Here is a 72089-nt window from a genome sequence, read left to right as displayed (position 1 = left end):
CATTATCAGGGAGAGAAACAGAAGACAAATATTTGTTTATTGGTATATATCAACAATTAGTAGAGTTGTTGTCAATATCAACAATAAGAAATTGGTTGGATTGAATTAGTAAAAAATTTTCAATGTGATTTTTGTAGACAACTGAAGAAAGGTACTCCATAATTTTATATAACCTCCATTTTATATAATACAATCACAAAAGGTTAGTAAGTATGAATTACATTCTTGGTTTCTTAACAGTATGTAACTTACATTTTTGTGCTCCATTGAAGAGAGCTCTGTCTTTTGGGGTATCTCCGACTTCAATGATTTTAGCTCCCGCTAACAGCTGCATTATAAGACCTGATGTTACAATTGGAGAGATACCCAGTTCCATAAGAGTACCTAGAAAGAAAGAATTGTGTGATTACTCTTACTTCAAGACAATCATATTCCATAGTGAGGCATAATGAATGTATTTAGGCCAAAGCAAGCAAGACGAAAATATTTGAAAAATTCTAAATTTAATAGCATCACTTTATTTATTCTTGAATATCCCCATTATCTAAAAATATTAGAAAGCCTCCCAGTCATCAATTCAAGTTTCCAGAAATTTGTCTAAACTATTTCCCTGTTGCATGTATTGTTGATTTGTTCTTTAAATTTGCCAGAAGATAAAAGTTAAAACCAAAGCTGATAACACATTTCCACATGATTATACAAGCTTTTATTTAGCAAAAATTTCAAACAATTTCACACACAAAGAATGTAACAACACTTATATTTTTTGTATGTGACAACACAAGTTGTAATTATTAATTATTTTTTTATTGTTATCTTCTGCTGTCTATAAACGCCAACCATACCTCTGTTAGAAGCTAAGATAACTCTTTGCCAGTAAAAGGGATCTGCAGAGTCTGATGACATAATTCCAAATAATGGAATCTGTAAAAAAAAAAAAGTTCAATGTTTCAATTAAAAGTGATAATAAACTGACAATTGAGCATATAAAATCAAAGTTACAAATACTTATCACATTAAATAATTTTATAAATTCCTAATCAAATTATTTTTGACTTACAATTTTAGCATAAACCAAACATTGCCAAATGCATAAACATGATATAGCGAAACACCTTTAAAAAAAAAAAAAATATAGACATACCAGTGTCCGGTGAGACAGTGTATCCCAAACAATGTCTGACCGACAAAATGTCAGACAAAAAATCATTCCGACAGACAAATCTTTTAAGATTTTTTGGTTAAATGTATAGAGGAAAAGTTCATATTTCTTTTTCGGTCCGACAAACGCTAAAACAGTTTGGCACAGATCTGTCATGAGTATTAAGAAAAGAAAAATAAACACAACTGTTGAACTTACCTGACAACACACCAAGAAGATGAACAATGTGATTGCAGTCCATAGTACTTTTTCTCTGAACTGGATCTAAAATATTAATTGATATATGTCTTAATCATAATAATCACAAATCATTTCCTTAAAAGTCAGTCTAGTTTTGTGCAGTGCAAGTTTTCTGTGATAGGAAGAGAGCATTATTAGTTCAAGCAGGTCTACCTCTGCCTTTAGAAATACAGTACTATCTAGTATTTTTATGAAGTTTGAATAGATACCAAGAACACAGTACTGGTTGATTGTTCATAATTGCAACTTCTAACTCATTTTACTTAAATGTTTATATTTGTCTTGTAATTTTTTGATAAATAGAAAATTAATACACTGAAGAGTTATTTCTGTGGATTTTATATGAAGAATGACTTTTATTTACATATAACAATGTATTACCCCAAAAGGACTGCAAATTCAAAGAGTTCTATACAATTCAAGTACATGTACAAGCATGACAAGTTTGATGATTGGGTGTATGTTCCAAACTAATTCAGCATTTTTTCAGTTTAGTTTGATTCTATTCAATGATAAAAACAACAATAAACATTGTTTATTCATTAGAATCATCAATTTGTAAAGATATTTTTTTTAATTGAAAGTAAAATTTTAACAAGAACTAACCAGGCGTGGCAAAACCTAGGTTTTTAAAGCGACTCAAACCAGTGCTCTCCCCATGTTTTTTAAGCACCTTGCATTGGTAATATGATGCATACACTAGCTGTGGAACTGTAACTCTTATGGTCCTTTTTTTTATTTATTTTGCAAACGTCAGCAAATAGTCAAAAAATAACATAAGGACATAAGAGCTATCGTTCCACAACTAATGCATACACATGCATGAATGTGATGCTATCTAAAATTATTTTCTTTCATGTTATGGATGAAATTAATGCTTTAATTTCCAAAGTGAAGAAAAACTTCCTCTACTCAGCCCTATTATACTGGTAATATTGGAAGTACATGTACATATATTTTCATAGAAATGACTCCCCATGTGTATTGTACAAAAATAACCCAAGGTCACTTTGGAAACAATGCATTTGTACTTCTTTCTTCTTCCTTTTTTGTTATTTACATATGGTTAAATACAAACCTTAGGGTTATTGGTACAGGGTTATTGTATATCTTGAGGCAATATTTATAAAATTTATGGAGTGTCAATTTTTGATAAATTGCAATTTGAGTTAATGTCAACAATCATGACAATTGAAAAATATATATATATATATATTTACAAAACAATAAAAAAATTTACACAAGTGCAATTATCATGATTATAGAATAAAACTGCAATACTGAGGGTTTAAATTATACCCCTACAGGTTGATTATGCCATTATTAAAAATGAATGCATACATTGTTTGCTAAAAAAAAGCAAGCATTTCAAATTATTCAACATTAAATGAAGTACAAACATTTTTTTTTAAGTAAAATTTTTCATTTAATTTAAATAATAAAATTACCCATAAAAAAGGGGGGGGGGAAATAGTACACCTCCTAGAAAATTATACCCATTTCTAATTTCATGATTATTAATATATTTAAAAGTGCTTGATAAAATATAACTTTCTTTTGATACTGGAAACGAATGAACACACATGTCAGGTTTAACTTAAGTCAAACTTTCACAATGAGAAAAAAAGCCATTCAATGACCAGTTAAGAAACATCTGTTACAGTATTTATCATATGCTGTAGTGTACTTACAAAATTTACTGACACATGACTGATGGGTAAATAATTTTAAGATATAGATGTTGTTCAAAATAATCCTTACCTTTCTGTCAGGTTTAGCTATCTCAGGAAGCACTGCACAAAATGGCTTCACAAATTCAAGGAATTTTACTGAAACAAAAAAGAAAAGAAAATTATAAACAGTGCAGATAGCTACATGTATATGATATCCATCACAGAAGAATATATTTAAACTCTTTAATGGATGTCTATGGAAAATTAACATTTTTGTTGGCACCCTCATATAGATACAGTATTGAGACATTTAATTTTTACCTGTTAATGTAGGCCTCTAAATTCAATTCTAGATTCTAATATCTTTGAGTTACATCACAGTTCATATTGGTTTTGCCATTTCCACTCTTGCTAATTCAAACTTGTCTCACTTTTTCTTAAATCATTGAATACAATTACAGGCACTATTTTTTCTTAAAGTCAGTGTTGTAACTCTTTTGATGAAAGAAAAACAATTTTTCAATGTTTGATCAGAATTACATCAAATTTATTCCTTTGCCACATATATTGACAATAGAGAAATGTGTTAAAGTTCAGTAAACATAAAGGTGGATGACATTGCCACATGACAATATACAAGTCATATGTTTAAAAACTTGCCCATGGTTTGTTTCTGATAATAGAATACTGTTTAATTACTGATTTTGCTGTAAATTTGAAATGTTAAGTAGTCTGCAGGTAAAATTAAAGTGCATTTTTGTAAACTAAGTGATAAACTGAGCATCTTTCTACCATATGTTTCTGATGCAATCATCCATCATTTTAAGTGGTGCATTTAATTTTGTTGAATAAAATACTGTTAATTTTTTTCTTCTACATTTCGAATATGATTTCGTAACAATCATAACACTTTTGAATTTTCGTCCTGCACGAAATCATTCCCAATATTGATATTGACATTGTCTACATTTGTAACTCAGAAACTGTCCTTTCCTAAATTAAATAAATCTTTTTAAAAAATCTGACAGTTAACGGGGTATTGTTGCAAATTTATCATCTCCATGCAAATAATAATCTTACACAGCTCTGCAAATTTAAAGGATTAAGAGACGAAATGGAGAAAATATGATCGCCACGTATACACAAATAAACTAACTTCAGTGTTGTTTTCTTGTAGAATACAATATGTTACAGAATAAAAATGTAAGGTATGACTAGAAAAGTGATAACTTACTTCCCATCTTTCTTTAGTGATCTTTTACCAGTTCCAACAGTGCAGTTTTAACAAAATCTATTTCAAAATTGAGGATAGCCGGTTTCAGCTTTGGTCCTCGGGTCAAAAAGACACGTCACGCATACGAGACTTAGAACGAGACTTCCTGTTTATTTTAAATTGAACAGCGATGCATCGAACATTGACACGCCCTTTTTATGTCTTTTTATAACAAAATTTTCTCAATAAAGTATAAAACATGAATAAAAAATTGATAAAAAATTATTTGTTCTGAAGAATCTGGGTCCATTTCCCCCCATTCCTTTTCACGTGGAGAGTTCGCCCCAATTTTTAGAGGGGCAATACCTTTTTACGTTAACCGACCTGTTTTGGTCCTTTTCAAGGTGTTGTTTTACTGTTGTGTACATATAACATTTTAACTGTTAGCTGTTTTCAACCCACTTTGTTGACTGTTCATAGCATTTTTGTATCTGTTGTTAACTGTTTTTACCAATTTAAAACATGTTAACGGACCTCCTATTGCCCCCCTCAGGGCCGTAACTACATTGAGGCAAATGAGGCAAATGCCTCATCTTTTAAATTCCCCCCCCCCCCCCCCCCCAAAAAAAAAAAAACTAAAACAAAAGATTGTCTTCATATGATTGTCTTCATATCAAATTGTTTTCACTGAAAGTGAGGGCCCTCATGGGGTTTTTGATTATGTGATTACTTGGCCGTTTTTTAATGATTATTTGATTATTAAGCCAAATATTTCATGATTATTTGATTACCTAGGACTGTATTTTTAGTTTATGATTATTTGATTACTAAAGATAAGCAAATATTTAATGATTATGTGATTATATTGGCAAAAAAATGGTGATTATGTGATTACTAGGACCCCCCCCCCCATGAGGGGCCTCGAAAGTGTCTTGCAAGAAGCAAGTTTTCTTCACTCTCTGGTGTCGCCCCTGCATATTTTTCGTAATCCATGTTTCTATTTTACTTTTGGTTTTCAGAGTTGATGGTCTATTGTTTGTACTTTTGTGTCCCGGGTTTGTCTTTTGTCTTTTATTGTCCTACTTTATGACTAGTCTAAGTGTTGATTTTATTTGTAAACCTGTCACACTGTGTTGCATGTCCACCGATGTCCAGGCATTATGGGAGAAAATATTTTAAGAATTCATACGATGCTACTGGACACAGAAAAAAGTGGTCGTTTCTGCATGGAGAATTGAACTTGATATCAAAGAATACGAAACTGCCTTTCTTGTATATAAAACCATACCCAATTTTTCTTATTATGGATTACAAAATTAGGTATTTTCTGTAGGTGAGATATGCACAGAAGTGATAGATATGTATTGTAAATATAGAAAATTGAATATCTTAATCAACAACAAAATTTGAAAAAAATAACTGTATCATATATCCAAGCGACTGTGGATGAAACTAGATAGCTGACATGGTTTAAATTAAAGTAAGACCACCAATTTCCCGGTATCAAATCATTTGTTGAAAAAAACATCAATGTATTGCCATATGACCTTTAACATTCAAGGGTTAAATTTCCATTAAGTCGTGTTCAGACTATTTAACAGAAAATAAAGGAATATGAAGTACACGTGCACGGGAGCTAATCGCACACAATGTCAATGTATAGAAAAAAATACAAATGATCAATGGCCAAAGTTTTTATTCCTGTTCTTCATCTTGATAGTTGCTGGAGGGTCTTCAATAATGAAAGAATCATAAATACCGTAAAACAAGGTCAATATGGTCCCTAGTGTCGATTTGAGCAGTACTAGTATTTAACGTATATTACTGCACTAATTTTTGCCACTATATTTAAATCTAGTTATAAAAAATCTCAAGTCAGCACAATACAAGACAGACAGATCCGGTATTAATGATTATGAGAATTACGATTGTTGCTTTATCCTACATATCGGTCTTTTAATGTTTTGAATTTCCCTAAAACTTTAAAGTCTTAAATAACAATGAATCTATGTTTTTGCTTTGAGACCAGAATATTGTCGAAAAAATAGCTAAAAATGATTTGCGTTTCTATGTAAGAAAGAGTCCGGGAAACGCTCAGAATGCACGATTTTGCGTTATTTTTCTCAGCGGCCCCAAAACCCCTCGCCAAAATTTTTTCGCCTCGTTACGCTCGGCGAATGTATTTTGCCTCAGTATTTAAACGGGCTAGTTACGGCCCTGCCCCTTTTTTTAGTTTCATCATGATAATAATAATAATAATAATAATGATTTATTTTATTATAGTGTCACATATTTGATCAAACATATATATACACAATTTCATAAACAACACAAAATAAAAAGACCAAATGTCCAGCCTTATGTAGACTTATGAGACACTTATATGTACAAACATTTCTAAAATCAAAAATCATGATGATTTATTTTTGATAATGTGATTGTATATTGGTCTATATTGGCAAAGCAAAATGTGACTACTTGGCCGGACTTCCCTACGAGGAACTTCACTCAGTTTCAAATTGATTAATAGCTGAGACTTCTCATGATCCAGGCGCGGATCCAGAGGGGGCGGGGGGGGGGGGGTTCCGGGGGTTGGAACCCCCTTTTTTTTGGACGATCAATGCATTTGAATGGGGACATATAGTTGGAACCCCCCTTTGTCCTGGGTTAGGAACCCCCCCCCTTTTTAAAATGGCTGGATCCGCCCCTGTGATCATATCGGAGGGGTGCCGTGGCGTTTTTGGCAATGAGGTCACGGGGACCTGAGAGATTTATATGTATGTATCTGGTTGGATATGTGGGATCAGAGACATATATATACACATATGTCTGCATCTGTGTATATATGTCTCTGGTGGGATATATACTATCCACACGTGTTGCAACATCTAATTTAGTGATCTCAGATTATACAGCTGCATTATGTGAGAAAAAAGGTACCGTGGAGACAGGAGAAATTTTTTTTGGCACTCACCTTTTTCTTTTTTTTTTTCTTTTTTTTTTCTAAATCCGTTTTTTTTTCAATTTCCAAGTTAACTATCCACAGCGGTAACATATGTATTATATAGAGTAAATTATTGACTGCTCTGGATAGTAAAATTTGAATTGATAGTAAATAAAAAAATACAACGGGTATTTGTAACTACTTACATTTTTTTCTTAATCTTCGAAAATAATTGAAATTAATAGAAAATGAAAAAATAACTGAGTTTTAAAAAAAGGGGGAGGGCAAAACAATTTTGTCCTGTCCCAAGAACCTTTGATATTTTCAAGCTAGGAAATGTGACCTATGCAAGCGGCACATCCTATCACCTTGTGTATAGGAAGTCATGAAGACTTTTCCCGTAGAGTATTTCTCCGATCTGATTTACATTAAATAATTAAGATCTATCTTAATTCCTGTGATCGTTTATATACTGCATAAGTTTGGAAGAAATTCGGGTAGTTTAATGCTGAGTTCACACGTAATTCGAATTCGATTCGGATTAACAAATTCGAATTAATTTAATTCGCATTCGAAACGTTTTACGTCCTAACGTCAACTCTAATTCGAATTACATTGCGCGTCGAATTCGCTTTACTGTCCAAACGACGTTAACTTTGAATTCGTAATCACAAAAGTGTATTTCTAATGCGAATTAGATAATTTGAATGAGCCAATTCGAATCAACTCGATTTAAAAAAGAAGAGTATGTGAACGTGATTAGCGAATTCGAATTCAATTCGAATTAAATGTCCGTGTGAACGAGGCATAAGAAAGTTATTAGAACTTTTAAAACTTTAACCACAGAGTGAATATTTTGTGAACGCCGCCGCCGACGATGGAATGTAGGATCGCTATGTCTCGCTTTTTCGACAAAAGTCGAAGGTTCGACAATCATGTACCAAGTAGAATTCATTTGGCCAGGAGAGAGCCTGTGGTAGAGGCGATATACTATAATAATCAGCCGAGAGAAACACTAACTGACAGAAAACTAGAAGACATAAAGAGCCTGTGTCTCTCACTCAGGTCTATATGCACCTGTAATAAGGGATATCCACAGGCAATTGTCTCAGAAAAAAAATTCTGTATTACTTATTATAACATATTAAGGTATACGCCTGTGATTGTAGACTTAAATATAAATTATGACCAAAATGTCTTTTTTTAATGTTGTTACAGCTGAGCTTCCTGTTTCTATCTATCTTCAATAGTTTTTGCCCAAACACACAAAAAAAATATTCGTCATTTGAGGGCAATAACTCCTATAAGAAAAACAATTGACAATCATGTTTGTCACTGATCGATTTATCTATCAAAATTTTTCAAAATAAACAAGAAAATAACGCTAAACAAAATGTTAAAACTTGTTGTTTTTTAGCACTAACTCCTCTACGGCTTCAACTGTCGTTTTCGCCGGAAATAGGACTTGTTTTGATTAAGATCTTGTATTGTTGATCATTTTTGCTATGTATAAGTTAAAGATAACAGGGAAAACTTAAAACAGCGGTAAAAATTAGCATTTGAGGGCACTGTCTCATATGCAGAGAAAACTTGAACAACAAATCAGAAAAATCAACTTTGTTTTTAAAGATCTTGCCTTTTGGATCATTTTTGCAATTAAAGTTCCTATCTAACCTTCATAGTTTTTAAAATAATTAGCAAAATGGAAGACATGTTGATTTATTTGTAGAGTATTATCTTCCTGATTGTTTTTTTTTTTCTCATTTAAAGTTTCTTTATATATTTTTTATAGTTAAAATAAATAAATATATGAAATTAAAAAATAAACTGGTAAATTTCCTTTAAATGGGACCTCACTGTAAAATCCATGTTCATCGAACTGATCCTCATTAACTCTCAAATTTGATTTATAACATCATATTACAGTAAAATGAAGTCAAATAGAAACAAGCAATAATGCATGGACTCGCTAAAATATAGACCAGCATTCGAGGGTGCGTGTATTTAAGTAAAGGACTTCTTATATCCAATCTACCCTCGTAGACTCTCGACGGTCATACAGCCCATTATAACCATAGATATAGAATAAACAGAAAACATGTGCAATCGTGAGAGACGGACTTTTAGGGAGTAGGGAGCATAGCCCCACTCCTATTTGTGGGGAAATATCGATCGTATAAAATAAAGATGTTTATGTTTTTTTGATTTTATGTGATACTGAGATTAAAAATATCTGTATATCATCATTTTACATGTATTACAATGATAATGTGTGGGTCGACCCGAGTCAGTCCAAGATGATTGTTATTCCTGGTGTCTTCCTTGTTTCACTTTTCAATGTTGACGCCTTTTTTTAATGACCAATCTACATGCTGAAAACACGCGCAACACATCAATTTGAGATTAAATTAAAGGTTGCATGACTACAAATTCAAATGTGTTGAACTATTGACTTGCAAGCCAATAATACATCAGCGATTGATCTTTTTTTTTTACTGAACTTGACGAAATTGAGCCAATATGACTGAAAGTAGTCTTATCATATTTAATTTGTTTTTGTCTAATTTGTATTTTTACCTAATGCTCATTTGATTTTCTTCAATAAAGATTTCGAAGATTTTGCCTCGACTTACTTGTAAATCTTGTCCTGCTGATCTCTTTTCCCTCGACGGGGCTCGAACTCATGCTTTAAGAACATAGAGACAACACTGCTTGTTCTGTGTCTAGACCATCCATTCGACAATCTTATTACCATTTGTTGTACGGTCTTTTACGCAGAACACGGCTCACACCGAACAGCAATTTAAGCTATAAAGGGCCAAAAAAATGACTATTGTATAAAACCATTCAAACCGGAAAACCAACGGTCTTATCTATATACATGCATGTACATATACATATATATATATCTTGCATTAATTTGTAGGATTCTTGAGCTGATCTGTAACAATAACATCTCCATGCCTTATATATCATGTACTGTAGTACGACGCTAGATTAAAACTGACGAAGAAAAGTAACACACAGCCGCCAAAAGCTTTATTATTGTGAAGCCCAGGTCGGCTACAGTGCAGGCGATTAGGTGTCACGATATCTCAGTAGCATGGGTTCGAAACCCGGTGAGGGAAGAACAAAAAATATGCGAAAGCAAATCTACAGATCTTATATTGTTGGGTTGATGGTTAGACGAGTTGTATATATAAAAGAGGAACGAGAAAAACTTAACAACCACAGCAATAAACGACACTAATCTCTTAATGAAGAACAGGTTCCTGACTTAGGACAGATGCAAACAAACGCAGCGGCTTGAAACGTTTAAGCAAACGCCAACCTCCACCGTTACCTGAAATTATGGTGTATAAACATCACAACTATAAAATATCAATTGAAGTTTCTTAACTCAATCAAAAGGCATATTAACAAAAAAACAAGTAAACATACACTGAACGAAAAAGCTTGATTTTTGACACAATGTTGCAGTGAATACAAAATAAATTTCAAAAAAGGGGGTGTGATGAACAACAAAATCAGAAAGACAACTATGACCTTGAAAAATATGCCATAGAATAAAATAACATACACTGACAGGTAAATAAAAATAATTTTGTTGTAAGGAGTACTGACATATAGAGTGCAGAAATATTTTTCACAAAATAAACAAACTTGTTGTTCAAATGTGTTATATATAAATAGAAATATTGAGACGAGATGAAACACTAAATAAGTAAACTTTAAACAACAAAAATACATTACAAATCGTATCAACAGGTGAAATTAACACGAAAGTACGCCGATTTGAGAGTACTCGCAGTGCAGTTACTTTAAAGGCTAGAAAGTTAAAAAAATATTTATTTGTAGTGGATTGGGAAACACGTTATTACAACTTATATCAATCCCTTTCCACTTTGATGGTTCGAGTGCTACTTTGTAGCTGCATAAGCCTGCTCTTTTTCAAAATCTGCATTGGTGTATTTTACGTTTAAGAGATATTGCTCAGTCACTCTTAACACGGGCAAACCATTTATCGTTCCCTTCCGACGGACAATTGTCGTTTCTCAACACTATATACTCGCAAGTTGAAAGATATAGTTAAAAGCCAATTAAAAACAATTAATAATAAAAAAAATCAAGCATCAGACTAAAATCAACATTTATATACCTTTTTGTTTTTTCTTTGTTGCCATATTTTTTTTTGTTTCATAGAGATTAAGATTTTAACACAATGGTGACTGCTGTACCCCCCCCCCTTTTTTTTACAGTTTTTAGCTACTAGTATTATGCCAGTTTGTTTTATTCACACAACGTTGTCAATATAGTGGAATTTTATGCAACTGTCATACAAGTGAGAGGTTTAGCAATCGCTAAATATAAAACCAGAGAGCCATATCTCTTGCACGTTAAAGACACCCTTGTAGATTTCGAAAAAGAGCAGGTTAATGCCGCTACATGGCAGCACTCGCACCCGCAAATTGGAAAGGGATTAATATAAGTTGCAAAACTTGTTTCCCAATCTACTATGAATAAATATGTTTAACTTTAAACTAAACCAGATTTAATCTACCATTTTTCTACATAGAAATGCTAGTACCAAGTCAGGAATATGACAGTTAAATTGTATCCATTCGTATTTGATGTCTTTAGCTTTTGATTTAGACATTTGATTATGGGACTGGCTTACCTTTTTTTGATAAATTTTGTTACTCAATACTTTTCAATATAATTAGATAAAAACCAAAACTTGCTTTTTACGCTTATGTTCTATTTTTAGCCATCGGCCGGGCCATCGGATGAATTTCCCAAACTTAATACGTTAATGATTATACAGACCAAGAACATGCTTAGTAAGATCAAGTTTGACTTAATTTGGCTATGGATGAGAAGTGCTTCCCAGAAAAGCTCACACACGTCTCGACACTTTATATGAGTCGTACAGTAAGTCTGTAATTACGTTTTAAACAATATTTCATTTTTCGAAAGTGCACAAAATACAATTATACAATAGAAATACTGGGATTCGGAAACAAGAAAAACTTATATAAATCCGTCTCCCTTTATTTGCTATTATGGAGTGGGACTATACTGAATTATGAAAAAGAAATAAGATTAACAAAAACCAGTAAAAGAACAATGACCGAAATCGTCAGTCGAATTATTGACCTTCAGCTGGGACTATTTATTTCATTATTTATGTTGGTCCCAGAGTTGAATGACGATTTTCACCAAATCAACTTCACGGTGACCAGCAAAACACTGTGAAGATGATCTACAATCCAATCTTAGAAATTTATTTTTCCAGTTTCAGAGAAAGATCACGGCTAAATGCTTTCATTGTGTTTGTTGTTATTGAAATAAAGTTCAGACATCGTTAGGGACGACATCAAAAGTTCAATGTAGGATAAGAAAACTTAATTCATAGTTTTTTCACTGACCCCCCTCTTAACTTAATTTGGGAAAAATTGATTGGGATATATGTAAAATCGATTTTGGATTAACAAAACTTGCAGCAATGTTGACCCCCCCCCCCCCCACCCCAAAACTATTTGATTTAAGTTTTTTTTATCCTACATCGATCTCTTATTATACATCCATAAAATCTTACAATTGCTGAATATGTTGAAAGTTGAATAGGGCATGTATACGTCGCATGCACACGTTTTCCAAAAATCAGTTGACAGTGGCGGATCCAGAACTTTTCATAAGGGGGTCCCAGTGACGGACCTAAAAAAGGGGGCTCCAGTCATGCTTCAGTGATTCTTTACATAATCAACTACGAAAGGGCGGCTGGGTTTACTTTATGTTAATATCGCACAAATTTGTCTTATATGTTTCTTCTGATATGTAATTTGACAGTATTGTGTGATTGTCATTCAAAAGTAGTTAAGCTTTGTCAAAACTTGAAGAAGTGCTGTGCATAATCAATGCCGGCATATAATAAAATTACGGATGATTGCTCAGTTTAGTAGTCTCTTTAGAAACCCTATAAGACTTTCTAGATTCATGTTATATATACACCTTGGATTGTAAAATCGCAGTGCACAACCGATCTAGATATTTGCTTAAATCTGTTAATTTTGAGACATATTTGCATTTTATTGATTAGACAATGCTGTTGATTGAAAAATACTCCATTCCAGGCCCTTTTGTTTTCCAAAAAAATAATGTTACCAATAATTGATAAGTTCCAGGTCGACGGGTTCAAACAGAAAGATTTTGAAAGCAGTCGAACCCGTCGAACTGAAACTGATCAATTATAATTTATAGGTAATATTAATTATTTGGAAAACAAAAGGACCTCGAATGGAGTATTCTTTAATCACAGCATTGTCCTATATTAGTTATTAATATTTAATAAAGTTGAATTCTTTGATTTGGCATTTTTACCCGATGACGGCTGACAAATTGGACCTCGTAAGTATTATAGATTTATAGGTATATACCGATGATTTACCCAAACCCGACACTAAGGTATTAATCAATGGGAGATAACTCTTACTGTCTATGTAAATTGTTACGGATAACAAAAAACACACAACACAGCATATTGGTCACAATACACTGATCAATGACAGATATTTCTGTTGTATATTTGTATATTTGTTTATTTGTTTATGTATTGGTTCATATTCGTGACAGTTTCTTTGATGTTGTTCCCAATGAATTTGTAATACACACATCCCGACGATAACTTTATCCAATCAAATTAAAGAATTTTATTTACCGCTGTCTAGAATCAATTTGCTATATTTAGCAAAAAGAAGAAGATATGCTATGAAAAAGTGAAATTGGCTTCAATATAGGTGATTGCAAGTAAATTATCTCAATCAAACACGTCACATATATTTCAAAAGACACCATTTATGTCAACAATAAGGTCTTACCGAATGCAGATTAAGAGTGTTGATGGAAATGCATGTATAATTACCCTTGTTTATTTGGGTTATCGGATGTCGGTTTTCACAAGCCAAGTCCAGCTAGTGCTGCTTGTTGCTGTATAGATGAATTTCATGCAATAATGTATTTAACAGTCGCAAGACATGTTTATCCAAATGTGCCATCATCGTTTATGATTACTTGCGAGCAAACCTCGTAAATTCATGACATTCGGGGTACTAATATTTTGGTGTTGATGTTCACAGGCATTTTCACATTCTAAAAGAAATTTCAACACATTAATTTCATTGTTATAATGTTAAGAATACAAATTTTCTGTATTTTTTTTAAAGTTTCAATTTGATGTTATATTTTTAAAGAATCTGATAAAAGATATCTAGTAGGAAATAATGTTCTTGATCGCCATAGTTATTTTGTATTTGTCCACAATAAGGTTCTTCACGGTTAGTTTGGCCATATTGGATAGGGGACGATTATTTTGAAAGAGGTGGAAATAGTATGAAAGTATTGGAAATCCTATGCATGTTTCTAAGCAACTGCTCTGTTGATGTGTTCCCTTAATTTCACACCGTTTTTACCTCCATTATGAAAATCTGCCCACTTTCCGATATGGCCGAACTAATTGTGAAGAGCCTTATTAATTGCAATCACACATTTTCCTGTAATAATATTTTTGACATCAAAGAGAAGTGTCATTCATCAGTGCAAATGTGAATTTTTTTGCAAGACATTAATCATATTAATAGTTCAAGTGTTGACAAATATCAGGTCTAGTGTCATAGAGTCTGAAAAAGTGATAAGGTCCATTGAACATCAGTCATACACATCCAGGGATCTCTATGGCCTGTTTAACGATGGTGCCCCGCCATCGTTCAAATGTCTTGCGCCATCGTCAAATGACTTGCGCCATCGTTAAAATGTCTTGCGCCATCGTTAAATGACTTGCGCCATCGTTCAAAACTGTGATCGTTTTTATAGCCTGACGCCATTTTTTTAGCAATTATAATCAAATGCATGTTATTGCATTACCTTCAGGCTTTCTTTATAGTATAATCCAGTTCTAACGCCTGAGGGATATCCGGATTAAGATCGCTAATCACTTGTACCTGAGCTTGTACAGGTAGATCAAGAAAGCAGACAGGAGAATATTATCTAAAGATAGACGATTCATTTGTCGAATTATTTAATTAAGTTTCCACAAATGCTTATGATAATTCAGATTAAATAAATAAATTAATAGTCCAGTTACAAAGTTTAACAAGTAGAACACGTGCTTTTATTTTGACTTACGCAATCAGCATCCCCCTTTTTAAGAAGTACAAAATAAGACGTAAAACAGTAATTATTATTTCATCGCAAATAACTCAAGTACTGCTGTATTGTAACGAGAATATAGAATTATTTTAAAAGTTAAAAAGTAAAAACTTTTAATATTTCCTGTAAATAAATATCGTATCGTAATTCCGAATTCATTTCGTAGTTTACAATCAAATTGATACATCCGCGTTTCCGGTTTCTATTCCGACTTGAAAGATGCATGTTGCATATCATCGATTTGCTAGATAAAGTCATTAAAAACCTTTTCATTTGACAACGTTCGCTTTACAAATCTTTTTAACCTTTTACATAACCCGTACGACTCGTTTTGTCGTTGCTGCAAACCAGCCATACCGGTAATGGGTTCATGAATTCTGAATTTGACAATGTCCATGAAAAATAAGCTCCACATGAATTTTAACCCGCATAACAATTACCAAAAATAGCAAGAAAACTACATTGGGACCTTCGTGATAGCTATTGGTCATTCTCGACTAAGGGAAAGGGAGGGGGCATGAGGGCTTGGTCTCTGAAGGGTTACAAACGACAATTATTGAAAATATATATATACTTTAATATAGTATTTATAATGAGAATTCAAATAAATATAATTTAAATAAGCAATGAATTAGCATGTTCACCTATCCTTATGTGGAGGGATGAAACACTTTCGATCACATTACGCTGTACAGCGTAGATACGGTTTATGATGGTGAAAGTTCCTCCATCGTTCAATTTTCATCCATGGAGATCCCTGCACATCATCAACATTTATTGCAACCTGAATAAGTTCTGAAACTACACATATTTTTTATGACAGGATAAACTTAACTCTGAGCTTGCAATTGTTTATCTATAGAGGTTGCATTCAGTGTTACCTTTGTTCGACTAGGTCGGTAGGTATGTCCCAAAGTGAATTTCCGTTCTCTAACTTCAGTTTGCCTCATCCAAATTTTTTGAAAACTGAAACACAATGCTAAGGCCTAATTTAAAATAAATGTGTGGTTCCAGTTACCCGACTGACCCTAGTTTAAACCCCCAACCCTAGAATACTTGTTTTCATTTCTGAAAAATAAATGTTCAAACGATTAAATTTTGAGGATTGTGAATTAAAAATAATTAAATTAATAGATTTCTTTACTTCATCAGAAGCATCTGGTATGGCTTAAATGCAAGAATTCATGTCAGAATGCAACAAAATTAACGAAAAAACATAACATAATTGTTTATTTTCAATCCAAACACATGTAAAATGGCAGACATCCGGTAGAGGCATGTATATAACCGGAAATAATTTAGGTAAACGCATGATTTTTTTCTGGATTTTGACAATCCAAAATAAAAATAAATTAAAAAAATGCTGACCTACTGACCCTGATTATTAAAAGTATGTAACTGGAACCACACATATATAATTATTTTTATTTGGTCTTATTACCTCAAAACACAGATCAATTTCAGTGGCATTACTTTGACCGTTCTAGAGTTATGCCCAGGGTTTTAAATTACCAGGGGCCCACTCACCAATGGTCCCATTAAATTTGGTGTGGGCTCCTAAAGTTTCTGCTTTTCTGGAATATAACTATGTATATTGGCTACAAAATTAAATCTGTGGGCTACCAGTGCCAGAACTTCAATCCCTGATGCCCCTTTACAAAAGAAAAAAATGTTGAATTTTTAGTTTCCTTTCACTAACTTTAGGAAGCTTTAACCAAATACTATGAAACTTATACCCAATGCTTATTACCACAAAAAAAAACAGATTAAGTATAAACAAATTTGGGGGTGAGGTTGGGCGTCTCTTCAACTGTTCTAGAGTTATACCCATTTACAAATGAAAAAAATACTGATTTCAATCTCTGAATTAAGTTTGCACCAACCAAGTTTTATTAAACAATACTTAGGCCAAATAAAATATATGTGTGGTTCCAGTAATCTGACCGTCCCTAGTTTAAACCCCGACCCTTGAACTGTTTTTTTATGCCCCACCTACGATAGTAGAGAAATGTAGAGGGGCATTATGTTTTCTGGTCTGTTCGTCCGTTCGTTCGTCTGTCTGTTCGTCCAACTTCAGGTTAAAGTTTTTGGTCAAGGTAGATTTTGATGAAGACCAATCAACTTGAAACTTAGTACTCATGTTCCCTGACATGATCTTTTTAATCTTACTGCCAAATTAGAGTTTTTATCCCAATTTCACGGTCCACTGAACATAGAAATGGATAGTGCAATTTTGGCATCCATGTACTTGGGACACATTCTTGTTCATTTCTAAAAAATAAATTTTCAAACATTCAAATTTTGAGAATTGTGAATTTAAATAATTAAATTCCCAGATTTCTGTCATCTCAATTTCTACAAGAAGTATCTGTCATGACTAAAATGCAAGAAATTCAAGAAACAAAATTAATTAAAAAAGGAACATGCATATGACTGTTTATTTTACGAGCAAACACATGTAAAGGGCCAACTTTCGGTTAGAGCGTATATAATACTCCAAATCCAAATTTTAATTTAGAAAAAATAAAAATAATTGCCGACCTACCAACCCTATTGTTTAAAAGGATGTAACCTTTTTATTTGGCCTTATTACCCCAAAACTAATTATAAGATCAAGTACAAATTTAGGTATCGTCACTTTTAGTGTTCTTCAGTTATGTCCCTTTATAACTTTATATGATATGCAAGCGAAGGCATCATCTGTGTCTTATGGACACATTCCCCATTATTTAATTAAAAAAATAATTGTGCTTCAACATTTATTGTCATTAAAATATTTGTTCTTATTTTAAAATGTTTTCTGTCTCACCTCTTCCCTCCTCAGCTATTTGAGTGATGTACATGTTCTTTGTTTTGACAACAGTTGATACAAACAGGCAATGACAGGAAGTTGTTTAAGCAACTGTTTTTATTAGACCACAAAATTGTATAATGGTATCATTTCCTCATCATCCGAAGACACATTTAGTTTCCTGACAATAATTTTAGTTTTAATGAATGGATCTCTTTTAATTTTTATATGACCGCAAAAAGTTTTTGCGTCGTATAATGGTATCCGAAGACACATTTAGTTTCCAGACAATCACTTAAGATTTAGTAAATGGATCTCTATAAATTTTTAACAGAAGGTTTAATACCACTAAAGGAAGATTGGGATTGATTTTGTGGGTTATGGTCCTAATAGTTTAGGAATAAGGGGCCAAAAAGGGGGCTCAAAATATTTTTTTTTGTAGTTTTCAAACAATAACTTTTGTTAAAGTGGATGAATCTCTCTGAAATTATACCACAAGTCTCCATACTATTTAGGGATGGTTAGTTATGACTTTGGGGGGTTATGGCTCAAAATATATTGGAATTAGGGGCAAAAAAAGGGGGAAACTAGGTTTTTCTGGTCAATGGACAATTAAGACAATTTAAACCAGTGTAAGGGAGGTAATTCAAAAACAGTTAGCAAACACTGTTTGGTATGTTTGGATTCACCTCCCTTACACTACTTGTAAATAATGTATAAAGAAATGTCAGGTTTTGGACTTATTGCAAAAAAGGGGGTGGTAGTAGTTTTAATTTTTTTTCTCCAAATTTCTCAAATTCCAAATTCATGTCAAGAATTTGATCACAACCTAAATTCAGAGCTGTATCAAACTTGAATATTGTGTCCATACTTGCCCCAACTGTTCAGGGTTCAACCTCTGCGGTCGTATAAAGCTGCGCCCTGTGGAGCACCTGGTTATCAGATGGTTTAATACCACTTAAGGAAGGTTGGGATTGATTTAAGGGGTTAAGGACCCAATAGTTTAGGAAATAGGGGCCAAACGGGGCTAAAATAAGCAATTTGTAGTTTTCAAACAATAACTTGTGTTTAAGTGTTAAATCTCTCTGAAATAGTACCTCAAGTTTCCATACCATAAAGGGATGGTTAGTTATGGCTCTGGGGATATGGCTCAAAATGTGTTGGAATTGGGGGCTAAAAAAGAAAAAATAAGAGGAAAAAAAGGGGAAAACTAGGTTTTCCATACAATAACTTAAGATTTAGTAAATGCATCTCTATAAATTTTTACCAGAAGGTTCAATACCATTAAAGGAAAGTTGAGATTGATTTTGGGGGTAATGGTCCCAATAGTTCAGGAATTAAGGGCCAAAAAGGGGCCCAAAATAAGCATTTTTGTAGTTTCAAACAATAAGTTGTGTTTAAGTGTATGAATCTCTCCGAAATTATACCATAACTTTCCATACCATGTAGGGATGGTTAGTAATGACTTTGGGGGGTTATGGCTCAAAATGTTTTGGAATTGGGGGCAAAAAAAGAGGGGAAACTTTTTTGTTTTTCTGGTCAATGGACAATTAAGACAATTTAAAAGCAGTGTAAGGGAGGTAATTCAAAAACAGTTAACATACAATGTTTGGTATGTTTTCAGATTTACCTCCCTTACACTACTTGTAAATAATGTATAAAGAAATGTCAGGTGTTGGACTTGTTGCAAAAAAGGGGGGTGGTAGTAGTTTTCAAATTTTTTTCTTCAAATTTTTCGTATTCCAAATTTTTGAAAAGTTTGAAGAAGAAATCTTTAATTGCACAATATTGCATAATAGATTTGTAAGATCTTTACATTTGTTTTGTGTTAGAAACTCATATTATGTCAAGAATTTGATCACAATCCAAATTCAGAACTGTATCAAGCTTGTGTCCATACTTGCCCCAACTGTTCAGGGTTCAACCGCTGCGGTCCTATAAAGCTGCACCTTGCAGAGCACCTGTTTTTTTCTAGATTGGGCCAGGGCCATGTACAAAAATATATGTGTGGTTCCAGTGGTCTACTGATGCAGTCTACTTTACACCTTTGGATCCCAGAATTCTTTTTTCATTTCTGAAAAACAGATTTTGATCAATCCCATTTTGTGATTTTCAATCATTTAATTCACATTTTTTTTTATCTGAATTTCCATTAGAAGTATTCACTATGGCTGTAAATCAACAAATTCTTACCAGAAATGAGAATGCAACAAACTTAACTAAAAACGTCACATGTAGGTTATTTTACAACCAAACATATGATAATAGTGACCTTTTGTTAGGAGTATTGACATCTCCAAAGTGGTATTTGAAATAAATTGCCAGCATCATGTTAGTTTCAGCATATTTTTTAGTGGATCCCCATTTTTGTGCTCCAAGCACTGAGCAAAGTTTTATGCTTTCTTTACTTTAAAAGCTAGCACTGATAACAGAAAATTGTGGTATGTTTACATTGAAACCAGAAGTGGCACTTTGAAGAAACCACATTGGTTTTGTTTTATAAATTAGATAATATTCAATAAAGTAATAATTTATTTACACAACAGTTGAAGTCCAATCTTAATTTATAACTAGGATTATATGTTTTCTTAAAAACGGACTGTTGTTTTCCCTGAGCACTCCCGCTTCCTCCACCAATGAAAACCATCACATTATTGAACAATAGTGTTGAAAGTGGGTTAAAAACCAATTAATCAATCACAATCGTTGAAGTCTATAATTGTTTAATGATTAAAGGAAATTGGAAGCCCTAAATAAATGACTCTGTACATTTGATTGTTAGCACATGCTTGATTTCAGATGACATACTTTACCTGTACTACTCTATTGATGTGAATTTTATTACAATTACAGATACATGTAACATCAAAATGATGACATGGGGGAAATAATGGTGCCCAAAATATTCTGAACAACCCTTTTTTGTCGCAAGATGATATAATTATTTAATTAACAACAATGGTGAAGCTCATACCATCCTTGGCATAAATGCAATATATACATTGTACATCAGATAAAAATATGTGTGGTTACAGTTACCACACCCAACGTATTAAAACCCCTAGACCCTAGAATTTTTTTTTCTTTCCAATCATAAAGAAAATGATGAACTTTGATTTTTACAAACCCGTAAGTAAAAAAAATGAAAAAAGCTGATATTCTGACCCCATTTTTCCTCAAAGAACCACACTTATATATATATAGGCCTCATGGAAAAAATGTAGAATTTTTGGAGAGGAATATTGGAGGATGCACATGAGACAACACATAATAAATAAAAAAAATTGAGAATGGAAACTTGGAAACAGGTTTTAATGTATGATGCAGGTATAATAAGATACATAATATTGTATTCATGGTGCTTTATTGCTATTCAATGTGACCAATTACAATGAATGAAAAATTACAACAAAATATATATATATAACTCGTCTAAACATCAACCCCACAATGTTAGATCTGTAAATTTACTTTCGCAAATTTGTTCTTCCCTCGCCAGGATTCGAACCCATGCTACTGCGATTTCGTGACAGAAAATCGCCTGCACTGTAGCCGTCCTGCTAGACCACACGACCACTTGGGCTTCACTATATATATATATATACACACAATGTACACAAAATGTACTACCAGTATATACATTTGTAGCATGGATTAAATTTATACTTTGTATTGATCACTAATATTTGGACATGTGAATTTGCTCTCAAAGGTTAATAGATTACATTGGCCTATAACAATTTTTATTATTTTCAGATGAATTACGTGAAAAGAGGATGTTCAGTTGTGAGTTCTTCCCCTTGAAAGAGAAAGTACAAGAGGTAAGAGAGTTCATTAAAAATGGTTCTTCCCTCTGGTATAATAATTAATCTGTGTTTATGGTACTACCTTATTGGGAACTTGATTAAAATCCATTACAGTGCATGCATCCTACATTGTATTTAGGACAATTTAACGTATATTTGACAAGATATTGATGATATAAGGATGAGTTCTATAACACGATCTTATGATTGGTGGGGATTTTGAGCATTAAAAACTGTTCTTCACAGATTCATTATTTTTAAGTTGATGCAGCATTCAAGGTTAATTCTTTTTCTTTTATGCCCCTAGTCATAGTGGAAGGAGCAATAAGTTTTACCTCTGTCCACCTGTATGTTCCTTCGTAGGTAAGTCCCAAAATTGCTTTCTGTTCTTTTACTGTAGTTTGTCTTAACCAAATGTTATGTCTCAGAAATTTATACACAATACTCGTTTTCAACAAACACAGATCTAGTTTGAATTTGGTAGCATCACTTGCACCATTCTAGAGTTATGCCTCTTTGCAAATGGAAAAAAAATCTGAAATTTTGTTTCTGTTTTCTAACTTTAGTTTGCCTCATCCATAATTTTATGATAGTATACTTATACACAATTCTTGTTATCACAAATCTCAGATCAAGTTTCAGCTTGGGTAGCATCACTTTTATCCCAGGCATAGATTACCTTAGCTGTATTTGGCACAACTTTTTGGAATTTTGGATCCTCAATGCTCTTCAACTTTTTACTTGATTGGCTTAATAGAGATTTTGATATGAGCGTCACTGATGAGTCTTATGTAGACGAAACGCGCGTCTGGCGTACTAAATTATAATCCTGGTACTTTTGATTACTAATTACCATTCTAGTGTTCAGGTGTTATGCCCCTTAACAAATGGAAAAATTGCTGAATACTAGGTTTCTGTTCTCTAATAAACCTTAGTATGCCTCAACCAAATGTTATGAAACTTATACACAACTCTTATAACAACAAAATACAGATAGAGTTTAAATATTGGGGGTGTCACTTTCTAATCTATATTAATGCCCTTTTACAAATGGAAAAATTGCTGAATTTTACATTTCCTTTCTCTAACTTAAGTTTCCTTCAACCAAATGTTTTGAAACTTATTCACAACACTTATTATTGGGGCTGACTTGATACTTGTCAATTTTCCAGACTTTTCCAGACTCAACGAATTACATTCTCATATATAAAAAATGTTGTGTATCCATGTTCTAAAAAATATTGATGATGGCATTGTTAATTATTTGATATTTGATATTTGAGTTATCTACCTTTGTCTTTAAGTGTAGTTAAACCAATTCTAATGCTTAACACAATGCAATGTCCAGTTTTACTTCCCATTTATGCTATTTATCTAGCTACAAAGTCAAAGGGGACTTTACTTAAGGTTTGCACCGTCAGTCTGACAAATCAGTTTTCCACACTTTTTTTGACTCATGCTTGAAGTATTGATTTGATAATCTGTGTTTTGTTTTATCTCGAAATTTGGGCCTCTAACTTAGAAAATTCACTAAAATAATCAGTTTGCCACATTTTTTTTGTCATCCTTGAAGGTATTAATTTTATAATAAGTGTATTGGTTTATCACCACAAGTTACAGATCAAAATCGAGTTTTGTTCCGTTCTGATGATTTTGTACAGAGATATGATCCTTTGACTTAGAAAATTCACTTAAATAATAAGTTTTTTGCACTTTTTTTCGTCATCGAAGATATTGATTTGAATTTTGGCATAATGTGTTCTCCCTTATGTCCCTAGGGCCTTTTATCCTCATGTGATGCTATCTGAATTTGTTTTATGATTGTGTTATGAATGTTGTAATTTCCCTGTTTACCAGATTGCTAAATGAAATATCTGGGGGGAACAATGACCGCATATTGCTTTATCATGACAAGTTACAGATCAAGTTCGAATTTTGTTCTGGTTTTATGATTTTGTTCAAACTTATGTTCCTTTGACTTAGAAAAATCACTTAAATTATCAGTTTTCAACACTTTTTTTTGTCATGCTTGAAGATTTTGACTTGATATCTGTTATATAGTTTACACCATAACAAGTTATCATGGTTATAGATCAAGTTAAAATTTTGTTCCAATACAATGAATTTTTAACCGATGAGGGACTATGAATTGCTATGCAATACTCACAGAATGCTTATTTAAAAATAAATTTCAATCATATTACATCACAATGAATTTTCTTTTTCATTACAGGGCAAAAGATAGTATGGGCTAGGTAAATTTGAGTTGTTAAGACTTAAATCAGGATGAGGACTTACAAGGAACCAAAGAGGATTGACAAAGCTAGGTCAAGAGAGCCTGGACTAGTTACTCTTGATGAAGGCATTTCTAAATTGTCAGCTTTGTCAGTACAAGTTGAAGAAGAAACTATGGCGAACTCTTCTGACAAGGAGGAAGAAATGATCGAGGACAATGACTCTGGAGTTCAGGAAAATAATATTGATGATGAAGAACCTGAATTGGACAATGAAAAAATGGAGGAAAATAAAAATGATAAAGATGAGAATCATGAAAAAATGGAAGATGATAACGTAGAAATTAGTGTAAAGAAAAAGACTCCACCTAAAAAATCAAAGAAAGTTGTAGAGAATAATGTACATCACAATGAAGACATTAATGATATTGAAAAATGTGAACCAGAAGGAGAAAAAAGAAAACTAGAACCACCTTCAAAGACAAAGAAAACAACCACTGTAAAAGATGTAAAAAAGAGGAAAATGTCCGACAAGAAAAACAATAAGAGTAAAGATAGTAAAGATGTCCATAATAATTGTGTTGTTGATTTGGGAAGTAAAGAAAAAGTTTCTCCAAAATCTAAAAATAGATCAAGATCAACAAAATCAAAACAAAAATCCAATATGACAGAAGACACTGATGCTGATGAATTACATAAAGAAGAATCAGAAAAGTCTAGTAGTTTTAACACATCTGACAGTCTCAGTGTTTCTCCTCGCTCCTCAAAACGGACTCCTGTTAAAAATCGTAAATATCAAAGTGATGAAGAACATGACCCATCAAAGGAAGAAGGAGATAGTTCTGGCAAGAAAAAAAGGTCACGTTCAAAATCCCCACGTTGTTCTACCCCAAAGAAGCGCAAACTCAACTTTGATGAAAATGAATTCATGAATATTAAAGATGATGATTTTGTAATTGAAAAGAATGACAAAGATATAGAACATGTAGAATCTGTCACAAATGAATCAACTGATAATAATAAATGTAAAAAGGTTGTGAAATCTCGTAAGAATAAGTCTTTGATTAAAGAAGATATCATTTTAAAACCAAAAGCGATCAAAAAGAAAGCAAAGCTTTCACAGAGTGAAATAAAACCCTCATGTCAGAGTGAAATAAAACCATCAATAGATGATACTACTGATAAAAATGAAAGTGTTGAAATGGTGAAGGGTGAATCTTTGACAATGGAGAAGCCTAGTGAATTGAAAGAAAGTACTGTTGTGAAAGTAAAAAAGAAGAAAATAAGAAAGAAAAAACCAGTTGAAAACCAAGAAAAAAGTGATAGTGCTGAAATCAAGTCTGATAAGATAGAAGTTAAATCTGAAAAGGCTGATAATGTGAATGATAACAATAAAGATGATACAAAAACTGAAAATGAAAATGATATTGAAAATAACAGTGAAAAACCTAATAGTAAGAATCAAGCTGATAATGAAGGAAAAAGTGAAAAACCAATAGACACTGAGAAAGGAGAGAAAAAAGAAAAAAGGAAAATGAAACCATTAGAGGAGATTGTCTGCACTTATTGTAAGAAAGTATCAGTTGGAAAGGCAGCTAATACAAGACATTTGAAAAAATGCTTTGTTTATCAAGCAAAATTGGTAATGGATGGACAAGATGAGAATACAGAATTGGAAACAGCTGATGAAACAAAGAAAGATGAAGAATCTCATGTTGAATGTAAGGATGAAGACAAAACATGTGTATATTCAGAAACAATAAATGAGAGCAATATGGAATGTGATGATGTATCAAAGGAAAATTTAAATCAAAGTGAAGATAAAGAAAACCTTAATGATAGTGTTAGTTCAGAAAATAAATCTATTGAAAACCAAAGTTCTTCAAAAAAGAGATCAAAAACAGATAGTGTGTACAATTGTCAACATTGTGACTATACTGCACACAAAAGAGCAATGTTGGCAAAGCATCTTCATTCTCACAATATTTTTATGTGCTTACGATGTAGCTTTTACTGTGAGTCTGATGATGAATTAAAAGACCATATGCACCGAGAACACAAGGAACGTATGGATCATAAACTATGTCGAAAGTGTAGTAGATATGTACACTGTGCTGAAATAACACTAGAACAACACATGGAAAGTTGTCAGGGTCCAGTTCCATTTAAGTGTCCTCATTGTGAAAAGGAGTTCAAATATGAATCATCTTTAAAATCTCATATCCTAAAACACGATCCTGATGGTCCGAAAAAGTTTTCTTGTCCACAGTGTTCGTACAAATCTAACTACAAAGCAAACTTAAAGAAACACCTTGTTAACATTCATAGTTCAAGAATAAAGCAATTCAAATGTACTTACGAGGATTGTGAAAAAATGTTTCACTCGGAAGATAATATGAGAAGGCATTTAAAATGGCATAGTATTGACAAACCTTTCAAGTGTAAACAGTGCCATAAAGAGTTTCGGACTTCAGGTGCATTATCCGGTCATTGTGTAGTTCATAAAACAGGAACACCTTTCAAATGTACTGTTGAGGATTGTGAAAAATCATTTCGGTCACATAAACTACTCAAAAATCATTTGCAAGATTTTCATCATCAAGCAGAAAAGAAATTTATTTGTGCTCATTCTGGATGTGACTTTTCATTTTTCAAAAGAAGTCATCTAGATCGTCATTTAGTAACACATTCAGGTAATGTACTATTAGTCATCTGGTTGGTTATATATATATATATATAACAAATGCATTTTGTATATAATTCAGATTATGTTACAGCAAAATGCATTGAGTGTATAGATAAAGGTAGAATCTTTGGTTAGCTTGCTTGTTAGCTGAACCATGAAGTCATTAATAAGTTAAGATCGCAAAAGGCTCAGTAAATATATTTCAAAATTAAAATGATGAAGTTACATACATTTGTATTAATGTTGGTACTGACCTTCTTTGAATCATTACAATCCACAACTGAACGAAAACATCAGTAAAAAACACAACTAGCAAATAATATACAATAAAAGAGTGGCAAAAGATAGCAAAAGAGATTTTCAAACTCATTGTCAGAAAAAAGAAGAAAAGCCATGCATGACAAAAAATGAATGACAACCAAAAGACAAACAATAGTATACAATTGACAACATAGAAAACCAAAGACTGAGACTTGAGCTACACAAACCCCACCAAAGAAAGACATGTTTGAAATGAAATATACATGTATAATACATGTCTGATATTGACAATTTGAGATGTTATTAATTCAGTATTGATACAAGTAGTTGAGACATAAATCTGTGTTAACCATTTATTTCTATATTTTAACAGGAGAGAGAAAGTATGGTTGTTCATATTGTGGTAAAGCATTTAGACATGCAGACAATCTGAGAGTCCATCTTCGGCAGCACACAAATGAAAAACCAGTGTCCTGTAATATGTGTGATTTCAAATGTCGACAGAAAAGTTCTCTCCGTTATCACTTGCAAAAAATTCATAACATTGTTTTCAAAAAAAGGGAAAAGCGAAAAGAAAAATCTGCTTCTGGTGATGTAGTTGTAAAATCAGAGAATGACATCACTGTTAATTCTTTAGACTCAAGCTTAGACTTAATAACTGCAATCGTGAATGCAGTAGCAAAAAGTGAGGATATTGAAACTCCAGATGATTCAGTTATTGATAAATCAAACAGTGCTGACACTTCTACTGGTAATAAAACTAATGACGATGCAAAGTCTGATTCTCTTGTAGCAAATAAAGTGGTTGATCTCTATGAATTTAAATCTGACGATGAATTTGGTGATGAATCTGTAATGGTCCCATTACCATTACCTGTTCAGAGACCTATTAATCATTTAAATAAATCAAATGAGAAAGTAGATAATAAAGTGAAAGTAGAAAATAAAGTGAAAGTAGACAAAAAAGTGAAAGTAGAAGCTAAAATTGAAAATGAAGATGAACCAACTGATACAGAATATCCTGACAATAAGGACAGTATTGAAAAAATAGTAACTACCAAACCGAAAGTTGTGAGGCGAGGGAAAAAGAAGAAAATAAATTATGCAGAACCTGAAACTGATCTTAGCTTTGAAACTGTGGATGCAAAGGAGGATAATATAAAAAAGGAAGAAAAAGAGGAAAATGCTGTTGTGAAAAGAAAGAGGGGACCAAAAAAATCAAAATTGAAAGTTGAAAAAGCTGTGGAGGAGAAAAAGGAGGAAGAGGATGAAAAGAGTGAAGTCACACCAAAAGGAAGGCGAGGTCGTAAAAAAGTAGAAAAGATTCCAAAGAAAAGAGGGAGGAAACCTAAAAGTGTAATTTTGGATGAAAAGAGTAAAAAAGCTGTAGTAAAATCACCCATTAACAAAATTAAGAAGAAAGCAGGAAGACCAAGAAAAGTAAGACCACCTTCTGAGTCTGAAAAAGAAGACAAGAAAAAGGATGAAACAAAAGATGATGAAAGTAATCATGATGAAAATGATTCTGAAAAAGAGGGAGATGAAACTATTCCAAGGGAGAATGAAGATGATGATGACACTGTAGATGTTCCTCTATTAAGTACGCCAAATCCTGATGAAGATGATGATGATACTAGAGAATATATAGGAGATGAAAACTTAAAGGAAAACGCACATCTTGTTTCAAATTTGGAGAACAAGCAATCAGAAAAGGAGGATGATGATGAGGATGAGGAGGAGGAAGAAATAGAAACAAAGACTGAAGTTAAGACTGAGGCAAAGATTGAAGAAAAGATTGAGGTGAACATTGAAGCAAAGATTGAAGAAAAAACTGAAGAAAAGAAAGAACCTCAAATTGAAAATGAAAGTGTCGTAGTTGAAAAGCAAGGTGAACAAGAATCAGACAAAATGAGTAGTGGTATTGACACAGATTTTGAAGATGATTTAAAACCACCTCCTGCTCCTAGACCTCCACCTGTTGTTGACAGTGATGAGGGAGATATTGAATCAGGACCAGATGAGATGGACACACCTGGTCGGGACTTTGAGTCAACTCCACCCAAATCAAATATTACAGAACATATTCATAGTGTTCCTGCACATACACCAAGGGACTTTGAGTCATCTCCTCCTAAATCTGTCCAAACAATAGATTATGGGCCAAGTACTCTTAGCCAAACAGGATTTGAAAATAGGAGAGAAGGAGATTCTGTTGAGGCACTATCTGGAAGCTACACAGCTACACCATCTAGAGAAGTTTCAGTAGAAGAAAAGCGAAATGAAAGGGAAGCCAGTCTTCCATATTCTAATTTGGAAGCTGAAAATTTGCCTAATACTCAATCTCCTATCATGGAACCAATACAACAACCTGAACCACAATCAAATGCAAATCCTGATTATGGCTCTCAATCGGAATCAACTATGCCAGAAGTTGACAAAGAATATCTAGGACAGTACCTTCAACAGTTTGATTCGGCTAGCCGCTCAGAGGATGATCGAATTGAAAGGATGAATTCTCAAAATGAACCAACATCAGAGCCAATTGAGATTCCAAGTTCACCTCAGAAAGACTTGCCACCTTTGAATCTCAGTGCAAATGCACCACCTTTGAACCTTAGTACAAATAGTAATGACAGAGAAAATAGTCAGGGTAGCGACATGTCGAATAAAAGAATGGAAATATTGTCCATTGACCGTCAAACTGAGGATCATTACAGTAGTAGAAGTGAAAATGTATCAAGATCATCTGATAGAATACCTGACAATGTTTATGAAAGTATTAGCTCTATGAACACATTTATGCCTCCAACTACACGAGAAGCACCAATTATTCATTCAGCAGAAAGTCCATTCCCTTCAGTATCAACTCCTTCAACTTTCATGCGATTTTCAGAAAATGATGCAATTTTACAGAGGCAAAGAATGAGTACTCCTTTTCTATCACAGGGTGACCCGAATGCATTACAAAATTTGCATAGAATGGCAGACAATGCCTTAGCTCAACATAATAATGCATCATTACTTCGAAGACCAACAACTGTGCCACCTCGTGAAGATATGTTTAGTAGCTCCACTGCTGCTATGGCAACTATGGCTAGAAATCCCTTTCACAACACTTGGGCTAGTCAGGAGGTTAGACCAGCTCATTGGAGTCAAAGTCCATATTTAGGACGCACAATCGATAGGCCAACAGCAGCTCCATCAGCTTCAATATTTGGAAAGGACAACTATCTTCCTGGACGTGAATTTATGTTTGAGCAGTCTCGACGTGCAGTGGCAGATAGAAATGTCTTTCCTGGTCTTCCACAAGCACAGAGGCCAGAACTTGCACATGACACTTTCCCAATGGACAGATTTGACATTGGTAGTTACTTTAGTGGGCATACATATCCTGGGGCTTCAACTCTCACTGAGTATAACCGAGCTGCTGCTGCACATACATCTCAAAAAACATTTGATGAACGATACCGTCAATCATCTACAGGCATCACAGACTTCAGGGCACTACCTCAGACAACTGCATCTAGTATGTTTAGTAGTAACATGTTGAACTCATCATTTCATCTTGACAAATACATGTACTCACGGGATCCTGTATATCATGCCCAGCATATTCCTGATGCTACAAATAGTCCATTCTTACCACCAGGTGTGCCCGGACAACATTCTGTGTTTGACCGTGAATACACAAGGGGTTATTTTCAGAACAGTCCATATAGTTTAGATAAGCAATATGCTGCGGCAGCCGCTGCCTCAGCTAAATTATCACATCCATCAGGTGCAAGCGTGGTTCAGGAAAGAGACTTTGTACCACGTCCAGGCACAGCCGCTGCCACAGGTGAAAATCAGGAAGCTTACAGACACCCTATGTTATATAATATGATGAATCATAGATTTTATGAATGAAAATGTGTCTGTAGCATGTATATTAAGAGACTGCATTTATTTATTTTTTGTTACAATTTATGTTACAGAAGCAATTCTCAAATAAGTATCATTAATATTTTTACTAGTTTCAGTATGATCATTCATATATGTAACTCATGTGGTACGAAAAGCTGGTATCTCACTTTTTCATAAAAACATAAGGATTTTTAACGATAACTGTTCATGTATTTTTTTAAAGAAAATAAAAAAAAAAAATAGCTTATCTTGACATTTAAATTTTTATTGGATATAATGCAATCTTTTGTTTTTATATTTCCTGAATACTGGATGTTCTTTCTTACCCTCCTATTTAGATACTTTATTTTAAGCTTTATGCTTTAAAATGAAATTTAAAAAAATATAAATAGATATGTCTATTATGACAGTTATGTCTACTGTTGTTTATATATTGTTAATGAAATGAATTTAAAGAGCTGACAATAACTATTTAAGTATTAGTATATATTTTTTATCAAGCTTCATTTTGAAAAATATCAAAACTTGATCTTATCTTAATGATTAAACAAATATTTAAATGTTAGCATATTTAAGATGTGGTGCTACTATGTTTAGCATGGTTAGTTAGAGTATTGTCAAGCAACTGTTTGTTTAACAAAAGTTGAAATATTGCCAAAATTATTTACTTTGGTTATTTGATTTTTTGTTTGTTAATTTAACAGAAGGAGGGGTATAATGCTTATTATCAAATTTGAATCTTTTTTTGGTGAAGAAATACAAGTTAGGCCATTTTGCTAATTAATATTTATTAGTAAATGTTGAAAAAAAGAAGTTATTATTTAGGTTTTAAATAAAGGTTCGTGTGTAAGGTTTGAACGCTGACCAAAATGTTTTCACAAAGATATCTTCAAAAACAATTCTCCAAACAGCAGTGTTTTTACCCTGACATTTTGTATCAAATTTGTATCAAAATGTCCCTCAGAAATGATAAAAAACTGGTTAAACATTTTAAATTTGATAGAGCAAGTATTAGTAATCCAGTATATATAATACCAGAACCAAAACCATATTTTCCGAATACTAAATCACAAAAAAAACCAAAAAAACAATATGACTGACATATTGGCCTTATTATTTATATTATTGAAACCCAAACCATTAATTTTAATGGTTTAAAGGAACCCAAGTGGCAACAAAAAAAATCATGGTTTTTTGTTCATATCTTTTTCTTTTTTTAAGGAAAGAGTATGGAAAGATAAAATTGTTTGTATCCCCTTTTTGTGTCTTCCCAATTTTTAGTGATAAAAACCAGTATTTTTTTTTTTTGGTAAACTTTATCAAGAATTATTATTTGAAATTAATATGTGAACTATAGGCCTATTTATAGCCTACATATACAGGCATATGAATTTTTGTTGTTATTTGCAATTGGATATGAAGATTTATTTCTCATAAAATAAAAAAAAGAAGCCCAGATATTTTATATCTCTAGAAGTCAGTGCCTAATCGGACAAGTTTTCAAGAGTTTATGTTAAGGAAAATGCTGTATCAACATAACCATGTTATTTGGATGGAGAGTTGTCTCATTGACACTCACACCACATCTTGGTATATCTATTGAATATTTATAGCAAAACCCTTTCTAAATTTAAGCAAAGTGTGTTGACTTCTAGACACCAGTTTAGTTCGAGTTTGTCTTTTTCATTCCTGTTTCCTGTTTCATGTTTTGATATATAATATAAAGCCAACTGTCATAATTGTCATCTATTTCTTCTTTTAGTTATCAATGATTAGGGGTAGATGCATGTTTATTGTTACATTGAACAAAAGTTTAAAAAGTTTAACAAACACTGGTTGTTAGATATAGTACCCACTTGTTTATTGAAGCATTGAAGATTGTTATTTTTTGTTCAAGTTTTATTTTTATATGATTTTTACAAAAGTCGATATTTTAATAATTTATATAAATGTTTAATTATTGCATATTTAAATTTGAAAAGTAACAAAGTATGCCTGACTTCTTCTTTTCTTCTTTAGGGCATGAAAAGTAAAATTGAGTAAACAGGTTTTATAAGTTGGTCAGTCCTTTGACAAACATTGGAAATCTGTTAAAGCATTTTTATTAGGATGAAAGAGTCAGCATCAAGTTTAAGTAATCACTTGGCTTTTTTCCTTCATCTTTATTTTTCACATTTGTTTTTATTTGCTTCCACCTCAAAAAAATTATTAACATGCAGTGATCACACTCTTAGAATGCCTTCATACTTTTAAGTCAGACTTTTGAATTTTTCTAAATTATATTTTGAGTACCCTCCAAGCAGTTTATGATGATATGAACTATGAAGACCCTTTTCCAATAAGACTTAAAAGACAGTGCTGATTTTATGCCAAGATATTATGATATTTTTAAGCTCTGTTGTGGGTATGGATTCTAAATTGACATGTTATACGCACAGTTGCAGACTTGAAAGAGAGGAGGCCAAAGGTTTATGACTTATAAATTTCTATTCACAAATTAAGTTGAAGTCAATTGTAAGGAACCACTTGTTAAACAATTTTTTGTTTATGAAAATTTTTTAAAAGATATTATGGTGTTTATTTGTAAAAAAATAATATTTAGGGTAATGAATTATGTGGCACAGTACTTAAAGTATTCAATTAAATTACTGTATAATGGTAAATATTTGTATTTAATTTATTTTTTATCATAACACCTGTGACAACAAATGAACTTTCAGTTTTAAGATTAAAGCAGTAATACACATAATCCTAGGACCTGAGGTTTTATGTTTTATTTTACAAGAAATTACTGGGAAAATTGAAAATATACTTATAAGATCTTGGACATCTATTAGTTTGTGTCAGAAAAATTCAATTGTATAAGATGTGTTGAAAATCTATTTTCATTCTAGGACATATACAAATTCATCTATGTCAAAATTCCACATTTTTTAAAGTCAAAATAAAATAAAATGTGATTTCAATTTTATACTGCAGTGATACAAACACTCAATATTCTGTAACGTTTTATTTCCTTAATCTTATGAATAGAAACTAAGATTTCTACATGGGTTGAAAATAACTGTAGAAAAGTTCAACTTTATACAACAGGCATGAAAGGGGGAAAATAAGATAATCAGGTTCAATGTTATATGAAACCCTAGTATGTCTTAATCATATTTCGGATTTCAAGAAAATATAAAGAATGGGTTTTATATGGTTTATAGGGAAAGAAAACCAAATCATTTTCCAGAAATTTTTCGCATGAATTTATCAAGGAAAAGTTGAAAACATACATTTAACCTTAGATTTGCTAATCAAAATGGTTCTATCACATGCCATCCAAAATCCTTAAGAAAACTTGTCACTTTGAATGTCTAATAAACAAATACAAAATCATGTGTTTTACTACATGTAAATTAGGCTGTAAAAAGATTATTGTGTGTTATAATATTATTTTTGATGTATTAAATAATATATAGATATATATACAAATTCATTGTTTGTAAATTTGATGTTGAATTGATACTTTTAAAGCATTTATACAACTCTTGATTTTTATTAAAATTTGTTTTTACTTATTTATTTTTTTAATATGAAGATTTTGTCATGCCACTAATGCTATTGTATTTAGCTGTATTAGAAGAAATATTTAATGTTTGCCTTTTTGTTTTGATTGAAGCATAACATACACATGTACACACTGCAAGTGAAAAGAATATATGAGAAAATGAAGTGAAATTGACTAGTTTAAGAGAGTTTTTTTTTTAAATAAATAAATAAATTTAAAAAAAGACGGCATCTGTCAGCATAAATTAAAGATTTTTTTTTACACTTGTTAATAATTGGCAAATGGAGATTTTTCTTCTGTTGATACAGAATACTGCTACAAGTAATTTCAGGAAATATTTTACATTGAATTAATAAGAAAATTGCTTTACATGAGGAAGTATTTATTATAGATTTTTCTTTGATTGTGAAAAGAGTAACTGATATCCATACGAGTAGCCAGGGGGGGTTTAGGAAAAACAAATAAGCACTTAAAGTCCACGTTCTGTTCGAATTGTGACTGTTAAAGTCAAGTTTGTGAGTCCAAATAACCCCCCCTTGGAAATTCCTGGCTACGGGCCTGATATCTATTGTTAACTTACAAATATATCCTTTACTACATCACAAAAACAGTAATAGTACTTGTACCCAATGACTTACAGTTATAACCTTTTTTGGGGGAGTAAATTACAACTGGATTTCAGTTAAAATTAAAAAAATATGTATTTTTACATGAATGGTACTTATAAAACAAATATGTCATAATATCCTAGTAAAAGTAGAGTTGAGTTCTAGTGGCTATATATTTTTGTACATTAAGATAAATGTTGCGTAGTACATTTGTATTTTAATTTATCAGTGTTTCTGTACTTAGTATTTAATAGACCACTTTCGAGTTCATCCGTCACCGGAAAAAACTCGTCAATTATACGCGCCTTTATCATCGTCATTTGTGCGTTTAGGGGCGTCGTCACTTCCTCCCAATGTTGAGCGAGTGGTTGGAAAACTATAATTCTATATTGTACGAATTATTCGGCAAATTGAATTCTCAAAATTGACAATCAACACTGCTGTCATTAGGGAAATGTCAGTAAGTACCTACAGAGCAACTATTATTTCTAGTTTATCCTGCACAAAGACGATCACTAAGACGCTTGATGAACGTAAATAGTGCAGGGATACAGGCGAGCCCCTCTATCTGGTAAATGACGTCATAAAGGCGTGTATAATTGACGAGTTTTTGCCGGTGACGGATGAACTCGAAAGTGGTCTATTGTCTTGAATCTGTTAAAGAATAAATTACTGATAAAGGGAGATAACAAATTAAAATGAAAGAAAAAACAATCTTTATTTTGTTTGTGGGACTGAAGAATATTTTTATACATTGCGGTTCTACTTTCAAATATAATCAAACAAATTAAGTGTTTTCATCTGCACTACTTTTAAACTGTCAAATCTATGATGCAAGTTTTCAAATGCAACATGAATAGAACACATGGTACATTCATATATTTATATATTTGTAAATAGAAAAATATCCATGACATTTAAAAACCACATTTTCTATTGTGCTTAAGATATGTGCCATATGATATAATTGTTTGTTGGACGATCACAGTTTGCATATTTAATATCAACCTTCACAGTATAATATTTTTATCATCTTATGCATTTTTTTTGTACATTAACATCACAAAATATTACCAATGGTTGTATAAATTGAAATGGTTGTTTTAACACATATTTATTTATATTTTGATAAAGCTGCAAGAAAAGGCAGCAGTGACCAGTATTTTTACAAGTAAATCCAATATGTTATGAGTAATGTACAAGACACATTTACTTTCTTCTTTTTTCTTAACAATGTATATGTTTGTGATACATGTTTGGAGATTTTTCTTCTTTACTTTTCCTATTCCAAGGACAGGGGGGGGGGGGGGGGGGGGTAACTTTCCAGACCTGACATCCTGATATGTTAGAGGTGCTAATGTTGGAAATAGAAACAATAAGTTTTAAAAGAGTCTCTTCAACTCTCTTGGTAAGGAGCTATATTTGAGGAGTTTTCTCATTTCAAAACAAAGTAATTTTTATACCCGTATAAAGTAATCTGTAATAAATTATAAGTGATTTGATATGGGTATGTAACTATAGAAAATCTAAAGAATCTCAAGGAAAATGTCTTACTTCTTATTGTTTGATGATGATTGACCTATACTAAATATTAAGTAGGTCACCATGAATTGGTTGATATGATTCACTAATTTTGTAAAAAAAAAAAATCATTTGTCTGTCAAGTTTTCAAGTAATATGAGGATTATATGTTTTGAGTATAAAACAAATAAAGGAAACCAGAAAAATTAAAAAAAAGTTTCAATCTTAAATTTAGATTTGACTTAAAACATCTTTATAACTCATAATTTGAGCCTAAGAGAAGACAACCCTGCAAAACAAAATCACCAGTCTCTTCTATAATACATGGTTTTCGTGCATTGAAGGTAATTTCCCTTATAAACTAAATATTACAAATCATTGTATTTCAAAAAAGTTCATTATTTGTTTTTATAAAAGTGATATTTCAAGATATTGACTACGAATACAGGTCTTCTTTCAGGTAAGAAAAGTTTATAAATTGGACAACATATTAAAATGAATTTTATTGTTACAGTTATTAAAATTGAATGCTATATTTTGTCTTTAAAATATATCAGACATTTTTTCTGATAGAACTTTTATGGGATGTTAAAACTTAAGATTGGAAAGGCATAGAACTTTAATGGGATGTCAAAACTTACAATTGAAAAGGCATATCCAGTAAAATTGTTTAATTTTTATCAAGCTATTTATCACTTTTGCTTTTATGTATATGAATTGTCAACAATCATTAATTTGTACAAAATGCAATCCAATTCATATATAGCTTTTCTACAATGTATTTCTCCTGTTTGTATATACTCATAGAGAATTTCTCCTTTCATACTAACTTTTTACTGCTTGAATGCTTTTTGTTACGTTATATCATGTTTTTTTGTAAATAATTTTGTTACATTTCCATGGGTATAATAAAACCATATTTTTGTCATAGAACAATATAAGCATTTAATATTGTAGTGAACCAATGTTTGCTTGTTGTGGATTATTTTTTTGTTATATTTGTCCCTTTCTTAAGATTCTATTTCTGATGTGATATATGTTAAATGTAAGTAAATGTGTAAAAATTTATTAAAGCTATATATTAACCAAATTTAGAACATAGAATATCATTAATTAGACCATAGTTTTAGACAAATAAAATGTTTTACGTATGGAAAATGATATTATGATTTCAACAGCAGTAAGGATACCACTAGTATTAGTTGTCATACTCAATAAGAACAGGACACATGTGTTAATTATATACAAGATTGCTTGATATCATAGTATTAAACATTTAAAAACAATTGAAGTCAATGAACACAAAAAATAAAAAAAAATATGCCAATACCACTTAAAAATCATATGTGCACTGACTGGGCTTATCAACAAATTGTATTTTTGCTTGACTGAAAATTTATTGAGAACCAAAATTAATTTCGGAAGGGGCATTACCCTTGTCTATTTGTCTGTACATCCTGAAATTGGTTTCTGTTCTTGAAATGTAAGTTTGCCTTTACCAAATGTTATGAAACTTATACACAATGTTTATTACCACAAAACAATGATCAACTTTAAATTTGGGTGGCACCACTTTACCAATGAAAAAATTACTGAATTTTTCACTTCTGTTCTCTTAACTTAAGTTAGCCTCAACTAAATGTTATGAATCTTATACACAATGGAAATTACCACAAAACAGAGAACAGGTTTGAATTTTGGTGGCATCACTTCTTAGTGTTCTTGATTTATGTCCCTTTACAAATTAAAACAATGCTGAATTTTTTGTTTCCATTATGTAACTAAAGTTTACCTCAACCATATGTTAGCAATCTTAAACACATTGCCAATTACAACAAAACACATATCCATGGACACATTCCCCATTCTTTTTACCAGATTTTTGTCTTGCCTTGTATGAAGTAACAAACACTTGCTGTTTCTGGCATCAACATTTTGTTAAATTTTGAGATAAAGTTAGTGAAAAGAGAACCACTAAAGGAAAGTTAATGATATTGGGTATGCAGCTGTACCTTTAGCAAATCTCATTTAAGTTCTGCCCCCTTAGTGATGTTTTTTGTCGAGCCTGCAACTGAAGTTGCAGAAAGCTTGACATAGGGATAGTGATCCGGTGGCAGTAGCTACGGCGGCGGCGTTGGCTAACTTCTTAAAAGCTTCATATTTTAGAAAGTAGAAGACATGGATGCTTCATACTTTGTATGTAGATGCCTCAATTTATGAAGTTTCCGTCAGTCACATGTCCAATGTCCTTGATCTCATTTTCATGGTTATGTCACTACTTGAAAAAAAAAATCAGATTTTTTTGTAATGTTCAATTCTCTCTTATTATAATTAATAGGATAACTATATTTGGTATGTGGGTACTTTGCAAGGTCCTCATGCCTGTCAGACAGTTTTCACTTGACCTCCACCTCATTTCATAGATCAGTGAACAAGGTTAAGTTTTAATGGTCAAGTCCATATCTCAGATACTATAAGCAATAGGTTTTGTATATTCGGTGTATGGAAGGACTGTAAGGTGTAAATGTCCAACTTGCAGGTGTAATCTGACCTTGACTTTTTTTCATGGTTCAGTGGTCAAAGTTAACTTTTTGAGTTTTGGTCTTTTTTTCTAATACTATATGCAATAGGTCAACTATATGTGGAGGAATTTTTAGCTGTACATATGCCTGCCTGGCATGGTTCATCTGACATTGACCTCATTTTCATGTTTCATTGGTCAATGTTTAGTTTTCTTGGTTTATGTTAAGTTTATGTGACAGTTGTGATAAAGCTTTATATTTAGGACTATCAATACAATATCAATGATTAGTAAAGAAGGTGAGACATTTCAGGGTGTGCACTTTTGTTTGGCTTTGAAACTGTTCCATAGGTTGCATGTTTAAGTTTTGGGATTATGTCGGTTTAAGTGGATAATAAAATGGTATTGGAAAGGATTTATAACATCAAAATATCACATTTTATAACTTGTGCAAATAATAAGGTCACAATGGAGCACATCAAAAAATAGCTGCCAAAACTGAACATTAACAATGCACCTATGTAGCTGGATATGTAAAACTTACAATCCATAAACTAAAAATTAGTGTGTACTTATTTCTTATAGAATCTGAAATGGATTTAAAGTCGAACACTACAGGTAAATGCTACTCTGAACCATGAAAATGAGGTTACAATTTGATGTACATGCTACAATCATATAGTATCTTAAATAGGACCTATCAACTCAAATTTTCCTTTGATTATTGGTGTATACAGCTACATTCAGCACTCTCATATATATCAAAAGAAAGCAGTTTTTATTGGTACCCTAGAAAACCACCAACCTATTACAGGAAAAAGGTTAACGGTGTCATTAAGATAGGTGCAAACAGACATACCACCACAAGAGATATTTCAAACTGAGTGTTGGCTCGCTAGTGATTGCTGAAGATGACCACTCAGGCACTGACACCCTTCTTAACTTTGAGCAATGAACCATGGAATTGAGGTCAAGGGCACATTAACTCTGCAAGATTATCATGTACACTTTACAATCATCTTATACAACAGTCATAGTAAACATGTTACTTGCAGTATTTGAAGAGGTCGAATTTTGCTAAATCAAAAAGATAAAAGCCCCTATCAGTTCATAAATGCTGAAGTTTTTTGGGCACAATCACCTGAATTTAAAAAAAGTAAAAGAGCTGAAAGAAGAAAATTCAAAATTTATCGGCAGTAGTTTGTTCAATCCCATTTAATTTATATTTAGCCTAACTGCAAGTTTCATTTGCAACATTTAATTTAACTTTTAGACTGTTGATTGCTTAATGTCCAGTGGCAAACATTTCATGCATATTTAGAGCGTGCATAAAAATTGCAATTAATTAGTTTTCTACAGTTAAATTTATTGTTTTCTTGTAAATTCTTTTGGATGTATATACTCCTGTGACATATTCTTAAGGCGGTTTGAAATAATGGTTACATATATTTGGACCACCACAAGAAAATGAAAGTATATTTAATAAAGAAAGAAGTTTTGCCTTCAAGCAGTCCACCTTGGGACACTCAACAGAGTTATTACAAGGGAGTGTGCAACTCTCCCTACATAATGTACAAGATAAAAACCGTCTCCATTCTGACAAGACATGGCTGCATACTTTTACATCATTCTCAGCCAAACAGACGCCCCACTTTGGCAAGAGTTTTACTACTGGTATAAAGAAGACATTATCATATTTCTATTCTCCAGTCATCCTTTAGTAGGACAATAGATGGAAGAGTAAAATGAGTATACATCAATAAAAGAGCAACTATAACCAAATTTGTTATTAAACAACAATATATTATTATAAATCACTTTGTAAAAATGGTCAACACTTGTTAGCTAACTTCTTAAAAGCATTATATTTAAACAGGTCGAGAACTCTAGATTTCCTGACGTCAGAATATATTTGCATAGTAATTTACCAAACACAAGGCCAATGATGGCCTTGCAAAACTGACCAATCGACTCAAAGAACTATAATGCATTGTGGGCTACTACGAGTTTACTATCACTTGAAAACACGTGGAATTAGTGAAAAAAAAGTGAAAACTAATATAGTGTCTGGGATTCTCAAAATAAATGTTTTTGTTTTCCATACACCGAAGATACCTGACCTATTGCTAAAAGTATCTGAGATATGGACTTGACCACCAAAACTTAACCTTGTTCACTGATCCATGAAATGAGGTTGAGGACAAGTGAAAACTGTCTGACGGCATGAGGACCTTGCAAGGTATGCACATACCAAATATAGTTATCATATTACTTATAATAAGAGAGAATTTAACTTTACAAAAAATCTTAACTTTTTTTTCAAGTAGTCACTGAACCATGAAAATGAGGTCAAGGACATTGGACATGTGACTGACAGAAACTTCGTTACATGAGGCATCCATATACAAAGTATGAAGCATCCATGTCTTCCACCTTCTTAAATATAAAGCTTTTAAGAAGTTAGCTAACACCGCCATCACCTTAGCCGCTGGATCACTATCAGTATGTCAATCTCGACAAAAAACCATGCTCGTACAATATCTGAAGATATTTTCAGATACAGAATATAACTGATAAGGTAGGTGTAGCTAAAACTATTTCAGCTAATGTCACTTTACAACTGTATATCATATAGATATTTACAATAAAAGTCAAGATCATTCAAATTGATGTCAATTCTGTTTAGTTTGACACAAATTGTTGGCTGTTAGAATCAATCAAGTAAAACAACTCATTTCAGGTAACTTTACTTTCATTAATCAAATCAATTTTGATTTCAACAGATTTCAACATAAAAATAAGATGTGATATGATTGTCAATGAGACAACTCTCCACCACAGACCTACCACAGACCTAATGATGTAGAAGTTAGCAACTACACTGTGTAGCCTTCAACAATGAGCAAAACCCACATGTAAAAGATAAGGAGATGTGGTATAAACACTAAGAAGGTTTGGACCAGTTGTGAGTTTAAATAACAATTGGTCAACTAAAAGGTTTTTGCAGAATGAGAAACAAGAACATATACCAGATCCACTTTATTTATTGGAACAAATATTTCTTACAGTTTTATATGTACAGTTTTGTAAATATTGTTTATATAAAAATAATCTGTGATTAGTGAAGTCATGTGTTGTCAAACTTGAATCCCTTCTTCTGTAAATCAGTTTTGGCTTCCTCTATTTGCTGAAAAAAGAATAAAAAATCTTTATAAATTTGATATTGGTATCACTTATATAACTTGTGCAAGTGTTCTCTTTATCTATTTCAATTCAGATTTATTATGACTCAATTTCAATTTGTTACATGTATATCAAACTGTTCCACAGTTGTCAAGTAAACAAGATTATGGTAGAATTTTTCTTCTTCTTATTTCAACAATTGTCTCAACCTAAAATAATAAGCCAAATATATATTGACCTAAAATATGTTTCAATTTTTGGGCTTAAAGGGAGATAATTCTGTGGGCATAATAAATGGTCAGTAAATGTCCAATGAAATCATATTTAGCAGAAAGTGTATATTTCAGTGAGTTTGTTAAGTTATGAATTAAAAAAAAAGTTATTCATAAAAAAATAGAAATTTGTTGATAAAAGAATGACAAAAGCTAAAAATATATATACTTAGTTTTAACCTTTGTTGTGCTTCTAAGTTGATTATAAACAATCATTTTGTCAAATATGAAGGGGTAGAAGGGGTCCTGATTCTGAAATCCTGGACTTAAAACATGAAATCCTGAGGTCCCGAATTTAAAAAATTTAAATCCTGCCATCCCCAAATTTGAAAAAATAAATTCCCGGATCCTGAAAGGATCAATCCCGAAATCCCGAGATTTAAAACAAATTCTGGAGTACCGATAAAGGTCCTTCCCCCCCCCCCCCCCCTCAAATATAATGTCAAGCAGACAGGGCTATTCCAGAAAAAAATGTATGGGGGTGTTGGAAGGCAGTTTTTGTCAGCACCCGCCACCCAGACAATTGTATTTGAGAATTATAGTGCATTATAGTCTGAAAAGTTGCTCTGATACCCATCACCCATGTATTATTAATATAATGTGCCTTCCAACCCCCCCATACATTTTTTTTCTGGAATAGCCCACAGTGGATATTTGCCAATAACCCATTTAATTAATAGTTCCATACCAGACTAAATTGGCTGCTGCCTATGCAAACCATATTATATATAGGCATTTTCAATAGGAATGGTTTTACACTAGTCATTTTTTTTAGCCCTTTAGAGCTTGCTGTTTGGTATGAGCCAAGGCTCTGTGTTGAAGACCTACTTTGACCTAAAGTTGTTACTTTTACAAATTATGACTTGTTAGAGTTGTCTCATTGTCACTCATATCATATCTTCATTTATCTATTTTCAACAATTTTGATAGGTTTGTTCAATATTTGGTAATGAAATGTAAGGAATGATGAATGAAGGAAATCAATCATACAAACATTAAATTTTCTGATAAATTGAGATCTTACCGATTGAAGTTCCTTTGATGCTTCTTCACAGTTATTGAATATGGCAACTCTATATATGATAACACCTAAAGAATATATCTGCAAAAAAGTACATGGATACCTTATAAGATAGTTTATGACAGATGGCAAACTAATTGCATATTCAGGGAGAACATGTTAATTCTATATGAACATAAATCATACTTTATACTATGACAGGCTGAGCCTGATTTTTAATGTTCCAGTTTACAATGTTCCAGTTTGCAGGAAGAATTCTTATTCTACTGGACACAATACTCTGACTCCCAGTCAATTTAATGTATTTTATTTCTAATTAATACTATGCCTGTTGACTTATACAACATACTTACTGCAAATGAGACTAGAACAATCAATGGCAGCTACAAAAGATGAAAACAATTTAAGCTTTTTATATATTATACTTATATTTAAAGATATTAAAGATTTCAGAACCAGAATACAATTGTTACTTTGCATTTTCATATAAAATTGCCAAACTGCTTTAAAATTAGGATAATAAAACAGAACTTCCCATTGCTAAAGTATGATAAATTAACCTCATAATATAAGGTTGTTTTTCCAGAAATTTACAAGTCTAATTTTAATAATGTTGTGATTACAGCCTGGTCTTTAATTCATCATGTGAGAAAATATGGCACAAATTATTTAAAGTATACAGTAAAATCAGCAATGAATTTACTTAAAGTAGCTACAACATTGTATGTGCATTTGGTCCCAATATTTTTGCTATAGATTTATTCTAAATTTACTTTATTCCGTACATTAAAAGTAAATTCGTTTTTAATTAAGGCAAATTCACATTCACTGATGTACTGCTCACATATCTCTCTGATTTTGCTTATATCTTACTATCTTAGCTTAGGCTCTTTTCTATATAAAAATGTTGACTTAAGTTTATGAACTTACTGGTATAATAAATAATGACTTAAATGAACTAGATGACTGAACATGAACATATTCCAATACTACTGCCAACCACACACTCAGGAAGGCACCAACACCAAACAACCATTGAAACAACTTTGGTATCTGGAAATAAAAGCAATAATTAACTGTACAGTGTGACAAACAGGTGCTTCCTGTCATAAACATACTATATTCAATTCAGATATTTAAGTGGTGAGTTAACTATGGAAAACATGCTGGCTTCCTCAGTCTTTAAGTCATGTACTGTAAATTAAAATTATTGTGTGATTTATCATTGCTATTTTGTCATTTTAGACTAAAATGCAATTTTAATTTTTGCAATAATCTGATATATCCTGTTTGATTCATAAAAAAAAATCAACATGAGAGTTTTAATCATTGCGATGATAACTCTGTTGCATTTTTGGCAATAATTTCTGATTACAGTATAAACAAAATGTTAATAGAATATGGTATAGAGCATACCTTGGTCAATGTGTTATTGCTGCAGTGATATATTGGTGTGTAACGGTGTAAGCTCTGATAGTAAGTTCTTATGATAAATCTTTTCCTGTTGGAATTACTATAGATACATTCCTTTCTTATGTTTCTATGTACGACAAGGAAAAACCATAAAGGCATTATAAATGCAAAACAAATTCAAATGTTTTACTTTCTGTTGAAGATTTGCCTATGGTTGTTTCAGCTGTTAAGTAACATTAAAACACTTTACAATGACTTTAATATTTGAACCATAATATGCTTTAACCTTAAACTACCAATAGAACATTTTACTGAAAATATTATGAAACATCTAATTCATGCACATGGTGCAAAACTTTCCAAACATATTAAATCTATGGAACCAATATGACCAAGAGCAAAATAAATCTCACATATGCATAACATATATTTACCATTTTGTTTCACATGCACTGTTTTATCATCAACTTATACCATGTATACCTGTAAAGAAGAATTACAATCAGCAGAGTTATCACCTGTCCTTTGTCAAAATATAAGTTGGAGTTGGATATTGTTGTAACGGTACATTTTTATTATTGGTTTGAATGTTAAAATGTATCAATAAAGATTTATGATTTGAGTACTGGGTACCTGAATAACGAAGAAATAACATTGTATATAGGTTGTTACATCATGACCATGCTGAAAAAATAGGACACAGCTAGCTAAGACTTTTCCCCCTAATTTACATAAACTATAGGAAATTTTCTGCAGTCGGTTTCACAAAAAAACTTACGACTAAGATTGATCCTAAGTCATGAACAATTTCAGTATACTAAAAATCAAACTTAGTCTTAAGTTTTTTTGTGAAACCGACTCCTGGACTTCAACTGTGCTTTACCAAAACTGTCCATCAATGTGATAGAGTGTGAAACTAAGGTCATGAGATAGGGAAGTTTTGGTCTAAAGGTTTTTTATAGCAATAAATTTTGTCTTAAAAATAATTGTCTGATATAAATATTGTCTTTTAAAGTGTTGTTTTTTGATTTTCCATCTGAATGTTACATATTTATAGTATTTTGGTAGCCTTTCAGTTTCTATTTGAATGATAGCACTTGAAAGAAATACTGAGAATCTTCTGTTTTTTGTTTTGTTTTTGATTAGTGAATGCTTCTTAAGCACAATGCACCACACCAAAAAATGGGGGTGATCTCCAGAAGGATAAGCAGATCCTCCTCCACACTGGCACCCATCATGTTGCTCATGTTAGTACAAACCCGGTTACAAGTCTTAATTCTGTAGGTCACATTCATGAAAAGGGGACAGGATTGTAGATTGACATTCAGAACACATCCTTTATCATTTGTGAAACGGATAATGTCTGCATCGGAGTGTGAAATAGCTAGTATTTCTTTGCTGAGTTGAAAGTTAATTAAAAGTTTTTTTGCAATCAAAACCTTCCCATTGATGTTTTGACAAAAATAAAGCAATTTCTATCAACACTGGTATATACATGTATGATGTATACCTTGGCCTTTAAACCTTGGCATATACCATATGATTAACTCTATCCAGTATTTAATATCCTATCACCTGTTTATTGTTCAATCAAACTATTATCACTTGCTACTTCGCCTCTGCCAGGCCAGGTAAAAATCTACACACCTTGCATAATCAAATAATGTTAGTTATACCTTACACACTTAAGATACACTCAGACTTTTTCATCTTTAAAAATAAACATTTGTAAACGGGTATAAAAGGTGCCTAAAAATGTTCATTCATGAAATATTTTATGCACAGGATTTTGATCTCTTCAACATGTTCAATGAGAGGAATGAATGGGACCCTTAAAAACAGGATTTTTGAAATTCCCGTCTGGAGGTTCACATGTATAGAATGGGCATAGTAATAACCTATTAATGGTATAATAACACAAACACTTGTTTCTATCCATGGGAAGTTTGATTATCCATTTCAATAGAAAATTTTACCGTGATTTGTCAAAATATGCTTATGGTGATTTGTCAGATGTCTCAAATAATTATTGTTACTGTTATTTTAGAAAAAAAATTCGTTAAAATCGATTTTTGTATCGTCTAAAAGAAAGTGCATATTTTATCGTCATGCACCAAAAATTACCGTTAACGCCATTTGTCAAGAATTTTTACCGTTATTCCTCATGAAGGTACACCCATTACCCCCCTCATGTATGTGGATAGTCCATCTTCCCATGGATATACATCTACATCGTACAAAGATCCATCAGCACATTGACAATTAAAGAACCTTAGTGAGCACGCTCACATACCCCACGTCCCCACATTGTCATTGGAGAAATTAAATAAGTGTAAGAAAAAAAAATTGTATAAGAAAAAATATTGAATAATAATTTCCTGTCAATATGCACATCAACATAGTATGTCCTTATTATCTACAAAATTTCATGAAATTCTGTTGTGTGGTTTCAGAGGAGTTGAGATGACAAACTGTTGCAGAAGTACATTGAAGCAAGTAAGTTCAAAGAGATGTAACTCCTAGAAAAAAAATTGAATCGTAATTTCCTGTCGATATGCACATCTACATAGTATGTCCTTATTATCTTAAAAGGTTTCATGAAATTCTGTTGTGTAGTTTCAGAGGAGTTGCAATGACAAACTGTTGCAGTAGTACCTTAAAGCAAATAAGTTCAAAGAGATGTAACTCCTAGAAAAAAAATTGAATCGTAATTTCCTGTCGATATGCACATCTACATAGTATGTCCTTATTATCTACAAATGTTCATGAAATTCTGTTGTGTGGTTTCAGAGGAGTTGAGATGACAAACTGTTGCAGTAGTACAATAAAGTAAATAAGTTCAAAGGGGGGTTACTCCTAGAAAAAAAATTGAATCGTAATTTTCTGTCGATATGCACATCTACATAGTATGTCCTTATTATCTTAAAAGGTTTCATGAAATTCTGTTGTGTAGTTTCAGAGGAGTTGCGATGACAAACTGTTGCAGTAGTACAATAAAGTAAATAAGTTCAAAGGGGGGTAACTCCTAGAAAAAAAATTGAATCGTAATTTCCTGTCGATATGCACATCTACATTGTATGTCCTTATTATCTAAAAAGGTTTCGTGAAATTCTGTTGTGTAGTTTCAGAGGAGTTGCGATGACAAACTGTTGCAGTAGTACATTAAGCAAATACGTTCAAAGGGGCGTAACTCTTATAAAAAAAATTGAATCGCAATTTCCTGTCGATATGCACAACTACATAGTATGTCCTTTTCATCTGAAAAGGTTTCCTGAAATTCTGTTGTGTGGTTTGAGAGGAGTTGCGATGACAAGAAACAGGACTGACGGACTGACGGACGGACGGACGGACTGACGGACGGACGGGTCAAAAACATTATACCCTCCGCAACTTTGTTGCGTGGGGTATAACTATATGTCGGCACATTGCAAACAGAACTTATTAAAAGATAACAATTTAAAGTGCAATAATCAATATAAATCATAAACAATACAATAGAAACAAGTGTATGATAATTATGACGTCTGGCAAGCCTATTTTAATTTTTGACTACTCAAAGACCTGACATGAAAAAGGGGGAGGGGATTGTCTAGTATGCGCACCAAATCCATGGCAGTATAGTCAGTTTGTTGATTGTGGCCATAATCTCGGTCTCACTGAATTAAGTGACAAGAAAAAATTTAGCGACAAAAAGGGACCAACTCTAATAAAGACCCATCTAGCCCGAAAATCTCAGATTGCTCTGACATACAAAGGCTGATCCACTGGTTTCAGTATCAGGTCTGTTCGCGCCCAATATATGTTCGCACCTCGCACGTTCACACCCTACATGTTTGCACCCAATTTAAAAAAAATTCCAGTTGAATAATGGAAAATCATGATTGTTGTTTTAAATGGTTTGATGTAAAAACTGCGTGAATTTAGCTTGGTATGAGTAAAACATTGAAAATTTTAAATAAAAACACAAAAGATAATCCTTTTTAACAGCTTGGCCCTTTTATCTGAAACAACAAAACAAAAAATTATAGCAATTAACCAAAACATGATTAATCTTTATTCAACACAAAAAAAAAACAATGTGGTCAGAATCTCACTTTGTTTTGAAACAATGAAATAAAGTTATAGCAATACACTAACCAAAACATGATTAAGATCAATTTAACACAATAAAAAAACGTAGACAGAATCTCACTTTCTTAAGAAACAATGTGTAATGGTGGTCACTTTGTTTACTTGTTTATTCTATTTATCTGGGGAAATTGGTTAACGTTACTATTACTTATAGTTCAGTAACTCTTTCTCCCGATACCGGCAATGTAATTATTCCTTTCGGGTCGTCCTGCTTCTTGCACGTACCCGACTTCCGTCCTGGCCTCTTTTTCTTATTCTTTTTTTTTAACAATACACTTTCCAAAACATGATTTAGATTTATTCAACACAAAAAAAAAACGTTGTCTCACTTTATTTTGAGACAATGACAACAAATATACTTATTGGAATACGCTTGCCAAAACTTGATTACAAAGTTGTTAAACACAAAACCCATAAAAATTGGGCGCGAACATGTAGGTTGTGAAACTGAAAGGGGGGAACGTGATTGTGCCCAAACGGACCTGGATTCGTTCCATGGCCATAGCTTACCTGGAAAAACATCATCTGGACGTCTGAGTAAAATATCTCAGACTACCGGCTAGTCCTAGATTACTCCGACGTCTAGTCCAAGATTACTCTGACGTCCAACGGTTGTTTTGCCAGACAAGCTGGGGCCGTGGGACCCAGCTTGACTGGAAAAACAGCCGTTGGACGTCAGAGTAATCTCGGACTATTTACTGGCCAGCAAGCAGCAAAATATCAGTCATCACTACATAATTTACTCATTAGAAGGAAATATCACACTCCCGGAAAGTTGACTTTGATTATGAATGTGCCAATCTTTCTCTAATGTATTAACCCGAGTAAAGAAAGATGATTTATCAGTTAAATGGAAATGATTGCTTGCTAGGGAGAAATCCTGACTCTAAGACTCACACGTTTCACATTTCGTCAGCTGCAATTTTTACATTTATTGTTTTCAACCTTTATATTGAAGAGTATCGGGTTGTACTTTTCATTAACATATCAACATTTAGGACGGATTCATTTTAGGACTATTCAAAGTTGATATTGTAAGCGGGTATGAACTTAAAGCGTTTACAATACAATTCAATACAATACAACATAATATGATATAATGCAGTACCAATACACTACAACACAATACAATACAACAGTATAATGACACACAACAGTACAATAAAATAAGAGACAATACAATATAATCAGAGACATATAATACATTATTAAATACATTATATGTCTCTGATATAATAATATGAGACAGGAATTACCTGTGAATGGGGACTTCGTCCCCATATAATAACAATGGAATTACAAGATAATTACAATGTAATACAAGTTAATACAATACAATACAATATTGTATTTGCATTGTGTTTGTATTATTGCATTGCAAAAAAGCAATACAATGCAATTGCAATATACTTGCAATATAATTACAATAACAATAACAATACAATACAATACAATACAATACAATACAATACAATACAATACAATACAATACAATACAATACAATACAATACAATACAATACAATACAATACAATACAATACAATACAATACAATACAATACAACAATACAATACAATACAACAATACAATACAATACAATACAATACAACAATACAATACAATACAATACAATGACAAAACGATTCAATGGTTGACAATATATTAAAGGGGGGGGGCAAGGGGGGTCCCCATAACAGCAAAACAGTGAATTGATTTGGTGAAAAACAGATAACAAGGAATTGAAAAGGGATAATAACAGATAACAGTAATGAAATATGAAAATGAATCTGTCCAGGACCAATCCAGTAGATGACTCGTAGATCTTAGTATATAACTTGTGGTATGGACCTAGAAAATTTGTGTAAACAAGACGTTTCGGCCGTTGAGGCAGTTCTGCCTTGGTTTATTTTTTTCCGTAACTTGTACAATAAGTTTTAGTATGGATGTTGAATTTTTCTGAACGAAATTACTAGTTTCTGTTTTTGATATAGGGATATTTTTAATCTAGGACATTTGACTGGGATCAATTTTTAATGATTTAGGTTTTTTTATTTAATTTTTGAAAGTAGTGCAGCCAGTGACACTTTATTATCAATTTGATTTTTAGATAAAAAAAATTCTGAAAAGCAATATATATACTTTACAAGTAATAAAAAAAACATTGATGCACAATATATTTTTTTAATTTAATGACCTCATGATAAAACTTACTTATAAAATACAAAAATACCCAGATCATTGGAGACAGCACTTGTAACTGAAACACGCATGCCAGTTGTGGTTATTCTGATAATAGAAATTGACTCAAGTGAGAATTCTGATAGTATAATAGAAATTGGACCTAGTGAAAATTTGGATGACACCAAGTGAAACACCAATCATGTATCTTATGTGAAATTATAGAATATGGAAAATTTGGGTACAGCATTGGAGAAGCTGTAGGATTTTAAAAAGGGTATTTGTCGAAAAATTAAACTGAAGACACATCTGTATTTGCATCAATGGTTTCTGAGCTTCACTTTTCGCAATGTGAAGCAGCTAAAAAGCTTTTAAAAATATGGTGATCAGGGTTCTCTTTCATGTAGAGAGGGAGTAGCACTTATAATATAAATGCTAAAAGAAAAAGATGTTGTATAATTCCCAAAGCCATAATTCAAACCCACACCACTTAGTAATATAAAACAATTCAAAGGAGAAAGCTAACTGCCTAATTTATCCACAAAATAGTGAACGAGAAACTTAGTAACAACAGTAACAAACTACAACCACTGAATCCAGGCTCCTGACTTGGAAATAGGCACATACAGAATGTGACTGCGTCTACTTTAGCATGCTAGTTGGTGTCCAATCCTCCCCTAATCAGGGACAGTGGTGTAATAGTACAACATAAAGATTATTATGTGGTCATTGAATAAAAAAGTCTATAGGGTGTACCAATGCCTTTTTTATAACAAAATCCATACTATAAGTTATTGAACAAGTAATAAGTGAATTATAATTTGTACAAACTGCTACATGTTCACAGACAATGTAATTTATTACAAAGGATAATAATAATATATACTGGAATGGTCCTGGGTCCAATTGATTTTATATGTTTATGTGATGTATAATACTGAAATTCTTCTGCAAATACAGAGCCACCCCATATTACCGGTAGAAAGACCCCAATAGATATAAACATTGTAAGAAGATGCAGTAAGCGTGCCAATGAGACTATTATCCATTCAAATCACAATTTTCAATTATCTTCAATTTCGACGGAAGATTGGCTGTAAAAATGCTAACATTTCAATTTTCAATAACAGTTAACAGCAAATAGATTCTCACAATAACAGATAACAAAATAGATAATAGTCCTATAACAGCTAACAAAGAATAAGACAATAACAGCTAACAGTAAATATATTTTCAGAATAACAGATAACAAAGAATTAAAATGCCCCATATCAGCATAACAGTTAAACCCCTTGCCCCCCCCCCCCCCCCCTCATTAAACATAATATGATATAATACAATATAATATGATATAATACAGTACTAAAACACTACAACACAATTCAAAACAACAATACAATGACAGACAACTATACAATAAAATAAGATACAATGCAATACAATATGATATAATAACAATGTAATTTCAAGATAATTACAATGTTATGCAAGTTAATACAATACAATGCAATATTCTATTTGCATTGCTGCATTGCAATAAAATCAATACAATACAATACAATACAATACAATACAATACAATACAATACAATACAATACAATACAATAACAATACAATACAATACAATACAATACAATACAATACAATACAATACAATACATGCAACATAATATGATACAATGCAGTACCCAAAACACTACAACACAATACAATACAACAATACAATGACACACAACAATCATAAAATAAGATACAAATACAATATAATATAATAACAATGTTATTACAAGATAATTACAATGTAATGCAAGTTAATATAATACAATGCAATATTATATTTGCATTGCATTTGTATTGCTGCATTGCAATAAAAGCATTACAGTGCAATTGCATACAATACAATTGCATTACAATACAATACATTGCATTGCATTGCATTACAATACAATACAATACAATACAATACAATACAATACAATACAATACAATACAATACAATACAATACAATACAACAATACAATACAATACAATGTTTTATCATATAGTTTGCTATACAGCGGTCCACCTTGTCTCTTATTCAGAAAGACAAGTTGAAGGAATAAACAATACAAGTCACTAAAATGGAAAGGAGACCAAGGCCTTAGGGCAAAAGCGCTTAGGGATGTAAGCAAGTGTGTTTAGTACATAAATAAATTATATATAAAGATTTGTTTTAATTTTATGTCTATTCAAACTGAATATTTGATAATTGTGATTTTTTGTTATAACCATGGACTAATATTATACATGATCTTGGTCACAGAAATATATGTCTCATGATACTTTGTTCCACATAAAACAATCAAGTGCAATGAACTTTCTCGATGTGTAAATCTACTGTCGAACAATATTATCTTAGATTTGACCTTTTACTTCCGGTGGTTGAAAACGTGAGACCAAAAGCAAGGACATGGACGAATATGCCAGGGATCCGTGGTAATTTCTAATTCTAAATCAATCATACTGTGTTCTTTGTCCATATTGAGTATACTTAAATGATTTAAGCAGAAAACATATATCTCAATGTCACCATTAGCTCTCATTCATACGAAATTTTCGCACCTAAAATGAAAGGGTAAATAATTGCATAAGCGGAAAATTACTGCGTATTGAACAAAAGTGTTTCTTATATTTAATCTAGTAGAGGTTATAGTGAGATGTATTGAATGGAATGAAAACTAGATTAGTCTACTATGTCATATGATATAGGAGGATTTTTCAAAGTAACCAATAAATGGCAATATTAATGTTTGAAGGTTGTAAATGTATGTATGTTGTACTGGTAAATTCCTCTGATATCTGAAGAACCCCTCGATAGCTGTGAGGGTACAGAAGAATCCATAAACACTTCATATTGGGATTAATGGAGATGTGTCACTAACATATTTACAATGTTCAATATTTATAAGGACAATCCCCACCCCAACACTAGGGGGTGTTAGGACACCGGGCAGATTCTGTTATTATGGTAGAGGAAGCCGAAGTTCTCGGAGAGAACCACTGGGCTGCTGGGTGGGAACAGACAAACTGAAGTGATATCAGCAGATTGATCTCCAGGTCAGACGGGAGCAACTTTGACTAACCACCGAGGCCCCTAAAGTACCCACTCTAGTTTAAATTCTGGTCTCGGTACCAGAGATGTGTGTAAGAGGGTGAAAATCACCCTTCTGATATACGGATACTTTAAGCACCCTGAGTGAGAATCGAACTCAGGATCTTCAGCATTGTTACTGTAGCCATTGATCTTAACCACTAGACCATGAACTCACATATTTTGAAAAATATATCATTGATTATATTGTATAAAATTGATTTTTTTTTTATACAAAGCTCATTACAATAAGCCATTTTGATGTTCGCCTTCTTGATAGGAAAAGGGGATTCATCAGGTTTATCTATATGTATTTATCATCATAAGAATATCAGGACTTAAATTTATTCCATCTTACTCCTTAGTCTTCATTTGACAGCTGCTAAACATATACATAACAATCTTTTTTAGTCCCTGGAGAATTGTAGATGACTGTGGTGGAGCCTTTTCTATGGGTTGTATTGGTGGAGGGATCTTTCATGGTATTAAAGGAATGAGAAATGCACCAAAGGTAAGTTGACTATAGTAAAGCTTTAGTTTTTAGCTCACCTGACCTGAAAGGTCAAGTGAGCTTTTCTCATCACTTGGCGTCCGGCGTCCATAAACTTTTACAAAAATCTTCTCCTCTGAAACTACTGGGCCAAATTTAACCAAACTTGGGCACAATCATCAATGGATATCTAGTTTTAAAAATGTGTCCGATGACCGGCCAACCAACCAAGATGGCCGTCATGACTAAAAATAGAACATAGGGGTAAAATGTAGATTTTTGCTTATATCTCTGAAAACAAAGCATTAAGAGCAAATCTGACATGGGGGGGGGGAATTGTTTATTAGATCAAGATCTAACTGCCCTGAAATTTTCAGACAAATCAGACATTCCGTTGTTGGGTTGCTGCCCCGAATAAGTAATTTTAAGGAAATTTTGCAGATTTTGGTTATTATGTTGATTATTATTATAAAGATAGATAAATTGTAAACAGCAATAATGTTCAGCAAAGTAAGATCTACAAATAAGTCAACATGACCAAAATTGTCAATTGACCCCTCAAGGAGTTATCAGTCTGCACCAAAAACTTTTTCAACTACTAGTCCAAAGACCAATATTCTGACATTTTCTTATTTGGCCAAACAAAGTTTTGCAAAAACTTACTAGTCCGAATGAAATTTTACTAGTCTGGGGCATAGCACTAGTGGCTAACCGTGCAGACTGAGTTATTGCCCTTTAAAGTCAATATTTAACAATTTTCATAAATTTTTTGTAAATTTTTACAGAATATTTTCCACTGTAATTACTGGGCCAAGTTTATTATAGATAAAGATAATTATAGCAACAAGAAAGTTCAGTAAAGTAAGATCTACAAACACATCACCATCATCAAAACACAATTTTGACATTTATTTTATTTTACATTTATTTGTGTCCATTGTTTAATATGCACATAGACGGTGAGCGACACAGGCTCTAGAGAGCCTCTAGTTAATATTAATAAGATGTGGGATAAATAATTAAATTTAGTCCATTTAACCATTATATGTACTAATTGTTATATACTTTTGGATTCAGATAATTGTTTCATTTGAAAAATAAAATATAGTGGTATTTTTGTCTTTGTTTCCAAATGTATTTTAAATGAGTTCTTGTATAATTTTAGGGAACATACAGACGCTTAGCTGGAAGTTTTTTAACATTAAGACAAAGAGCTCCAATAACTGGAGGTAAGAGATTTATTTCTAAAAATTCTAAAAGAAAGTATGGTTCACTCATTTCAACATTTGGAACTAGAAATAAAAAAATTGTTAGCAAGCTTTATGTGAGCATGATATACATGTACCATGTAATGCCATTACACATTCATCCCTTATTTGCTCCTTGTTTGCTCAATAGTAATATATTCTTCCACATAATGGCCATATATGAAATTTATGTCACATTTGTCAGGATCTATGAATATAAGCTTACTTAAATGTGGTATCAAGATTCATGTGTGCATGCATGTTGTATTGTTGGATGTGTTTGCACATCTGTAGCTTAATATCAACATTCTGGTTAAATGAATACTTCAAGTGAGTGATCAATATGTCAATAGCAAGGTTCTGCTAGTTTTGAGATAGCAATGTAATATTTTTACAAACAGGAGTGGTGCCTTAACTTGGGAACATGTTGTCAGATTAAAAATTAATCATACAATTTTTATTATTTCAGGAAATTTTGCAGTGTGGGGTGGTTTATTCTCTGCCATTGACTGCTCTTTAGTATACATCAGGAAAAAAGAAGATCCCTGGAATTCCATAACAAGTGGTGCCTTAACTGGGGCAATATTATCTGTTAGACGTAAGTTTCCATAATGAGAAAAAAAAAAGTTCACACAATTTGAAAAGCAAATCTTCTTTGCTCACTGTTTTATTTATTTTAAGTTTTTTTGTGAATTAACAATAATTGATATCATGTACTTTACCCACCACCAAAAAGATTTCCTTACTCCCAACACCAGGTTCATTCACCGTTTTTCGTCCCTCAATTCAAGGAGCAAATTGGGAGGGTTCTCTCAGATTTCGTCATAAATTTGTTTGATTATTAAGATAATTATAAAAAGACATATCCCCAACACTGCCTAACACTACAAAATTAATTGCAATTGCCCAATTGATATTTACTGACAGTCAGTTAAGGACTATCTAATGCTATAAACAATTGCTTGCCTTCACTTTTAAAACAAATTTTAAGGACATTAACTCTTTGTAGTGAATGTTGAATATGTATTTTCAGATGGAGCTGGAGCAATGTTAGGATCTGCAGTTGTTGGTATGTTTACTTTATTTGATAAGATATATTTGAGAGCAGGTTTCCACCGTTTTAAACTTTCTCTTCTGCAGCACACTTTTATATATCCATTTGGAAATCTTTTATAAAATGGAATCTATCATTATTATTTTTTATCACCTGAAAAAAAACCTATGTTATTCTTTTGCCCTATTCCATGTTTTAGGAATATAACTATGTCATGTCAACTACTATTTTGTACTTTAGAATCAAAAGAAACAATGTCTTCTTCCTGTCTCAATTTTATACTTCAGCCTCACAGATATTTTAAATTGGTAAAAGTCGAAGTATAAAGAATGAATTAATTGCATCCGTGGCAACAGTCTATAATTAATGTGAAAAGCTAGTGTATATAATAGGTTTCAGTAATCCTTCTTGTAATTTAAAGGGAAAATTCACGATTTTTTACTTATGGTTTAAATATGTTCATTATGACATAATATATATATTCACAAAGTTTTATCGCTATATGTGCAGTAATAAAGGAGAAATTCAATAATTAATGAAAAAATATCAACTACTTCCTGTAGGTCGTGACGTTTTCTCCTGATTTTTGCATGCCGGGATTTAAAATACAATCATTAAAAGTCTTGGTTTTTAATCATATTTTAACGTAATCGTAAGCGCGCCGATGACTTATGCTTTATCTAATAACCATCCGATAATAAGAAGATAAAACGCACAGACGTTCAATTGTACTCATTCGTGAGATAAATTATCTATGTTAAACGTATATATTCGAATTATTTTTGTAGACAACACAAAAAGTTATAAATTTATTTTTAATAAATGCATTTTCGGACTGATAAGGTGAACAAATTAAAGTAAAATAATCTGTAAAGACAATATGTTGGTGTACTATTATTGACCTTTTACTATCTCTGCTATGGCTAGGTTTATACGATGTGTGTATTCACGGTTCTGTGGCAATACTCGTAGATGGCTTGTTGAAAGGTAAATTGTTATTTGCACTTCGGTATTTAACCACGCCTCTAGGGCACACCTTGCCAGGTGTGACTGTCTATTCGGATCAGTGGTAGCATTTAATACACACATTAAAAATACATATTCAAGTTGGTGACAAATAAAAATTGGTCGCCGTGGAATTATTTAATTATATTTGGTGCTATTATTTATTTGAATTCAAATAAGTTAATTTACTAAGAAATACACAATTTTCGGTTAAAGACGGGAAACTTAATTCATATGTCAGAATGAAATGATATACAAGTCTTGTCCTTGATTTATGTCTCATAAAAAAGGGGGACTTAGAAATTAGAAATAGCTTTACTAAATCATTTTTATTTGTCTTTATTAGGCGAAAAAATGTACGAGAACACTTACATTTAGACTTTTGAAAGCCATGTATTAATTAATATATGAAACTATCTGAAGATAACTCTACCGAAGCGGAATATAATATGTACGAATAAAGAAAAAAATATTTTTTTAATGGAATCGAAAAATTACGAATAGATATTCTTTTCAAGTGTGATAAACGTCAACCAAATTTATTCATAATGGGGAACGTCCTTATTAAAGTCTGAGACAACTATAATAATCGTCGTCTCCCAACGTATATATATACTTAAATAACTATTTGATCAACGATGTTTAAAATTAAAAGACAACGAATTTAATGTTATCTTTCCCTATTTTTGAATGTTATTATAAGTCTGTTCAACTTGCAAGAATACCCCTAAAGCGGACAAATATCCGACAAGCAGTTTATTCTTTAAATTGCTGTCATTGAATATCAAGAAAGAAAATAAATCCCGAAATTGATACTCAATAGTTTTCCTAGAAAATATTCACATTCCTTGGGGATTATTAGTGTACGTCCAGTTGCATATATTTTACATGAATGTTGGAACAATTGTGATGATGACGAATTTCGTCCTTTATTCGAGAACAATTTAATTGATATATAAATCTGTGAGTTTACTATGTTCTTAACTTCGATGAACCAAAGCAAGTTATAAATTGACCTGTATTTAAATCGAATGTAGGACAGAAAGTCACAGGACAAAAAGTCACAGACAAAAAGTCACGGACAAAAAGTCACAGGACAAAAAGTCACAATTATTTTTTTTTGATTATTTTCTTTGAATAAAAAACGCTTATTTCTACAAAAATATTTTTGTATTTTTCTTAAACTATTGTATATAAACCAACTTTTTAAACAAAATATATAAAAAAATATCAAAGATTATCAAATAATTGTTAAAAAAACAAACTGTCAAAGTGACCTGGCACTTAAATGGCTTCATGGTGCCAAGAAAAACATCTTTAGCATTATTAAAATTAAATAAATCTTCATTTTTCAAGTATAATGACACATTTCCTAAACTTTAATATGAATATATGTATTCAAAAGTAAATATTTCAAGATATATTCTTATATATTAAAACAATTGTCAATAAATTATTTGTGACTTTTTGTCCTGTGACTTTTTGTCCTACCAAATTTGTGACTTTATGTCCTGTGACTTTTTGTCCTGTGACTTTCTGTCCGTTTAGGTCACAGGTCACGTTATTAAGTCACAGGACAAAAAGTCACAGACAAAAAGTCAAATTGTTTCTTTTTTTTCTTCTTCTTCTTTTGGTATACAATAGTCTATCGAATTCGTTGATTACATACTGTTGGCATACATGGACTAGTCTATTTACAAAACTTTTACCACAATTTACACAAAATGTATGTTTCTTTCTTATGTTCAATGTATACATGTATACATATTTTAAATTGCGCTACTGACTATAGTTCCGTAACTTTCTACCAGGCGTATGTATACACGAATCGTCGACAAGTGCGCACATTTTTTAAGATCAATAATTCTGGTATGTTCCAATCTGTCCTAAACTATTGACAACGAGTATATATTACATTTTCCCAAATAACCCTTGGAAAAATATGTAAATAGATTTGTATTTCTTCAATTATTTTTTTTGTATTATTTTTTTTTTATAAATAATATTCTTTACACCAGAAATGTTATTTATAAACAAGCGTATGAGTTCAGTAATGACTAGTATATTATATCACTTTCGGACACACAAGACAAAAATGTATATTATACATGCACCTGATAGTTCAAAATGGAAAGTTATAAGTAACGGTCGTGTACACTGATCAATACCTACAGAAGTGAAACGATGCATGAACTTGCAAGCCCGCCGGACAGGAAATCGATTGAATACCTGGACGTGTCACCTTAGAATGTAGGACAGAAAGTCACAGGACAAAAAGTCACAGACAAAAAGTCACGGACAAAAAGTCACAGGACAAAAAGTCACAATTCATTTTTTCTGATTATTTTCTTTGAATAAATAACGCTTATTTCTACAAAAACATTTTTGTATTTTTCTTAAACTATTGTATATAAACCAACTTTTTAAACAAAATATATCAAAAAAATATCAAAGATTATCAAATAATTGTTAAAAAAACAAAATGTCAAAGTGATTTGGCACTTAAATGGCTTCATGGTGCCAAGAAAAACATCTTTTGCATGATTAAAATTAAATAAATCTTCATTTTTCAAGTATAATGACACATTTCCTAAACTTTAATATGAATATATGTATTTAAAAGTAAATATTTCAAGATATATTCTTATATATTAAAACAATTGTCAATAAATTATTTGTGACTTTTTGTCCTGTGACTTTTTGTCCTACCAAATTTGTGACTTTATGTCCTGTGACTTTTTGTCCTGTGACTTTCTGTCCGTTTACCTCACCTTACACCCCTTCCAATACCTTTGGGAGTAATACCTTTAGCCATGCTGGTGATCAGATAAGGGAAGATCCGAATTTATTTAAATAAAGTTTATTACTTGAAAGAATTATGAACGAATTAGATTTTCGAAAACAATTTCCACGGAACACTTATTTATCATTTTATGATTTGAACTTTGACTTTTTAACTAATTACAATATTATCAGTTTAAAAATAACAGACTATATGGTTATTTAAAAATATAAGACCATTTTCCGTATCAAGTTAGTCAGTCAGATAAAACAACCGTACGATTGACAAGATATCGACACGCAATTACGACTACATCGTTTACTGTAGTTTTGTTCCTTTGTGGTTTATTGACATATCGGGATTTTTCATCGGAGAAGGTGACAAGATGGCGGAGAGTAGAGAACTGATACTCAAAATTTAAAATCGATGGTGATCTCTTATTTAGCGGAATAAAACTTTAATATCTATAAATTTGAGCATTTTTATACATAATGGACATAATATCAATTTTTGATTTTTTTGCGAAGTTTCCCTTTAAGTGCATGATAAATTTTGTAAACATAAATTCATTCAGTAAATTTCCCAAATCTTATAAGTTACATGTATAATACATATATGCTTTACTAAATCACAATTGCAAAAATGCTTGTATTCAGTTTCTAGTCCTCATATTGTAGGTAAAATAGTAAAATAAATATATATTAGCTTGATGACTGTTAAATACCAGATTATCACCATACATTATATTAACCCTCATAATCAAAGCCAATTAAGCAGTTAAAACGCAAAGTGATTTTAGCAGTTAAAATACTTGATTTAGGTATGAATGAAAAAAGATTGCCCCAAATGCTTTCATTCAGAGCTGACAAAATGATCAGTAAAGAAAAAATTGATAACAAAAGTAAAATTACATTATTCACTATTCAATACATTTTTAATAATCAAACTACTCATTATTGTATAATTATAGGTGGAGTATTACTAGCCGTGATTGAAGGATTGGGTATTATGTTTACACGATATTCAGCAGAACAATTTAATGCAGGTATGGTCCTTTCTTGTTTAATTGTTAATTAAAAATGCCTGTTTACTTATGTTTGTGGAAGGGTTCTTGAGTTAGAATTTGACAGTTATGGAAACTGTCTAATATTTTGAATAAGCAAAATAAGTTTATTTATATCAGCTGTCAGAATATATTGCTAGACCATGGTATAAAAATAGTTTAAATGCTAGTCTTATATAGTGATAGGGATGTGTTTTTTTAGCTTTATAACAAAAGATTTATTTCCGTTATTTGCCTTCTTGAAAAAAAAATCTGTAAAGTTGCTGGACTTGAAAAAGGATGAAGGTGTTTTCGAATATGTTAACGATTTACATTAGTTTTTATTTCAAAGCAAAATATTCCTAAATTACTGCAATAGTTAGAAAAAGAGGAGTAATCTTTTTTATTTGTACAAAACATAATGTGTTAAATGTTATAACACTTTAGTCACTAATTAATGTAAACATACATTAGGTTATGGTAACAGTCCACCAGGTTAACACGTTCTAACCACACAGTTGTTTCAAGGTTCATAACGACTTTAATAAGAAAATACATTTTAGAAATGATGTCATTTTAGGGTAGAAAATAAAAATATTATGTGTTTGATAACTTGTGTACAAGAATAAGATTCCAGTTAATTCTTTGTTTCCATGGCTGTAGGTAGAATAAACTAGCTATAAAACAGAAACTTGAAACAGCTGTTTATTTTACATGTTTTTGTTATTAATTTTTAACGAGTTTGATGTTGTGGAAATTTCATAACTACAAAGCAACTTCAACTACCATATTTTAGTTTTAAAATGCTTTACAAAAATACTGTCTCTAACTTTTCTTTGATCAGCAATGTAATAAATTGCCACAGCATAGTTAAACCACTAAAATTATACTTGCAGAGTTAATAGACCCTATTAGTCTAATTTTCTAGTGCATGAAGAACACAGTTTTATTCCTCTAAATTTTGATTTCAGAACTGTGTCTCTCCTTTTGGCAATTGCTTTGAACACTTATTTACATCAATCACATGTTTCTTTTGTTTTTCTAGTCTCTCAGAAAGGGGATTTTCTGTTTTGTATTTTCCTTTGAGTTCAGTATTTTGTGATTTTACATTTTTCAAACCAACAAGATGTTTTAAACATCTTTATAATAGACGCAGAGTTTGTTGGTTGAATTCACTGCCATATATTCATGTATATATGTTCTTTCCTTTAAATTCAAGTTTAACAATGTACATGTACATCTATTCATTCCATTTAGTCTTTCAAGAATATATAAAATGGTAATTGATATAATATTATGTTTTTAGATTATGAGTAAGTCACAGTTTTATGTAATGAAATTGTAATAGCAAGAATTTTTTACAAGACAGCTTATATACCGGTAAGGATTTTACAAAAACTGGCTCAGTTTCATATTCACTTTTCATTTTGTAATTTCAGCTAATATGATGCAGGAAGATCCCAATGCCTCAGCTTCAGCAGGTGTATCACCCATGTTTGGACAACAACAAAATAGTTACCAATGACAAACAACGGATTGATGAATCTCCAGCCATCTTATCATTGCACTTTTTGTTATTTATTTCATTGATGTTTTCAATTCTCTGGAGGTTTGTCAATGGATTTTGTATACCTGATATTGTTTCCATGGGCATGTTAATACGGATATAATTTTCAGCCTATGTACAGTACTTATGTGTTAACACATAATGAAATGTCTTTTTTTTTTAAATTGAAATCTGCACGAGTTACGACAGATTGTGTATTATCAGACTCATGTGAATCTGTCTATTGGATTTGTACAACAATTACATATGTATATGTCTTTTGAGTAATTGTTATTGTGATATTTGTAGTTTTATTATATGAGTACTTTGATATACAGTTTTGCTTTAATCAAAGTTATAGAACTGTATCTATACATAATCATGTTTTTATTTACTTGCCCCATGGAGATATTTTTAACTTGAAAGATTTCAAAGTTAGTGACCTGAAATGTATTTTGTTGTTAAATATTGTTTATGGAATAGTTTCTTTTGTCAAAGAAATCACCACATAATGTTTGATATAAAATATTAGAGAAATCATGTTGTTATGTTATTATATATGCCAAATAAACCATGCTCAATATAGATACATTAATCACATTCATATGAGGTAAGGTGGTACCAAACACAGTGACTAAAATTAATTCTGCTCGTTTAATTTTCATAAATTTTGACAAAGTGTTTACTATGATCCTTTGACAAAAACATTTAAATGATTTTACAAAATTTAAAAAAAACTTGAACCACACACTTTATCAGAAAAAATTCATTGGATATATAACAGTTTGATAAACACAAATTTTGATCATTGAGAAGCTCAATATTTCCTTAACAATAGAATGTGATTAAAAGGTTCAGCTGGTTTTTATAGAGTTGTCTCCCTGTAGTGTTAGGTACCACTGTAAGCTGAAAAGATTGATAATGCAGAATACATAAAAATTGATAGTAGTTCTATGTATTGTAGCCCTATTCATGGAAGAGACATTATTAGTAATTTATTGGATGTATTGTTATCAATCTATTTAGTGAAAGATCTTTCTTAAAAACTGAACAACACAAAAATATGATTCTCACATTTTTATGCCCCACCTACGATAGTAGAGGGGCATTATGTTTTCTGGTCTGTGCGTCCGTTCTTCCGTCCGTTCGTTCGTCCGTCTGTCCCGCTTCAGGTTAAAGTTTTTGGTCAAGGTAGTTTTTGATGAAGTTGAAGTCCAATCAACTTGAAACTTAGTATACATGTGCCCTATGATATGATCTTTCTAATTTAAATGCCAAATTAGAGTTTTGACCCCAATTTTACGGTTCACTGAACATAGAAAATGATAGTGCAAATTTCAGGTTAAAGTTTTTGGTCAAGGTAGTTTTTGATAAAGTAGAAGTCCAATCAACTTGAAACTTAGTATACATGTTCCCTTTGATAAGATCATTCTAATTTCAATGCCAAATTAGAGAATTTATCCCAATTTCACGGTCCACTAAACATAGGAAATGATAGTGCGAGTGGGGCATCCGTGTACTGTGGACACATTCTTGTTTTTAAATTATAAGACTATTTAGAAAAAAGTCTAGGTAAAAAAAAAATAATATAAAAACTTCAGATTAAATTACAGACTTCAAATATTAAAAAAGTATGCGATATCAATATTTAAAAAATAAATATGATTTTACAATTTATATTATTAAACACAAATCCTTATCTTTAACACCATAAACGTACATGTAATTCAAATGTAATTCAAAAATAATTGAGCATTACATGCTTTTTTCAATGTAATTATGAATTACCATTACATGGAAAATTGAAAAAATGCTGAATGTTTAGTTTCAGTTCTTTATAGTTTGCCTCAACCGAATACCTTAACAAAGATCAAGTTTGAATTTTGGTGGCGTCACTTGTACTGTTCTAGAGTTATGCCCCATTTCAAATGGAAAAATAGCTGAATTTTGGGTTTCTGTTCTCTAACTTTAGTTTGCCTCAAGCAAATGTTATGAAACTTATACACAATGCTTATTACTACAAAGCACAGATCAAGTTTGAATTTGAGTGCCATCAATTTTTACTGTTCTAGAGATATGCCCTTTTCAATTGGAAAAATAGACAAATTTTTCATTACTGTTTTCTTTAAATAAATGTTATAAAACTTTTAAACAATGCTTATTACTACAAAACACAGATCAAGTTTGAATTTGAATGGCATCTATTTTTACTGTTCTAGAGATATGCCCCTTTTCAATGGGAAAAATAGACAAATTTTTCATTACTGTTCTCTTTAAACAAATGTTATAAAACTTATAGACAATGCTTATTACTACAGAACTCAGATCAAGTTATATCCCTTTATAACATTATATTCAAGTGGGGACATCATCCCATTGATTCCCCATTTATTTCCTTTAAAAATCATTGTTTTCAACCACTAGGCTGGTTGCATTTAATCTTAATAGCTACAATTATTCTTAAAAGATTATATTGTTTAATTATTACCTAGCAGTCTCTTGTACCACATAAGGATCACTTCTGTTGTCCTTCATTAAATATGTCTGATTTTTGTATCCTGAACCTTTTGAAAAAGGCTTGAAAAAAATAATCCAATTTGGGAAGATTTTACAGTACATGGAGTGTACAATTACTTGACTTATTTTGCTGGTTTTCTTTACCAAAACATTGACTTTGCCATTTACCTAACATAGTGTTAATATGAAACACCTTTAAAACAAGCAGGACAGCAATTGCTGCTTGAATTATTTGTAATTCCACATGACCTGAAACGTCTAAAAAATTTAATTGTGAACAAGAGTGATAACATATACTCTCCTGCACTTTTAAAAGTAGGAAACTAGTTGAATTGAGCCAAATATCTGATGATGTTTTCATAATTTGAGTTATTTCCCTTGGTTGTGTATTGGAGGTTAGCTTGCACAAACAACCAATTAAACTTGTTATATTGACCACTAGACTTTGAAATAAGAAGTTTCAAACAAATTTCATTATTTTTTCACTACATTCAGGGAAGTTTCTTTTATCAGCCTTGCTTTCACCACTTATCTATACTTTGTTATTTCAATAAAAGTATTTGCCCTCCAATTTGGTGCCCAAGTAAAAGAATTTATCTCAAATTAATGAAATTACATCAACAGAAAACTAACCATTGATTATGTATTTCATTGAGTGGTTTTATAAATGCAACTGCATTTTGTATTGGGGAGATACCTGTTAAGTTGTGCTTCACTAAATTTATAGTACCCGGTAACCTACTATAATTAGTGTTTCAGTTTTATGTTTGGGTGTGTTTCAGATTTGGTCACTGATACCCATTCCTAAAACATATAAGTTACTAGAATTTCCAAGATTTATTTTATTTAGTTGTAAAGCAGGTGAGATGTACAAATATTTATATTCATGTTGGTTGTCTTACCATTTTAGAATAAGGTTTATATTTCTTTTTTGTACCTTTTAAATTAGCTTTGATTTAAATTAGAGTTTGTTCGTTCAAATAATTTTGATCTGTTTTTAAACAGGACAAAATGAAATAAGAAAAAAAAACGATAGGTGTTTTGGTAATAAATTGTAACTAGAATACAATCTTAAACATATTTTTGGAAATAAACTTACCACACAATAAAATATTTGCCATTAACATAAAGCAAACAACAATCATAAACCATAATTGATAGGTCAAGTTCAATTTTCGACATGACCCCATAAAATATCAGACAAGATGTACTGTGAGCAATTGCACACTAATTAAGCCACCACTTCAGATATAAAGTTATTTGAGAAAAACAGGAAGTAAAACATCAAAGTACAAAATGTAACTTAAAACCTTTCATATGTTATGACATAACTAGATGAAGATTGGTTTCATATATCAATACTAAGTCTTGTAGTTACTGAGAAAATTTGTACAGAAACTGGTTATATCCTGGTTTTAGCATTAAAATGTAATTAAAAGTATTGACTGCTTCATTTGGAATTTTATAGGATTGCAAAAATGTTGGATCATGTACATATTTTCCCTATGAAGTTTCATGTATAATGAACTTCAGTCAATACATTTAAACAAAACTACATAGAGAAACACCATATGCCTAACCTAATCCAAACTTTTTGGTCAGTAGTTCAAAAGTTAAGGTTTTTGATAGACTCATTTACATTTCTGGGAGTAAACAAATTGTTAGTACATTGATATTGAGACAATATAAACCAAATAACCTCTATGGAAATGAAAATTGCCAATGCTAATACAGCTGCATCCCAAATATCATTGACTAAGCATCAGTTCTCAGAAGCAAACTTCAACATGTAAAGTATGCACATGTATTAATTTAGTCAATAGATCATGACAGGGGTGGGGCTAGATAATCTCCATGGAAAAAAGATGTGCCAATGCTTATACAACTCCATACCAAATATTATTAATTGAACACTAGTGGTTTCCCTTAACCTAACCATAAACTTATACATTGTTGTCACTGCTACACAGCCATCAACAACATTCCTAAGTCCAGCTTTTTCAACAAAAACTTTCAATCTCGATTCAATGCTGTATCATCTTACTAACATACAGTGACGCCCTCAGTTCTTTAAATGGGTAGGTGTTAAGACCTCTAATTCAAGTTGAATAAGCACTCAAGGTGTAAAGATTGTCAGCATTTCTTATTTTGAACATCAAATTAAACAATTTTAGGCAATATTTGAATTGAGTTATCTCCCTTTCTTCATAATGTGAAGAGAATTGTAATACATCTACAAACCATTTAATTAAATGTTTATCAGAGTATATATTTTCCATAAATTGCATAATATGGCATACCTGCCAACTTTTCAAAATGCCCATGGGGGTTTCGCATGCAAGATGACTGTCATAGTCCTAAAAAACCTTCAAGGGGGGCGGCAAATACATTTTAATGTTGTTTATGGCTTCTTCATACTTTTATAAGCCTAAAGTCATTGGAAAATTAATTGTTTTGTTTAAATTTTGGACAAAATTGCTCTTTCAAAATTTCAATTTGGGAACCTCTATGGGGGAAATCCCCCGCAGATAGTGACAGTTGGCAGGTATGATATGGGCATAAATATTATCTAAAGCATGATCAGCTTACTCAGACTATTTAATCAGCTCACTTACTATGTTGTGTGTGCTTCATAACTCAAGTCGAGAGAACCAACCAGCAACCACAGTGATTCCATTGCTCTTTTTGAATCTTGAACACTAAAGCTAATTTAACCCTCTTCCATTATCCTGCTCAGAATTAAAAAAGTGTTTGTCTTTGTCATTTCAACTCTTCTTCATAATTGTTGTTGACGGCAGGTCTTTGTTGTGTTTACTTTTTCCACATCCTTTTAAGTTTTAATGTTTCAGTGTTGACAAATTTAAAAGATACCTGTCCATTTTTTATAAGACCATATTTTTACCTTGGATGTCTTTTCAGGTGGTTTTTTTGTGACGTTATTTCATTGATGTGTATTCTATATCTCTTTTAATTCATTTTTTGGAGTCTTTCAGTATCACTACTAAACCTCTCATATTGTTGACTTTAACAAGGTTTCTTTTTAATTTTGTCAACCACCAAACTTTGATTCCTTTTTGGAGGACAGCCAACTTAGACAAGGCAAGTTATAAAATGAAGTAACAGTTCAGGTTTGGGTTATAAATTGTTCATCTGTGTTCTGAAAAGTCATCAATGGAATCAAGACAAGGGTAATAAAAGATGTTTTGGACACAGAAGAAATTCTATCTTTTATCTCAAGAGATGATTTAATCAATATATAGCTGTGCTGGATAGAAATCACATTTTTGCAAATGAAATCAATACATCTGTTAACTTTTTTCAAGTGGAAACAAGAATGTGTGCATAGAAGTACACAGATGCTCGACCTGCATTATCATTTTCAGTGGACCATGAAATAATGGGCAGAAACTCTAATTTGGCCTTAGAATTACAAAGACCATATCATAGGGAACATGCATACTAAATTTTTAGTTGATTGGACTTCGACCTCATCAAAAACTACCTTGACCAATAACTTAAATCTGAAGCCGGACAGATCAAAAAACATATTGCCCCTAAGTGCATGGGATAGAAATAGTTCATTATATAAACAAACATGTCAAGGTACATATAATTTGCATCAAGGTTAATTCTTTTAATTGAAAATGTTCCTTCATCCAAGCATATCTTGGATGTGCAGGATGAAGGTCATTCTTAGAATATGAGCCTGAGGCTCGAAAGTAATAAATTAGCTTAACTTCTCTATGAGGGGTGAAGCTTACATGTAATATCTCTGTTTAAAGAAATAAACTATAACCACCAGACCATAGCTGGCCAGTGACCTTGACCCTAGTATATAAGCACCTGTTCCATAATAACTTGTCATAATTTAAAGCAAGTTTGTGTCGACCAAATATAAAACCCATTGGAAAAAGGGTGGGTCTGACTGATAATCCCTAGGGTGGGAATTAATTACTTTCGAGCCTCAGGCTCATATTCTAAGAATGACCTTCATCCTGCACATCCAAGATATGCTTGGATGAAGGAACATTCTTATTCATATTTCGCCTTCGGTCTCAAGTAATAAATTAGCTTGTTTAAAGTGTAGACACAAACTAAAAACAATTTTTATAAATGCCAACATTTAATAAAGCATAGAAATCACAAGATCATCCAGTAACTACAACTGAAGAAAAGTGTTTTAGTACTGATATTATTCACTTTCCCTTTTATAGAACTTATAAAAAGTTTTATCATATGTCCAGACTAAGATGTTGCCATAATGTCTTTAATAGAACATCCTGAAGCTAAATGCACTTATGAAGAGGTTCCTCTAAATGAGTAAACCTTAAAACCTCGGCTAAAATTAGAACTCTCTCTAGCTATCTAAACTTTACGAAAAGACTTAGATGAATTCTCTCACATATTTTGTACACAAAACATGATAAATCATTATCTTTACAACACAAAGTTTTGGTTTATCAAAACCCTTGATCACCTCATTAGGTAGACTAACTAACAGATCTAGTATTTTTCAAAAACTCATGTTTATGAAAAAATAAAGTGCCATGTCTCTGAATGAAAAACATAGAATGTAAATCTACAGCTGATAAAGATTGTACTTTGGCAGTTGTAGTCAAGGCAAATAAAGACTCAAGTATAAAAGACAGTCTTCAATGTAAAATCCTCTAATGAATATAAAGAACTTAAAAAGATAGCACTAAATTCATCTCCACAGTGAAAGAGTATCTAACTCTTCAATTACAGATTCAGGCTTAAGCAACCTTTCACATATGCATGTAGTAAACAAACAAATTTAGTAACATCTACTTCTTAAAGGATCAAGTCTGTTTCAACATAAAACAAGTAAAATTCACATTAAACATGCTGAATATGAAAAGCTTGTGTTTTATAAAAAATTTCAATAATCAATAACATCCTTTTTAGATGGTGATAAGGAATTGGTTCTCTTTTAACACACCAAATAATGAAATTTCTCAAAAAATATTGATAATGCTTGATCATAGATGCACGATCTCCAAGATGAAGTGTAAATATATTTTACAAATGATTTTGAAATCTCCTGTTTATATTAAAGTGATTTCTGAATATAATACACACGTTTTTAGCCTACCGCACAATCAACCCTTCAGGTGTTGGTTCACTTATATTTTTTACAATACACAGTTAAATCAAAACTCTTCCTAACGGAAAGGCATTCTTCAGTATGTAACATTGTTACTTACTTTTATGTTTAGCAGAACTTTTAACTGTCAAATAAATTAAAATTGGTCTTAGCAAAGAAAACCAACTCTGAGCAGACCAAAAGGAATAATCAAAAGAGCCTTCTGAACTTTATCACTAATAATTTTCTTTATAATTATCCCCAACAATGAAAAAGATTGGAAAATATAAGGTCCTAAATCTGACCATGAAAAGTACAAACATCTCTGAAAGGAGCTTGTTGGTCAAAAGACAACGAATCAATTATCTACAGATTTGAAAATGAAAACGTGATAACAACAAAACAAATATATCTTCTTTCAATTGCCATCCTGTTGAATCTGTAAATTTTTTAGACATATGATAAGCATCAAAATTTTCTTACCAGGAATATAAAGAGCTGTGATAAAAATGTTCTTTCTTGAACACCAATTAAGCCCAAATAATGAAATATTTGTAGTAAGCATGTTTTAAAAGTGACAAAGAGGTTATACCTCCTATTGCATAATAAATGCTACTGAAATTGTATTTTCTGATTGTATAACTCTCTGT

At 31.8% G+C, this 72089-nt stretch overlaps 4 protein-coding genes across 7 annotated transcripts in view; 2 read left to right on the top strand and 2 right to left on the bottom strand.

The window, feature by feature from the left end:
- The window catches only part of LOC139515356 (protein transport protein Sec61 subunit alpha), an 8569-nt gene extending 4077 nt beyond the window's left edge, over window positions 1–4492 (bottom strand). The window contains exons 1-5 of the mRNA XM_071304926.1: window positions 4310–4492; window positions 3164–3231; window positions 1361–1426; window positions 846–924; window positions 253–384 (exon numbers count right to left, since the gene is read on the bottom strand). Of these exons, the coding sequence (XP_071161027.1) occupies window positions 253–384; window positions 846–924; window positions 1361–1426; window positions 3164–3231; window positions 4310–4316 (352 nt within the window). The 5' untranslated portion in view covers window positions 4317–4492. The remainder of the gene's footprint in view (window positions 1–252; window positions 385–845; window positions 925–1360; window positions 1427–3163; window positions 3232–4309) is intronic.
- Window positions 4493–13742: 9250 nt separating this feature from the next.
- LOC139515344 (uncharacterized) lies at window positions 13743–32569 on the top strand. Of its 2 annotated transcripts, none has more exons than XM_071304913.1 (4): window positions 13743–14029; window positions 21985–22049; window positions 24268–26961; window positions 27589–32569. In XM_071304913.1, the coding sequence occupies exons 3-4, from the start codon at window positions 24321–24323 to the stop codon at window positions 31119–31121; spliced, it is 6174 nt and encodes a 2057-aa protein (XP_071161014.1). In that variant the 5' UTR covers window positions 13743–14029; window positions 21985–22049; window positions 24268–24320; the 3' UTR covers window positions 31122–32569. The 2 variants fall into 2 exon arrangements, with proteins under 2 accessions (XP_071161014.1, XP_071161018.1); XM_071304917.1 differs by having other exon boundaries at window positions 13955–14039.
- Window positions 32570–42347: 9778 nt separating this feature from the next.
- Window positions 42348–50304, bottom strand: LOC139493676 (dolichol-phosphate mannosyltransferase subunit 3-like). 2 transcript variants are annotated; one of them, XM_071282039.1, is made up of 6 exons: window positions 50241–50304; window positions 45645–45684; window positions 44728–44850; window positions 44151–44180; window positions 43801–43878; window positions 42348–42508 (listed from the first exon to the last, which is right to left on the bottom strand). In XM_071282039.1, the coding sequence occupies exons 2-6, from the start codon at window positions 45645–45647 to the stop codon at window positions 42449–42451; spliced, it is 294 nt and encodes a 97-aa protein (XP_071138140.1). In that variant the 5' UTR covers window positions 45648–45684; window positions 50241–50304; the 3' UTR covers window positions 42348–42448. The 2 variants fall into 2 exon arrangements, with proteins under 2 accessions (XP_071138140.1, XP_071138141.1); XM_071282040.1 differs by having other exon boundaries at window positions 45645–45693; window positions 50241–50287.
- Window positions 50305–53855: 3551 nt separating this feature from the next.
- On the top strand, window positions 53856–64355 carry LOC139515331 (mitochondrial import inner membrane translocase subunit Tim17-B-like). Of its 2 annotated transcripts, XM_071304903.1 has the most exons (8): window positions 53856–53997; window positions 55064–55163; window positions 56308–56371; window positions 56859–56987; window positions 57423–57458; window positions 62201–62275; window positions 62747–62800; window positions 63712–64355. In XM_071304903.1, the coding sequence occupies exons 1-7, from the start codon at window positions 53972–53974 to the stop codon at window positions 62770–62772; spliced, it is 456 nt and encodes a 151-aa protein (XP_071161004.1). In that variant the 5' UTR covers window positions 53856–53971; the 3' UTR covers window positions 62773–62800; window positions 63712–64355. The 2 variants fall into 2 exon arrangements, with proteins under 2 accessions (XP_071161004.1, XP_071160999.1); XM_071304898.1 differs by lacking the exon at window positions 62747–62800 and having other exon boundaries at window positions 53857–53997.
- Window positions 64356–72089: the final 7734 nt, after the last annotated feature.

The sequence above is a fragment of the Mytilus edulis genome, chromosome 1, assembly GCF_963676685.1.
Source record: "Mytilus edulis chromosome 1, xbMytEdul2.2, whole genome shotgun sequence".
Taxonomy (NCBI): Eukaryota; Metazoa; Mollusca; class Bivalvia; order Mytilida; family Mytilidae; genus Mytilus; species Mytilus edulis.
The sequence above is the reverse complement of the archived record's forward strand: the minus strand, read 5'-3'. Positions and strand labels throughout refer to the sequence as shown.

What these genes read in the sequence shown, in the direction of transcription:
- LOC139515344 (XM_071304913.1), top strand. Translation starts at nt 24,321, where the DNA reads ATGAGGACTTACAAGGAACCAAAGAGGATTGACAAAGCTAGGTCAAGA. An exon ending in TCATTTAGTAACACATTCAG is followed by an intron (nt 26,962 to 27,588) that starts GTAATGTACTAT and finishes ATATTTTAACAG; the next exon opens with GAGAGAGAAAGTATGGTTGT.
- LOC139493676 (XM_071282039.1), bottom strand. An exon ending in AGTCATTATTTATTATACCA is followed by an intron (nt 44,181 to 44,727) that starts GTAAGTTCATAA and finishes CATCTTTTGTAG; the next exon opens with CTGCCATTGATTGTTCTAGT. An exon ending in CATCAAAGGAACTTCAATCG is followed by an intron (nt 42,509 to 43,800) that starts GTAAGATCTCAA and finishes TTCTTTTTTCAG; the next exon opens with CAAATAGAGGAAGCCAAAAC.
- LOC139515331 (XM_071304898.1), top strand. Translation starts at nt 53,972, where the DNA reads ATGGACGAATATGCCAGGGATCCGTG. An exon ending in GAATGAGAAATGCACCAAAG is followed by an intron (nt 55,164 to 56,307) that starts GTAAGTTGACTA and finishes GTATAATTTTAG; the next exon opens with GGAACATACAGACGCTTAGC. An exon ending in GGCAATATTATCTGTTAGAC is followed by an intron (nt 56,988 to 57,422) that starts GTAAGTTTCCAT and finishes ATGTATTTTCAG; the next exon opens with ATGGAGCTGGAGCAATGTTA.